General features: G+C 40.6%; 1 protein-coding gene across 1 annotated transcript; it reads left to right on the plus strand.

Moving 5' to 3' along the window:
* The first annotated feature begins 5,303 nt into the window (after positions 1–5,303).
* On the plus strand, positions 5,304–54,528 carry ERICH6 (glutamate rich 6). Its single transcript, XM_006048549.4, has 14 exons — positions 5,304–6,094; positions 6,919–6,976; positions 8,877–8,968; positions 12,716–12,778; positions 13,257–13,312; positions 13,413–13,529; positions 15,283–15,396; positions 29,428–29,585; positions 31,751–31,821; positions 33,187–33,332; positions 38,626–38,711; positions 40,692–40,847; positions 44,973–45,201; positions 53,790–54,528. Exons 1-14 carry the CDS (start codon positions 5,704–5,706, stop codon positions 54,051–54,053), a joined length of 2,001 nt encoding a protein of 666 aa, XP_006048611.3. The 5' UTR covers positions 5,304–5,703; the 3' UTR covers positions 54,054–54,528.
* The last annotated feature ends 14,782 nt before the right edge of the window (positions 54,529–69,310 follow it).

The following is a 69,310-nucleotide window of genomic DNA, read 5'->3' on the forward strand; positions in this document are numbered from 1 at the left end:
TCTCCCGGCAATCTTGATTCCAGCTTGGGCCTCCTCCAGGCCAGAGTTTTACATGATGTACTCTGCATAGAAGTTAAATAAAGCAGGGTAACAATATACAGCCTTGACGTACTCCTTTTCCTAACCAGTCTGTTGTACCATGTCCAGTTCTAACTGTTGCTTCCTGACCTGCATACAGGTTTCTCAAGAGGCAGGTCAGGTGGTCTGGTATTCCCATCTCTTTCAGAATTTTCCACAGTTTATTGTGATCCACACAGTCAAAGGCTTTGGCATAGTCAATAAAGCAGAAATAGATGTTTTTCTGGAACTCTCTTTCTTTTTCCATGATCCATCAGATGTTAGCAATTTGATCTCTGGCATGTGAGGACAGATACGAAAGACAGAGGTCTATGACCCAGGAAGTGGGCGCTCATACATGTGCATGCTAAGTCGCTTCAGTTGTGTCAGAGTCTGTGCAACCCCATGGACTGTAGCCCGCCAGGCTCCTCTGTCCATGGGATTTTCCAGGCAAGAATACTGGAGTGGGCTGCCATGCCCTCCTCCAGGGGATCTTCCCCACCCAGAGATCTAACCTGCATTTTATGTCTCCTGCATTACCACTAGCGCCACCTGGGAAGCCCAAGTAGACTCTCACCAGATACCAAACCTGCTACCCCTTTATCTTGGACTTCCCAACCTCCAGAACTGTGAGAAATAAATTTCTGTTGTTTACAAGCCACCCAGTTTATGATAATTTGTTAATGGCAACCCAAACAAAGTAAGACACAAGCTTATGCTGTCACTATGACAAAATGAAACAAAACAAAGCCACTTTATAATTTTGTCTAAACATAGACAAAAATAAGGTCACTGTACCACCACAAAATACCCTATCACAGAATACTTTGTTTTTTCAATTGGAGTTTAGTTGATTTATAATGTGTTTTAGTTTCAAGTGTACAGTTATATATATATTCTTTTTCATATTCTTTTCCTTTATAGGTTATTGCAAAATATTGAGTATAGTTCCCTGTGCTATACACTAGGTCTTTGTTGGAGAATACTTCACTTTCTGACAATATCCACTTCAGAGTAAAAGCCCATTTCCTTAGACCTCTCGCAAATCATCTAACCAAACACAAAATCTTGTATTAGATTCATTCTGACACCCTCTTACTAAAACATCTTGCTGTAACAGTAACAAACCCAACTTATTTAACTATATATGTATTCCTGGTGGTCTTTGGCTGAAATGTCCTTACAGTTGTAGGCAGTCATTTCACAGTTATTGTCTTCATATACATCTTTCTTAGTCGCTCAGTGGTGTCTGGCCCTTTGTGACCCCATGGACTGGAGCCCGAAAGGCGCCTCTGTCCATAGGACTTCCCAGGCAAGAATACTGGAGCAGGTAGCCATTCTCTTCTCCAGGGCATCTTTCTGACCCACGGGTTGAATCCAGGTCTCCTGCATTGCAGGCAGATTCTTTACCATTTGAGCCACCAGGGAAGCTACATACACCTTAGGGGTAAATATTATTATTCCCAATATACTCCCAGGGAAACTGAGGCTGAAAGATATAAGGTTATTTAGCAGAGAACACAGAAGGGGACTCTAAGCCTAACCCTGATTACTTAATATAAGGGTCAATCCAGACCCTTTTCACAACACCTAAATGTCCTCAGCCACATAGAGTCTCAGTTGGCTTCCTTTATTAGGGGTGAAGTTAAACAGCAAGAACACAATCCCTCCCATCAGGAACCCTTGTCAGTCTTAACAGGCTTTTAAAAGGAAGTTGAACTTTATGGTGAAGTTATAACTTTGAGTCTGAGCAGTAGGTAAACAGATGTCCATTATATTATTCTGTACACTTTATATGTACAAAAATATTTTACACAAATTTTAGTAAGTATGAAACTGTTGCAGGAAGGGGGCCCCTTCCAGGGCCCGAAAGTGGGCTCTTGTCTAACACTCGGAAATGAATTGTCCAAGGAGACACACGTGCTGACAAAGCAAGAGATTTTATTGGGAAAGGGCAGCCGGGCAGAGAGCAGCAGGGTAAGGGAACCCAGGAGAAATGCTCTGCCAGTCTTGGGTTTTATGGTGATGGGATTAGTTTCTGGGTTGTCTTTAGCCAATCGTTCTGACTCAGAATCCTTCCTGGTGGTGCACGCCTTGTTCAGCCAAGATGGATGCCAGAGAGAAGGATTCTGGGAGGTGGCTGGACACGTGGTGTCACTTTTTGACCTTTTCTGAACTCTCCTGGTTGGTGGTGGCGTGTTAGTTCCATGTTCCTTACCAGGACCTCCTGTCATAAAACAACTGATGCAAATAGTTACTATGGTGCCTGGCCAGGGTGGGCGGTTTCAGTCAGTGCTTCCCCTAACAAAACCAAGCAGGATCCTACGGGATTCTCCCAGGTACAAACGCCCTTCCATGTGCCCTATTTCTTGTTTGTAGAAAAAGGCTTTAGTCTGCTAGGAGCCTCCCCCGAGTCACAAAAGCCTGGCTCAAGAATTAATGATTGAAAGGATATAGACATGTAGTGACAAAAATAGCAATTAGGCCTAGAGAACTGGTAACAATTTAAGCAGGAAATCACCCATAGGGCAGTCACAGAATCTTTAGTTCCGCCCTGAAGGACATAGATAATGGTATCTGAGACACATTCCTGAGTTATTTTGCAGACACTATAACCACTACCAAAGGGGAAAAGCTAAATTGCATAATGACCAGACTGTAACCATGATATAAGCTGCTGCCCCTGAGCAGTACTGCATCTATGGCTAGCATAATTCCAGGAGCTGGCTTCAAGAAAATGGCAACAAACTACCCTGAAAGTGAGAATTATTATGCTTAAAACAATCAAGACCAAACCACAGCATGACCAGTTTCAAGATGGTAGTCAAGAGCTGACTGTGCTGCTCTGCACAGCCCCTGTCTGCACATCCTTAAAGCTTTCCTCTAAAGTTCTTGCCCCCTGATCTGCTCATTGGGACATGGTTTGGAGGACATTAGTTCATATGTATTCCTGGTGGTCTTTGGCTGAAATGTCCTTACAGTTGTAGGCAGTCATTTCACAGTTATTGTCTTCATATACATCTTTCTTAGTCGCTCAGTGGTGTCTGGCCCTTTGTGACCCCATGGACTGGAGCCCGAAAGGCTCCCCAGATTGCCAGCTTCCCAAGCAAAGCACCTTTCTTTTTCCACCAGCCCTTGCTTATTGAGCACTAACTTTGGAGCAATGAGCAACCAAACCTGAGTTGGTTTCCAGCCCTGTGGTAAAAAGTACAATGAACTGAAAACAAAGCCATGGGAGATGCCTTCGTGGCCAAATGACTCAGGCCTTGTCCACCCACTGTATGGATGGATAGAACAAGCATTAATCAGGCCCCGGACTATAGCAAGGCACTCACCTCAGTGGCATCAAAAATCTCACTAATTGGAATAAACAATATTTAAAGTGTGCATGCTCAGTCGTTTCAGTTGTGTCCGACTCTTTGTGCCCTATATACTGTAGCCTACCAGGTTCCTCTGTCTATGGGATTCTCCAGACAAGAATACTGGAGAGGGTTGCCATGACCTCCTTCAGGGGATCTTCCCCACCCAGGGATGGAAACTCTCTTATGTCTCTTGCATTGGCAGGAGGTTCTTTACCACTAGCACCATCTGAGAAGCCCACATTTAAGGCAATCTTTTAAAAAAATCAAACCAGCAAACTACCACGGTGGACCGGTGCCAGATTTTGTAAATAAAGTTTTATCATAAGCTCCAACAAGCACCTGTCCACTCCAAAACCAAACCCTGGCATCAGCAATACCAAGTGGCCTTATGGGTGTCCATCGCTAGTAGCCATTCCCCTTCCCCAGCTCCAAAAACTAGCTTCCCAATATTTTATAATAAATTAAAATGCTGCACTCAATATGCCAGCAAATTTGGAAAACTCAGCAGTGGCCACAGGACTGGAAAAGGTCTGTTTTCATTCCAGTCCCAAAGAAAGGCAATGCCAAACAATGCTCAAACTACTGCACAATTGCACTCATCTCACACGCTAGTAAAGTAATGCTCAAAATTCTCCAAGCCAGGCTTCAGCAATATGTGAACCGTGAACTTCCTGATGTTCAAGCTGATTTTAGAAAAGGCAGAGGAACCAGAGATCAAATTGCCAACATCCGCTGGATCATGGAAAAAGCAAGAGAGTTCCAGAAAAACATCTATTTCTGCTTTATTGACTATGCCAAAGCCTTTGACTGTGTGGATCACAATAAACTGTGGAAAATTCTGAAAGACATGGGAATACCAGACCACCTGATCTGCCTCTTGAGAAATCTGTATGCAGGTCAGGAAGCAACAGTTAGAACTGGACATGGAACAACAGACTGGTTCCAAATAGGAAAAGGAGTACATCGAGGCTGTATGTTGTCACCCTGTTTATTTAACTTCTATGCAGAGTACATCGTGAGAAACGCTGGACTGGAAGAAACACAAGCTGGAATCAAGATTGCCGGGAGAAATATCAATAACCTCAGATATGCAGATGACACCACCCTTATGGCAGAAAGTGAAGAGGAACTCAAAAGCCTCTTGATGAAAGTGAAAGTGGAGAGTGAAAAAGTTGGCTTAAAGCTCAACATTCAGAAAACGAAGATCATGGCATCCAGTCCCATCACTTCATGGGAAATAGATGGGGAAACAGTGGAAACAGTGTCAGACTTTATTTTGGGGGGGCTCCAAAATCACTGCAGATGGTGACTGCAGCCATGAAATTAAAAGACGCTTACTCCTTGGAAGGAAAGTTATGACCAACCTAGATAGCATATTGAAAAGCAGAGACATTACTTTGCCAACAAAGGTCCATCTAGTCAAGGCTATGGTTTTTCCTCTGGTCATGTATGGATGTGAGAGTTGGACTGTGAAGAAGGCTGAGTGCCGAAGAATTGATGCTTTTGAACTGTGGTGTTGGAGAAGACTCTTGAGAGTCCCTTGGACTGCAAAGAGATCCAACCAGTCCATTCTGAAGGAGATCAGCCCTGGGATTTCTTTGGAAGGAATGATGCTACAGCTGAAACTCCAGTACTTTGGCCACCTCATGCGAAGAGTTGACTCATTGGAAAAGACTGATGCTGGGAGGGATTGGGGGCAAGAGGAGAAGGGGACGCCAGAGGATGAGATGGCTGGATGACATCACTGACTCGATGGACGTGAGTCTGAGTGAACTCCGGGAGTTGGTGATGGACAGGGAGGCCTGGCATGCTGCGATTCATGGGGTCGCAAAGAGTCGGACACGACTGAGCGACTGATCTGATCTGATCTGAAGTTCTACAAAAATATCGAATCGTGTTGTACACTAGAAATTAATACAATATTTTAAGTCAACTATACCTCCTTTTTCTTTTAATTAAAAAAATTTTTAAAGACTGGCTCCAAATAAGCTGAGAAATTAGAAAGGAGGATCAGTTCGCAGCAGGCCATTAAAATTTCCCGCTGGAGTCCAGAACGCAGATGCCAAAGGAACCTGCAGGGGTCCTGGCTACCGTCCCCGTCGGCCCCTCTCCTCCCAGCGCCAGTCCTCCCGGTTAAGGGGTCCTGCGACTTTAATCTCCAGGCTCGCGGGCCGAAGGTTGCCCAGGGAGACGGACGCACAGAAGGCGGCGCGCCCCCCGGGCCTGGACCCGCCGGTGTCCTTTGGGCTAGCGGGGATCCTGCTTCCCGCCTGCCACGGCCAACATGCACTCGCAACGCAGCTTCGGAAAGCCCGAGAAGGAGCAGGGCCAGGAAGAGGAGGAAGAGGAGCAGGAGGTGAACGCGGAGGAAGAGGAGGAGGAGGAAGAAGAGGAGGCGGTGGAGAAGGAAGAGGAGGAGGAGGAGGAGGACCAGCAGGCCGTGGCGGAGCTGGAAAAGGAGCTGGAGGCCTTTGGGAGGTTCAGCGAGGAGTACTTCTCCAAGTTTTGGGACTTCGGAGATGCCAATGAGGAAGGCTGGCCTCGCCCCCGCTTAGTCAGCGTCGTCAGCCCCAGCCTGAGCTCAACGCTGACGCTCAGGACGCCGAGCCTGTCGTGGTGGAGCCAGACGTCTGTGCCCAGCGAGAGCGCCCCCTCCAGGATCTCCTCCCAAAAAAGTACCGCCTCCTCGCCCCTCGCCCGACGCCGAGCCCTTTCCTCTAAGGCTTCCCGATCCCTAGGGGAGAGCTGGTCCAACTACTCTAGAACCTTCGTCAACGGGGTGTCAGTTTCCAAATACACTCACCACTTCCCATACACCCGTATCTCAGTCTTTTCTATCAAAGACCCTGAAATCGTGGCTGAGCGGCTGTGATAGTTCACAGTTTCGAATGAAGGGGAAGCATCCTCCTAAAACAGGAAAAAGGCAGTACTGTACCGAGTGCTCGCTTTATAACTTGTACGAGTGCATTCAGCGATCGTGTCCTCTGTCTCATATTCATTCTGTCCTCCCGCCTCTTTCTCTCTCTCTCTCTCTCATACCACGAGGAAGAGGAAGGACTGGTGCTTTAAGGATGCTCTGCTATTGAAACAGCCCTGCCTCCCCTCCCCACCCCCCCCCCCCCCCCCCCCGCAAATAAACAGTTCACATTTGTGCCTAACCTCCTGTACTGAAAGCACTCCAGCCACTTGGAAGCAGAGCAGTTCCTTAGAGTAGATTTCGTCCATCCCCCAGTATTGACATTTTGGTCTGGATCACTCTTTGCTGGGGCTGAGCGTGTTGAGGGCAGGAGGAGGGACTGTACTCGGCTTTATGGTATGTTTAACAGCATCCCTGTCTACATCTGACTCGGCCAGTTGGCCCCTACTAGGCTTTGTGACAATCAAAAATTGTCAAAATGTCTTTAGATATTGCTAAATGTTTCCTAGGGGGCAAAAGTGACCTTTTGAGAACCATTGATTCAAATGGAATGGCTAAATTGTTTCGTGTTTTATTCAACAGGTTTTCCAAAAATATTTCAGACATTTAGGAAAGACATGTCTGAAATGAATTTTGATAGGTAAGAAATTGTTTTCAGTTTTCATCTTATTATTTTTTGAAAATGATGTTTACTTTAGGGATGAACGTGTCAGGAAGGTAGAGTAAGATCATCCAGGGCATTTGCAACTAATATATATATATTTAAATTTTTAATCTACACTGTTAGACACTTTGGAGCAGATAGAGACAGGGTCCTTGCCCATCTCTGGTCTATTATCTACCTGTAGATTTCTGTACCCCTCTGTTCCCTCTTCCACTCACCAGAGTTAACATACTATTAACAGTTTGTTTTGTTTCCAGTAAAATTTAAATAGCAGATTTTCATTACTTGATTTATTAATTTTTAACATAGCTACTGACCTCCCATCATGAAAGCTGAGGAATGTAACTCACACCACTTCCCTCCTTTCCATTTTCAGTAGTTATATTATTTTTAATTTTTCTAACCTTTAGGACTTTAAAATATTTAAATCTCTACTTCTCGGTTTATCAATTTTAGTGACTATTAACTCTTTTAAAAAATTAACACCTTAATGAACTGCTACTTCCTTCTCTCCTCTTACCCTTTCTTTTCCCAATAAACAACAAATTAACAGATTTTATTAAAGTATATCATATAGTCATATAAAGTCATATTACTTTACTAAGTTTTATTGTGATTGTGTGTCTTGTAATTATTATTAGTTCTTAGTGCTTTGGGTGCAAGTTGATTCTAAAAGTTGGAAACCAATAACCAATACTCATAATTTCTTGCTGAGAAACCAATACTGTGACCGCACGCATGTACACGAAAATGAAAGCCTATGTCCATAAATCTTGGCTCCTAAAAGGAGAACTGCTGAACCCTTGGTTGTTTTTAGTTGTCTTCAATTTTTCTGAATTGTGCTAATGGCCATACTTTCTTGATTTCCATTTTGCTTTTTTTCTTTTTATTCCTCTTCTTTTTGCTGGAGAAAATTCCTCAGGTAATTATTTTGTATTGATCTCATGGATAGTCAAATTTCTGAGTTCTTGCCTGTCTTAAAATTTATTCAGTGTTCCTTTACTCTTGGTCTCATAACTTGTTTCCCTGGGAAGATAGACAAACAGGACTCCCCCAGATGGAGTGGCTTCAACAGAGCAGTTCTCCAGCCATTACAGTACAGTCATTTCAGAATTAAAACACACGATGTACCAGAAACAAAGCTTCAAAAAAGGAAGGTGGAGACATAAGAGAACTGAGAAAGGTGAAAAAGTAACAGTCCTAACGTTGACTAAACTCTTTGGGAAATTTTTGTCTGATATTTTTAGAAGACCCAGCAAATTACTGCAAAACAAACAAACAAAAAAAAACCCCTGAAACTCAAAGAGGCAAAGGAACTTGAAAAGCAATAGTTACTATTTACTTGTTACCAGTAACAGTCATTTTAGCTAGTCAGTAAATTCCTGCTTCCAGTTATGTCAATGTTAACTGACTGATAAAGCTCCACAATACTTGTGGGATGAATACAGAATGCTTAATTACAATGCATTTAACTTCAGCCCTTTAAAAAGACTGGATTATTTTACAGCTATTTTAAAACGAACAGTATGTTCTAATTTAAATTCAAATAAATGTTTAAATACACATAACATCATTGCCAACGCCAACAATAATGACACACATGCACAGAGAGAGGGGTGGTAATTTACTCTCTGAGAGAAATAATATGGTATTGGGAGCCTCTAAGATTTAGAAAGGAGTACTTTGCAAAAAACAGATACGACACTAGCACAGTGTGCCTGACTTTACTGAAGACATAAGAATGGAAGAAAATATTTCCAAGAAATCAGGGTCTTCTAGGGACATTTGTTATTTGATTGTTAAATGTACCAGATTTAAAAGGACTGCTAACAACTCTCTAGGTATACTGAAAACAAGCGTTTTGTCTAAATTTCAGGGCTATCTATCACAGTCTGCATCCAAAAGTTCCAGTATCAATACAAACAGAAGAAAGTTGGCTTCAAGAATTGGCTGACATGGAGAAGCCCAGTGAGTGGTTTGGTTCTGAAGCTTTTGCTGGGAGGTGGGACTGCATGCTGGAAAGAGCATGGGGGTAGGCGACCAGGGGAGGTAGAATTAAACCCCAGCACCAACACAAACCAACACTGTGACAACGAGGCAAGTCAGTTAACCTCACTGACTCTCCTTCTTCCTCTATTGGCCATAATAATCCTTGTCTCATAGGACCATTATGAAGATCAAAGTGAGATTCAACATTGAAAATCCTTGGCACTGAGTCTTTAGTAAATGGTAGCACCTGTGTTCACATCAAGAGATAGTCTGCCATCATATTTTGATACATATCTCTATTTTTTATTATAGAAGTAACATATGCATGCTGTTTTTTAAACATTAAACCATTAAGAAAAATATAATGGAAACATTAAGTTTTTAACTTACTCAGTATATTCCTCAGAAGTGATCATTATGAATAGCCTTTCCTTTAAACTTGATTATTTGTTGTATGTTGGATCATATGTTCATCAGATGTTTACAGAGCACATACCTGTAATAGGTCAAGTACCTGTCATAGGTCAGTTTCCTATTCTAGCGTCACAGCAATGAATAAAGCAGACAAACCCCTGTCTCAGTGGTCTTCTATTAAAGTGTGGGGGATGGAGGTGACGGTGATAGTGACATAAATAATACACAAAGCAAGGAAATGCACAATGGCTTAGATGATGTAAGTGCTAAGGAGAAAAATAGAGCAGGCAGAGGGGTGGGAAGTGCTGGACAAGTGGGTCAAAGTTTACACAGGATGCTCAGGAAAATCTTCACTGAGAAACTGAAGTATTTGAGTACAGACCTCGAAGTGTGAGAGTGATGATGATCTCTGGGGAAAGAGTGTTACAGGCATAGGGAAGAGCAAGCGCTTCCCTCTAAAATGATGGAGGCAGCCAGAGTGGCTGCAGTGGAGTGAGGAAGGAAGTGAATTCTAGGTAATAAGGTCAGAGAGATGGTGAGGACCAGATCTTATTCAATGAGAAAGAAGTCCAAAGTCACTGGAGGGCCTGCCCAGAGAAGTGACACAATCTAACATAAAAATCAGATGTAGAATTAATATCATATGTTAATATAATATTAAACCTACTATTAGAAAACTTGTTGGAGAAGGCAATGGCACCCCACTCCAGTACTCTTGCCTGGAAAATCCCATGGACGGCGGAGCCTGGTAGGCTGCAGTCCATGGGGTCGCTGAGGGTCGGACATAACTGAGTGACTTCACTTTCACTTTTCACTTTCATGCATTGGAGAAGGAAATGGCAACCCACTCCAGTGTTCTTGCCTGGAGAATCCCAGGGACGGGGGAGCCTATTGGGCTGCCGCCTATGGGGTAGCACAGAGTTGGACACAACTGAAGCGACTTAGCAGCAGCAGCAGCAGAAAACTTGTTAATTATTCCCAAATTAATCTATATAGTCCAAGTAATTGCGATGAGGTTTTTCAGCGGAATTTGATAAGTTGACTCTTTGATCTTACTTTGTAGCTTTAATTAAAAGATAAACTGAGACATTTACCATTTTTTTTAGAGTTTATTTAAAGTTTATTTGAGCAGATATGGATTGGAATTGGCCAGCGCCAAACCGGATATAGTTTAAGAGCACCCGACAGAGGAGAGCTCTGGAGAGGTTTTTATAGAGAAGTTGAAGGAGCAAACCAAGGAAGTTATTTGATTGGCTATTGCTTAAGGTTGCATTATTTGGGAAAGCTCAGTTGGATGTTTGCAGTTAGCTGTTCTTAACCTTGAGGCATTAACCTTGGCTCTGGCTTAGGTTTCCCTTTTGCTAACAGTTGGCTACCAAGGCATTATTAGAGCCACCTCATTGGATAGTTTCCTTGTTTGATTACTTTAACAACAGGAGCCAAATGTACATTTTCAACTTTTTTCATATCTTATTTTATAGTTCCTTTTAATAGAGAACTTATTTGCAGCTCTAATTAATTTATTCTGAAGTGTTTTGCAGTTGTCTTTTATTGATATAACAATTGGATTTTTTTTTCTATTATATTTTCTAATTGGTTATTGTCCATGTATAGACTCATTTGAAAAGACCCTGATGCTGGGAAAGATTGAAGGCAGGAGGAGAAGGGGACAACAGAGGATGAGATGGTTGGATGGCATCACTGACTCAATGAACATGAGTTTGAGTAAACTCCGGGAGTTGGTGATGGACAGGGAGGCCTGGCGTGCTGCAGTCCATGGGGTTGCAAAGAGTTGGACGCAACTGAGTGAATGAACTGAACTGAACTGAAGAAAATTATTGATTGTATTAATCTTGTATCTGATTCTCTTGCTGAACTTTCTAATTCTAATAGTTTATCAGTTAAAAGTCTACTAGACAATTATATTTCCTAGATTAACAGCAGTTTTATCTTTTTTTTAATTAAAAAATTTTTTTTAACCATCCTATGTCAGGAACAACTGATCTACTTTCTTGAAATGAGTGCATAGCATTCCCTTATATACTTACAGTTACTGTGACTTATGTAATACATCTGATTGTTAGATGTTTCAAGGTCATTTGATTTGGTTTGGTTTGGTGTTTTGACCTCTTCCTTATAACAAAAAATACCTTAATGAAAACCTTTGTTCACTCTTTTTATAAAAAATATCTGTTCTGGCATTTCTGTTGGGCAAAATGCCTAAAACTTATTTTTAAATTGTTCAGGGGGTTCCCTGGAAGTCCAGGGGCTAAAACTTCACCTTCCAATGCAGGGGATATGGGTTTGATCCCTAGTTAGAGAGTTAAGATCCCACATGCCTCACTACCAAAAAACCAGAACATAAACAGCAGAAGTAATACTGTGACAAATTCAATGAAGACTTTGAAAAATGATCCACTTAAAAAAAAAAAATTATTCAGATCCTTCACATATGAAGTTGGAGAAGGAAATGGCAACCCACTCCAGTATTCTTGCTTGGAGAATTCCATCGACAGAGGAGCCTGGCAGGCTACAGTCCATGTGGTCGCAAGAGTCGGACATGACTTAGCAACTAAACCACCACCACCACAGAGGAAGGGTCTCATCCTCTGACATCCATCTCTTTCTCCAGCACCAGCTCTGGCTGTACTGGGAAAATGGGCCCACCCTCCCCCTTTACCTCTGTCCCATTGTGGATTGTTCTGATTGGTTTTTCATCATGCCAATCTCATTTGCTTAACCTTCTAGACATTTATTCCAAGTGGCTTGTGTGCTGATGGCTGTCTTTCCCTTTCCCAGTATTGCCCTGGAATCTGCAGAGGGAATTATCATGGTGGTTTAATTCACTGTTTTGAATGGGGAACTACTTGACCCCAGCCCAGCACTCCTCCCGCTGAAGACTCTTTTGCAGAATGATGGTCATAAATTAGACAGAATGGTATGCTTAAAAGGCAGAACACAAAAGGGTCTGCAAACCATGATTATAATCAAGTAAAATATGCATTCATGTAGTATTCTGAGACTCAAAAGCAGCAAGGAAACATCTTTTATGTCTCCTGCATTGGCCCGTGGGTTCTTTACCGCTAGTGCCACCTGGGAAGCCCCAGGAAACATTTTTTAATATGTTTCATTAGTGGTGCACCTCCTCTGTTTGTTATTTACTGTTGATAAAATGTTATTCGGGAAAAGGAAAAACGTTAAAAGATAAACACAACAAGGGCACTTATTTTCCTAAGAGGCGTATTTTCTTTTCTATGAGACTTCTTTTCTCCTTTGTCAGGACTGATTGACAAATGTACACTCTTTTTTCAGAGAAGAAAGTGCCCTCTGTAAAGAAGGAGAATGAACCTGAAAATCTAGCATCTAAGTTAAGAGGTAACTGGATGTTTGGCATCAACCCCCGCCTCCAACAAAGACAAACTGCCCTTAGGGAGCCTGCCTTAACTTGGATGGCATCCAACCCCTTTAGAAAAGAGCTCCCCTAAGAATACAGCAGAAACTAACACAACATTGTAAAGCAATTATATTCCAGTAAAAAAAGAATATATGCAAGAAGGTGGTGAAGGTAGGGTTTCAGGGCATTTAGACTCTGTGTGTGTGTGTGTGTGTGTGTGTGTGTGTGTGTGTGTAATGGGCTAGGACTTTACAGAAAATGATTTTCAAACTACACTGCATAAAAGTATAAATACACATTTATACTTTATAATATATATAATATATTATATATATATATAAATATATATATAATATATATATAATATATATATATAATATAATATATATAATATATAATACATAAAAATATAAATACACATTTAAAGTTTCCTTCTAAATCTGTCCCTTTTTTCTTCAGCAAAATGGATAATTAACCCAGAAGAACCAAAACTAAGTATTTTATGTGAACTGGAGGTAAGAGATGTTTATCAACCCAACTAGTACACCATACTCATGGTAAAAATCACTTATTCAATCTTCCTTTTTTTTTTCTTTCTCTCTTTTTAAAATTTAGTTTAAGGAAGACTTCATAACACTCTTTGAGCCCTCTCTGAGAACATTACCCAGCATCGGGCCACCATCTATTCTGACATTCAAACAAGAGAGTTCCAATTTAGGCATTAAGTTCAAGGTAATTTTCATTTACATTTTTTTTTATTTCTGTCATAAATGATGTAAAAAGACACGTGATGATTTGCACAAAAGATACTGAACATAATTTTTTTAAGATTTTTTTTTTGACATAGACCATTTTTGAAGTTATTCAGTTTGTTACAGAATTGTTTCTGTTTTATATTTTCGTTTTTTGGCCGAGAGTCATGTGGGATCTTAGTTCCCCAACCAGGGCTGAAATCCACACTCCCTGCGTTAGAAGGCTAAGTCTTAACAACTGGACTGCCAGGGAAGTCCGAACTTACTTTAAAAAAAAAGCAGGCTAAGAGCTCACTTACTTGGAATAGCACTTAGGGTGGCTGTGTTCATTTCCTAGGGCTTCTGTAACAAAATGCCAGAAACTAGGCGGCTTATGGCAACAGAAAAGTATTGTCTCACAGTTCTGAAGGCTAAAAGTCCAAAATCAAGGTGTCAGCAAGTCCAGCCTGGGAGAGTCCCTTCTTGCCTCTTCCGAGCTTCTGGTGACGGCATCAGTCTTCGGCATTCCTTGGCTCGCGGCCGCATCACTGTAGCCTCTGCCTTGACAGTCACAGCGTGTGTCTGTGTCCAAAAGTCCCACTTCTCCAAGGATACCAGTCATATTTCTTTATTGCCCACCCTAATGACCTCCTCTTAACTACATTACATCTTCAGAGACCCCATTCTAAGTCAGGCCACATTCACAGGTACCAGGGGTTAGGATTAACATAGCCTTTGGGGGAACACAGTTCAACCTATAACAATGGCCATAAGCCTGGAAGTACAGTGAGCGTTAGCTGTATTTAATAGTGTTAAGTGACTAATTAATGTCTGCTTTCAACGGGCAAGGGAGAGGTCACCTTAGTCATTCTGACAGGACGCACACCACCTTGCTTGGCCAAAGAGGTATGGAACTGACTGGCAGTATGATTATTTCCAAACTTGGACTTGTACTGAGAGCTGCACACTCCCCAAACTGGAACCTCCTTGATTACTTCTTCTGGGGCACACTAAAGGTACAGCCTTATTTGCTGAAAATAAGATTCACCAACAAGTGAGGCAGGGCAGCACAGATATGTGTGCAGGAGTTGACAGGAATGCCCTGTGGATGCAGCAACGTGGTTGGTGTTCACTGTTATTTTGTGCAGCACATTGAACTAAGCAAACATCATGTAATGTAAATTCTTTCTTGAAGAAAGAAATTCTTTCTTCAAACTTAAGTGTTAATTGTGCAGTCATGTCCAACTCTTTGCAACCCCATGGACTATATAGCCCACCAGGTTCCTTTGTCCATGGAATTCTCCAGGCAAGAATACTGGAGTGCGTGGCCATTCCTTTCTACAGGGGATATTGCTGACCCAGGGATCGAACCAGGTCTCTTGCATTGCAAACCCAGCACCTTCATTTTTCTGAAGCACAAGAGCTTGTATTGAGCTTTCTTCCCCTGACACCCAGAGATGGGCCTGAGCTTGAGGAAGGCCTTGGGGGCTCCCTTCCACAGAGCTGTCCCTGCACTGGTCTCTGGGCAGGGCTGGTTCCACCTGAATCCCAGGCAGACCTTTCAGGTCTTCCGAGACGGGCCTTGACACTAGTTTAGGTTCAGGTGGCGGCAGCTGATTGGCCAGCTCTCTTTTCCAGCCACACTCTTTGAAATGTAGATTCACTGGCCTTGCCCAGGGCTCTGGCTTCTCCTGCTCTGAGAGGCTCTGGGCCTCCATGTGGGCATATCTTCATTTTTTCTCTCCTCTCTGAAGGAAGAAGAGGAGGAGGAATCACCCAAGTGTGAATTCTGTGGGAGCGACCTAAGAACATTTCTCTCCAGTGTGGATGTTTCCTCTGATTACAGCAGCTCTGAACTGCCAGAACATGTAAGTTCTAGAGCAGGTTTACCGAGGAAATAGTGTTATTTTTAGACATTACTTTAAACATAAGCAGCATGTTCTTCTGCATCTTCCCACTACATCACCCCCCACCTTTTTTGTGTTTTTTTTTTTCTTTTTTGCCACACTGCATGGCTTGTAGGACCCTAGTTCCCTGAACAGGGATTGAACCTGAGCCCCCAGCAGTGAAAACCTGGAATTCTAACCACTAGATTGCCAGGGAATTCCATGAATTGCCATTCTTAAAAGGGTTCTGCCCCATTCTCTTGGGGCAATGCAAATCATAACCACAATGGGATACCATTTCACACCCCTTGAATGGCTATAACCCAAAAGACAGATAATAACAACTGTTGGCAAGGGTGTAGGGAAACTGGAATTCTCAAACATTGCTGAAGGGGAATATAAAATGATGCTGCCACCTTGGACAAGTCTAAACAGTAGCTCCTCAAAAAGTTAAACATACAGATACCACAAAACCCAACAAATAATTCCATTCCTAGGTATATACCCATTAAAACTAACAACATATGTCCACCCAGAAACACATATAAATGTTCACAGCAGCATAATTCATGACAGCTAGAAAGTGAAAACAACCCAGATGCTCATCAAGATAGTGTAAAGAAATGTGGAGCATCCAGACTATGGAATCTTTTTTTTTCCAGATCATTAATTTTATTTTATTTTTAAAATTTATTTTTTAATTGAAGGATATTTGCTTTACAGAATTTTGTTGTTTTCTGTCAAACCTCAACATGAATAAGCCATAGGTGTACATATATCCCCTCCCTTTTGAACCTCCCTCTCATCTCCCTCCCCATCCCATCCCTCTAGATTGATATAGAGCCCCTGTTTGAGTGTCCTGAGCCATACAGCAAATTCCCGTTGGCTATCTATTTTACATATGGTAATATAAGTTTCCATGTTACTCTTTCCATACATCTCACCCTCTCCTCCCCTCTCCCCATGTCCATAAGTCTATTCTCTATGTCTGTTTCTCCATTGCTGCCCTGTAAATAAATTCTTCAGTACCATTTTTCTAGAGCTAGATTGCATACGTATATGTTAGAATACAATATTTGTCTTTCTCTTTCTGACTTACTTCACTCTGTATAATAGGCTCTAGGTTCATCTACCTCATTAGAACTGACTCAAAGATGTTCCTTCTTATGGCTGAATAATATTCCATTGTGTATATGTACCAAAACTTCTTTATCCATTCTCTGTCGATTGACATCTAGGTTGCTTCCATGTTCTAGCTATTGTAAATAGTGCTGTAATGAACAATAGGATACATGTGTCTCTTTCAATTTTGTTTTCCTCAGGGTATATGCCTAGGAGTGGGATTGCTGAGTCATATGGTGGTTTTATTCCTAGTTTGTAAGGAATCTCCATACCGCCTTCCATAGTGGTTGTGTCAGTTTACATTCCCAGCAACAGTGCAGGAGCGTTTGCTTTTCTCCACACCCTCTCCAGCATTTATTGTCTGCAGACTTTTTGATTCTTTTTCATTCTAACCAGTGTGAGGTGATATCTCATTGTAGTTTTGATTTGCATTTCTTTAATAATGAGACATGGACATGGACATGGACATCACCAGATGGTCAACACCGAAATCAGATTGATTATATTCTTTGCAGCCAAAGATGGAGAAGCTCTATTCAGTTCAGTTCAGTTCAGTCGCTCAGTCATGTCTGACTCTTAGCGACCCCGTGAATCGCAGCACACCAGGCCTCCCTGTCCATCACCAACTCCCAGAGTTCACTCAGACTCACGTCCATCAAATCAGTGATGCCATCCAGCCATCTCATCCTCTGTCGTCCCCTTCTCCTCCTGCCCCTGATCCCTCCGAGCATCAGAGTCTTATCCAATGAGTCAACTTTTCACATGAGGTGGCCAAAGTACTGGAGTTTCAGCTTCAGCATCATTCCCTCCAAAGAAATCCCAGGGCTGATCTCCTTCAGAATGGACTGGTTAGATCTCCTTGCAGTCCAAGGGACTCTCAAGAGTCTTCTCCAACACCACAGTTCAAAAGCATCAATTCTTCGGCATTCAGCCTTCTTCACAGTCCAACTCTCACATCCATACATGACCACAGGAAAACCCATAACCTTGACTAGATGGACCTTTGTTGGCAAAGTAATGTCTCTGCTTTTGAATATGCTATCTAGGTTGGTCATAACTTTCCTTCCAAGGAGTAAGCATCTTTTAATTTCATGGCTGCAGTCACAATCTGCAGTGATTTTGGAGCCCAAAAAGGTAAAGTCTGACACTGTTTCCACTGTTTCCCCATCTATTACCCATGAAGTGATGGGATCGGATGCCATGATCTTCGTTTTCTCTATACAGTCAAGAAAAACAAGACCTGGAGATGACTGGGGCTCAGATCATGAACTCCTTATTACCAAATTCAGACTTAAATTGAAGAAAGTAGGGAAAACCACTAGACCATTCAGGTATGACCTAAATCAAATCCCTTATGATTATACAGTGGAAGTAAGAAATAGATTTAAGGGCCTAGATCTGATAGATAGAGTGCCTGATGAACTATGGAATGAGGTTCATGACATTGTACAGGAGACAGGGATCAAGACCATCCCCATGGAAAAGAAATGCAAAAAAGCAAAATGGGTGTCTGAGGAGGCCTTACAAATAGCTGTGAAAAGAAGAGAAGTGAAAAGCAAAGGAGAAAAGTAAAGATATAAGCAAATGAATGCAGAGTTCCAAAGAATAGCGAGAAAACATAAGAAAGCCTTCCTCAGTGATCAATGCAAAGAAATAGAGGAAAACAACAGAATGGGAAAGACTAGAGATCTCTTCAAGAAAATTAGAGATACCAAGGGAACATTTCATGCAAAGATGGGCTCGATAAAGGACAGAAATGGTATGGACCTAACAGAAGCAGAACATATTAAGAAGAGATGGCAAGAATACACAGAAGAACTGTACAAAAAGATCTTCATGACCCAGATAATCATGATGGTGTGATCACTGACCTAGGCCAGACATCCTGGAATGTGAAGTCAAGTGGGCCTTAGAAAGCATCACTACGAACAAAGCTAGTGGAGGTGATGGAATTCCAGTTGAGCTATTCCAAATCCTGAAAGATGATGCTGTGAAAGTGCTGCACTCAATATGCCAGCAAATTTGGAAAACTCAGCAGTGGCCACAGGACTGGAAAAGGTCTGTTTTCATTCCAGTCCCAAAGAAAGCCAATGCCAAAGAATGCTCAAACTACCTCACAATTGCACTCATCTCACATGCTAGTAAAGTAATGCTCTAAATTCTCTGAGCCAGGCTTCAGCAATATGTGAACCGTGAACTTCCAGATGTTCAAGCTGATTTTAGAAAAGGCAGAGGAACCAGAGATCAAATTGCCAACATCCGCTGGATCATGGAAAAAGCAAGAGAGTTCCAGAAAAACATCTATTTCTGCTTTATTGACTATGCCAAAGCCTTTGACTGTGTGGATCACAATAAACTGTGGAAAATTCTGAAAGAGATGGGAATACCAGACCACCTGACCTGCCTCTTGAGAAATCTGTATGCAGGTCAGGAAGGAACAGTTAGAACTGGACATGGAACAACAGACTGGTTCCAAAGAGGAAAAGGAGTACGTCAAGGCTGTATATTGTCACCCTGTTTATTTAACTTCTATGCAGAGTACATCATGAGAAATGCTGGACTGGAAGAAACACAAGCTGGAATCAAGATTGCCGGGAAAAATATCAATAACCTCAGATATGCAGATGACACCACCCTTATGGCAGAAAGTGAAGAGGAACTCAAAAGCCTCTTGATGAAAGTGAAAGTGGAGAGTGAAAAAGTTGGCTTAAAGCTCAACATTCAGAAAACAAAGATCATGGCATCCAGTCCCATCACTTCATGGAAAATAGATGGGGAAACACTGGAAACAGTGTCAGACTTTATTTTGGGGGGGCTCCAAAATCACTGCAGATGGTGACTGCAGCCATGAAATTAAAAGACGCTTACTCCTTGGAAGGAAAGTTATGACCAACCTAGATAGCATATTCAAAAGCAGAGACATTACTTTGCCAACAAAGGTCCATCTAGTCAAGGCTATGGTTTTTCCTCTGGTCATGTATGGATGTGAGAGTTGGACTGTGAAGAAGGCTGAGCGCCAAAGAATTGATGCTTTTGAACTGTGGTGTTGGAGAAGACTCTTGAGAGTCCCTTGGACTGCAAGGAGATCCAACCAGTCCATTCTGAAGGAGATCAGCCCTGGGATTTCTTTGGAGGGAATGATGCTGAAGCTGAAACTCCAGTACTTTGGCCACCTCATGCAAAAAGTTGACTCATTGCAAAAGACTCTGATGCTCAGAGGGATTGGGGCGAGGAGGAGAAGGGGACGACAGAGGATGAGATGGCTGGATGGCATCACTGATTCGATGGACGTGAGTCTGAGTGAACTCCGGGAGTTGGTGATGGACAGGGAGGCCTGGCGTGCTGCAATTCATGGGGTCGCAAAGAGTTGGACACGACTGAGTGACTGAACTGAACTGAACTGAACAATGAGCAATGTTGAGCACCTTTTCATGTGTTTGTTAGCCATCTGTGTGTCTTCTTTGGAGAAATGTCTGTTTAGGTCTTTTTCCCAGTTTTTGATTGGGTTGTTTGTTTTTCTATTACTGAGTTGTATGAGCTGCTTGTATATTTTGGAAATTAATCCTTTGTCAGTTGTTTTATTTGCTATCATTTTCTCCCATTCTGTGGGTTGTCTTTTCACCTTGCTGATAGTTTCCTTTGCTTTCCAAAAGCTTTTAAGTTTAATCAGGTTCCACTTGTTTGATTTTGCTTTCATTTCCATTACTCTAGGAGGTGGGTCATAGAGGCTCTTGCTTTGATATATGTCACTGAGTGTTCTGCCTGTGTTTTCCTCTAAGGGTGTTATAGTTTCTGGTCTTATGTTTAGGTCTTTAATTGATTTTGAGTTTATCTTTGTATATGGTGTTAAGAAGTGTTCTAATTTCATTCTTTTACATGTAGCTGTCCAGTTTTCCCAGCACTATTTATCGAAGAGGCTGTCTTTGCCCCATTGTATATTCTTGACTCCTTTGTCAAAAATAAAGTACCCATAGGTGCATGGTTTTTTTCTGGGCTTTCTGTCTTGTTCCATTGGTCTATATTTCTGTTTTTGTGCCACTATCATACTGTCTTGATGACTGTAGCTTTGTAGTATAATCTGAAGTCAGGAAGGTTGATTCCTCTAGCTCCACGCTTCTTTCTCAAGACTGCTTTGGCTATTCAGGGTCTTTTGTGTTTCCATATGAATTGTGAAAATTTGTGCTCTAGTTCTGTGAAAAATGCCATTGGTAATTTGATAGGGATTGCATTGAATCTGTAGGTTGTGTTTGGTAGTATAGTCGTTTTCACAATATTGATTCTTCCTACCCAGGAATATGGAATATCTCTCCATCTGTTTTTGTCATCTTTGATTTCTTTCATCAGTATCTTATAATTTTCTGTGTACAGTTCTTTTGTCTCCTTAGGTAAGTTTATTCCTAGATATTTAATTATTTTTGTTGCAATGGTGAATGGGATTGATTCCTTAATTTCTCTCTGATTTTTCATTGTTAGTATATAGAAATGCAAGTGACTTCTGTGTATTGATTTTGTATCCTGAAACTTTGCTAAATTTACTGATTAGCTCTGTAATTTCCTGATACTATCTTTAGGGTTTTCTATGTACAGCATCATGTCATCTGCAAACAGACTTCTTTTCCAATCTGGATTCCTTTTATTTCTTTTTCTTTTCTGATTGTTGTAGCTAGGACTTCCAGAACTATGTTGAATAATAGTGGTGAAAATGGATACCCTTGTCTTGTTCCTGATTTTAGGGGGAATGCTTTCAGTTTTTCACCATTGAGAATAATGTTTGCTGTAGGCTCATCATATATGGCCTTTACTATGTTGAGGTTTTTTTGAAGTTTTCTTTATAAATGGGTGCTGAATTTTGTCAAAGGCTTTTTCTGCATCTACTGAGATTATCATATGGTTTTTATCTTTTGATTTGTTAATATCATGTATCACATTGATTGATTTGCTTGTATTGAAGAATCCTTGCATCCATGGAATAAACACAACTTGATCACGGTGTATGAGCTTTTTGATGTGTTGCTGAATTCTGTTTGCTAAAATTTTGTTGAGGATGTTTGCATCTATGTTCATCAGTGATATTGGCCTGTAGTTTTCTTTTTGTGTGTTGTCTTTGTCTGGTTTTGGTATCAGGGTGATGGTGGCCCCATAGAATGAGTTTGGAAGTGTTCCTTTCTCTGCAATTTTTGAAAGAGTTTTAGAAGGATAGCACTAGCTCTTTAAATGTTTGATAGAATTCTCCTGTGAAGCCATCTGGTCCTGGGGTTTTGTTTTTTGGGAGATTTTTTATCACAGCTTCAATTTCAGTGCTTGTAATTTGGTTTTTCATAATTTGTTTCTTCCTTGTTCAGTCTTGGAAGATTGAACTTTACTAAGCATCTGTCCATTTCTTCCAGGTTATCCATTTTATTGCCATATGGTTGTTCATAATAGTCTCTTATAATCCTTTGTATTTCTGCATTTGTATTTCTGTCTGTTGTAACCTCTCCTTTTTCATTTCTAATTTTGTTGATTTGATTCTTCTCTCTTTTTTTCTTTATGATTCTGGCTAAAGGTTTGTCAATTTTGTTTATCTTCTCAAAGAACCACCTTTTAGTTTTATTAATCTTTACTATTGTTTCTTTCATTTCTTTTTCAGTTATTTCTGCTCTGATATTTATGATTTCTTTCCTTCTACTAATTTTGGGATTTTTCGTTCTTCTTTTTCCAGTTGTTTTAGGTGCAAAGTTAGGTTGTCTATTCGATGTTTTTCTTGTTTCTTAAGGTAGGATTGTATTGCTATAAACTTCCCTCTTAGAACTGCTTTTGCTGTATCCCATAGGTTTTGAGTTGTTAAGTTTTCATTGTCATTTGTTCCTAGAAATTTTTGATTTCCCTTTTGATTTCTTAAGTAACATGTTGGTTATTTAGAAATGTATTGGTTAATCTCCATGTGTTTGTGTTTTTTACAGTTTTTTTCTTGTAGTTGATATCTAGTCTCATTGTGGTCAGAGAAGATGCATGATACAATTTCAGTTTTCTTAAATTTACTGAGGTTTGATTTGTAACCCAAGATGTTGTCTATCCTGGAGAATGTTCCATGTACACTTGAGAAGAAGGTGTATTCTTCTGCATTTGGATGGAATGTCCTGAAGATATCAATGAGATCCATCTCATCTAATGTATTATTTAAGGTTTATTTCCTTATTTTCTGTGTTGATGATCTGTCCGTTGGTGTGAGTGGGTTGTTAAAGTCTCCTACTGTTATTGTGTTACTGTCAATTTCTCCTTTTATGTCTGTTAGTGTTTGTCTTATGTATTGAGGTGCTCCTATGTTGGGTGCATAGATATTTACAATTGTTATGTCTTCCTCTTGGATTGATCCCTTGATCATTATGTAGTGACCTTCCTTATCTCTTGTAATCTTCTTTATTTTAATGTCTATTTTGTCTGATATGAGGATTGCTACTCCAGCTTTCTTTTGCTTCCCATTTGCATGGAATATATTTTTCCATCCTCTCACTTTCAGTCTATATGAGTCTTGAGGTCTGAAGTGGGTTTCTTGTAGACAGCATATATATGGGTCTTGTTTTATTATCCATTCAACCAGTCTTTGTCTTTTGGTTAGAGCATTTAATCCATTTACATTTAAAGTAATTGTTGATGTGTATGTTCCAATTGCTATTTTATTAATTGTTTGGGGTTGATTTTGTAGATATTTGTAGATATTTTGTAGATATTTTCTTCTCTTGTATTTCTTGACTATAAAAGTCCCTTTAACACTTGTTGTAAAGCTGGTTTGGTGGTACTGAATTCTCTTAACTTTTGCTTGTCTGAAAAGCTCTTGATTTCTCCATCAATTTTGAATGAGATCCTTGCCAGGTAAAGTAACCTTGGTTGTAGATTTTTCCCTTTCAGTACATTAAATATATCCTGCCATTCCCTTCTGGCCTGCAGAGTTTCCGTTGAAAGATCAGCTGTTAAGTGTATGGGGTTTCCCTTGTATGTTACTTGTTGCTTCCCCTTTGCTGCTTTTAATATTCTTTCTTTGTGTTTAGTCTTTGTTAGTTTGATGAGTATGTGTCTTGGCATGTTTCTCCTTGGGTTTATCCTGTATGGGACTCTTTGTGCCTCTTGGACTTGATTGACTATTTCCTTTTCCAGTTGGGGAACTTTTCAACTATAATCTCTTCAAAATTTTTCTTTTTCTCTTTCTTTTTCTCTTCTTCTTCTGGGACCCCTATAATTTGAATGTTGGGGCATTTTATGTGGTCCCAGAGATCTCTGGGACTGTCCTCAGCTCTTTTCATTCTTTTTACTTTATTTGGCTCTTCAGAAGTTATTTCCACCATTTTATCTTCCAGCTCTCTGATTTGTTCTTCTGCCTCAGATGTTCTCCTATTGATTCCTTCTAGAGTGTTTTTAACTTCAGTAATTGTGTTGTTTGTCTCTGTATGTTTATTCTTTCATTCTTCTAGATCGTTGTTAATTGATTCTTACGTTTTATCCATTTTATTTTCAAGGTTTTTGATCATCTCTACTACCATTATTCTGAATTCTTTTTCAGGTAGTTTGCCTATTTCCTCTTCATTTATTTGGACTCCTGTGTTTCTAGTTTGTTCCTTCATTTGTGTAGTATTTCTCTGCCTTTTCATTATTTTTTTTAACTTATTGTGTTTGAGGTCTCCTTTTCCCAGGCTTCAAGGCTGAATTCTTTCTTCCCTTTGGTTTCTTCCCTCCTAAGGTTGGTCCAGTGGCCTGTGTAAGCTTCATATAGGGTGAGATTTGTGCTGAGTTTTTTGTTTGCTTCTTTGTTTTTCCCTGTGATGGGTAAGGCTGAGTGAGGTGCTAATCCTGTCTGCTGATGAATTTTCGTTTTGTTTATTGTTTAGATGAGATGTCCTGCACAGGGTGCTACTGGTGGTTGGGTGATGCCAGGTCTTATATTCAAGTGGTTTCCTTTGTGTGAGTTTCCACTATTTGATACTCCCTAGGGTTAGTTCTCTTGTGTTGTTGGAAGAGGGTGTTTGTTATGACCAGTGCATTTTCTTGGCAAAACTCTATTAGTCTTTGCCCTGCTTCATTCCGTACTCCAAGGCCAAATTTGCCTGTTACTCCACGTGTTTCTTGACTTCCTACTTTTGCATTCCAGTCCCCTATAATGAAAAGGACATCTTTTTTGGGTGTTAGTTCTAAAAGGTCTTGTAGGTCTTCATAGAACCGTTCAACTTCAGCTTCTTCAGCGTTACTGGTTGGGGCATAGACTTGGATTACTGTGATATTGAATGGTTTGCCTTGGAAACGAACAGAGATCATTCTGTCATTTTTGAGATTGCATCCAAGTACTGCATTTCAGACTCTTTTGTTGACCATGATGGCCACTCCATTTCTTCTGAGGGATTCCTGCCCGCAGTAGTAGATATAATGGTCATCTGAGTTAAATTCACCCCTTCCAGTCCATTTCAGTTCGCTGATTCCTAGAATGTCAACATTTACTCTTGCCATCTCTTGTTTGACCACTTCCAATTTGCCTTGATTCATGGACCTGACATTCCAGGTTCCTATGCAATATTGCTCTTTACAGCATCGGACCTTGCTTCTATCACCAGTCACATCCACAGCTGGGTATTGTTTTTGCTTTGGCTCCATCCCTTCATTCTTTCTGGAGTTATTTCTCCACTGATCTCCAGTAGCATATTGGGCACCTACTGACCTAGGGAGTTTCTCTTTCAGTATCCAATCATTTTGCCTTTTCATGCTGTTCATGGGGTTCTTAAGGCAAGAATACTGAAGTGGTTTGCCATTCCCTTCTCCAGTGGACCACATTCTGTAAGCAAAAACAAGACCAGGAGCTGACTGTGGTTCAGACCATGAACTCCTTATTGCCAAATTCAGACTGAAATTGAAGAAAGTAGGGAAAACCACTAGACCATTCAGGTATGACCTAAATCAAATCCCTTATGATTATACAGTGGAAGTGAGAAATAGATTTAAGGGCCTAGATCTGATAGATAGAGTGCCTGATGAACTATGGAATGAGGTTTGTGACATTGTACAGGAGACAGGGATCAAGACCATCCCCATGGAAAAGAAATGCAAAAAAGCAAAATGGCTGTCTGAGGAGGCCTTACAAATAGCTGTGAAAAGAAGAGAAGCGAAAAGCAAAGGAGAAAAGGAAAGATATAAACATCTGAATGCAGAGTTTCAAAGAATAGCAAGAAGAGATAAGAAAGCCTTCTTCAGTGATCAATGCAAAGAAATAGAGGAAAACAACAGAATGGGAAAGACTAGGGATCTCTTCAAGAAAATCAGAGATACCAAAGGAACATTTCATGCAAAGATGGGCTCAATAAAGGACAGATATGGTATGGACCTAACAGAAGCAGAGATATTAAGAAGAGATGGCAAGAATACACAGAAGAACTGTACAAAAAAGATCTTCACGACCCAGATAATCACGATGGTGTGATCACTGACCTAGAGCCAGACATCCTGGAATGTGAAGTCAAGTGGGCCTTAGAAAGCATCACTACGAACAAAGGTAGTGGAGGTGATGGAATTCCAATGGAGCTCTTTCAAATCCTAAAAGATGATGCTGTGAAAGTGCTGCACTCAATATGCCAGCAAATTTGGAAAACTCAGCAGTGGCCACAGGACTGGAAAAAGTCAGTTTTCATTCCAGTCCCAAAGAAAGGCAATGCCAAAGAATGCTCAAACTACCTCACAATTGCACTCATCTCACATGCTAGTAAAGTAATGCTCTAAATTCTCCAAGCCAGGCTTCAGCAATATGTGAACCATGAACTTCCTGATTTTCAAGCTGGTTTTAGAAAAGGCAGAGGAACCAGAGATCAAATTGCCAACATCCGCTGGATCATGGAAAAAGCAAGAGAGTTCCAGAAAAACATCTATTTCTGCTTTATTGACTATGCCAAAGCCTTTGACTGTGTGGATCACAATAAACTGTGGAAAATTCTGAAAGAGATGGGAATACCAGACCACCTGACCTGCCTCTTGAGAAATCTGTATGCAGGTCAGGAAGCAACAGTTAGAACGACATGGAACAACAGACTGGTTCCAAATAGGAAAAGGAGTACGTCAAGGCTGTATATTGTCACCCTGTTTATTTAACTTCTATGCAGAGTACATCATGAGAAACGCTGGACTGGAAGAAACACAAGCTGGAATCAAGATTGCCGGGAGAAACATCAATAACCTCAGATATGCAGATGACACCACCCTTATGGCAGAAAGTGAAGAGGAACTCAAAAGCCTCTTGATGAAAGTGAAAGTGGAGAGTGAAAAAGTTGGCTTAAAGCTCAACATTCAGAAAACAAAGATCATGGCATCCAGTCCCATCACTTCATGGCAAATAGATGGGGAAACAGCGGAAACAGTGTCAGACTTTATTTTTCTGGGCTCCAAAATCACTGCAGATGGTGACTGCAGCCATGAAATTAAAAGACGCTTACTCCTTGGAAGGAAAGTTATGACCAACCTAGATAGCATATTCAAAAGCAGAGACATTACTTTGCCAACAAAGGTTCATCTAGTCAAGGCTATGGTTTTTCCTGTGGTCATGTATGGATGTGAGAGTTGGACTGTGAAGAAGGCTGAGTGCCGAAGAATTGATGCTTTTGAACTGTGGTGTTGGAGAAGACTCTTGAGAGTCCCTTGGACTGCAGGGAGATCCAACCAGTCCATTCTGAAGGAGATCAGCCCTGGGATTTCTTTGGAAGGAATGATGCTGAAGCTGAAACTCCAGTACTTTGGCCACCTCATGCGAAGAGTTGACTCATTGGAAAAGACTCTGATGCTGGGAGGGATTGGGGGCAGGAGGAGAAGGGGACGACAGAGGAGGAGATGGCTGGATGGCATCACTGACTCGATGGACATGAGTTTGAGTGAACTCCGGGAGTTGGTGATGGACAGGGATGTCTGGCGTGCTGCTATTCATGGGGTAGCAAAGAGTCAGACACAACTGAGCGACTGATCTGATCTGATCTGATCTGAGGGTTAGTTCTCTGGTAGTCTAGGGTCTTGGAGTCAGTGCTCGCACTCCAAAGGCTCAGGACTTGATCTCTGGTAAGTAACGAAGATTTCACAAGTGGTTTGTTATGGCATTAAGTGGGATTAAAACAAATACCCAAAAACGAGGAACCAAAGATGAACCCTAGACAAATGGCAGTTACATAATGGAATATATACCCATAAGCAAAATCAAAAGAGTCCAACAAAAATAAAGTACAATAGAGTGATCTGGTGAACAAAGGAAACCAAGAATTATATCTACCAGTTAACAGCAAAACTAAAGCACAAACTGGAAAACATAACTAAATCAAGGTGCCAAGTTGGGAATAAAGCAATGAAAACAGAACTAATAAATATGTTGAGAGCAAAGGAAAGAAAAAAAGAATAGATATGCAAAGATAAATAGAGGTAGATAAAGAAGATTTATATATATTAAAGATTAACTGCAAGGGGTAAAGAACAGTAGGAAAAGCAAACAAAGAAATAAATGTAGAAAAAAATAATAACAAGTTTAAGAAAATTAAAAAAGAGAAAAGGGAAAAAAAAAAAGGAAGAAGAAAGGAAAAAAAGAAAAACTCCCCAGAACAGCAAAACCCCACAAAAAGGCAGAGGTTTATAACAATAAATAACGTGATGAGAAAAAAAAAAGCTTAATTAGTTCCCTTGCCTGGGGTCCTTCTCTGCTGTTAGGCATGTCAGGCACATAGGGGGGCCCCCGGCTGGGGTCCTACTCTGGAGTTCAGTGGTGAGGCGTCTGACGGGCCGGCCGCCCTGTTTTCAGCTCCCAGTGCTGGCATGTGGGGAGAGAGGCTGTGGCGATGGCTCCACCCCCTACGCACGACTCAGCACTATCGCCTTGCTTCCATGGCCGCCTAGCTTTCCTCCACAGGCGTTTCCCATCACAATCTCCTCCCTCACATCCCCTTGATTGTTCTCTCCACAGTCAACAGGAGCCCTCGCCCTGGGATTGCTCTGCAATCCCTAAACTCCAGCTCCCAGCTGTTGCACCTTCTAGGGGACCTGTGTCCCTGTCCGGGGTACGTATGGCTGCAGCAAGGACTGTCTGATTCTCATTCCATTTAGGCTGCCACAGATCAGCTGTTTCCCTCTCAGCCTTTATATTTCTCCTCTGACTCAGACAATTGCCCCGCTGTGGGGATTGGACCCCTGCTTCAGTTCCCCCACCCGCCAAGGGCAGGTCCATCCTACTAACACTCCTGTTTTTCCCCCTAGTTCCTTCATCCTACTGAGTTTCGCATGGTTCTATATATTCTTTTCCGCAGGTCAGGTACTCCTGTCAGCTCTCAGCTTGTGTTCTTCATGCACTTCTGTGTCTGAAGGTGTATTCCTGATGTATGTGTGGAGAAAGACATGCTCCACATCCACCTACTCCTCTGCCATCTTGTTCCTCCTCGCATACTATGGAATCTTATGCAGCCATAAAAAGACATGAAGCATTTAAACATGCTTCAATATAAATTAAAATATTGTACTAGGTGAAAAAAGCCAGTTACAAAGCACCACATTCCATTTATATTAACATACAGAACAGGCAAATCTACAGAGACAGCAGATAGATTAGTGGCAGCCATGTGGGGAGGAGGAGAAGGAGTAACTGTTACTCGGTACAGGTTTCATGTTCTAAAATGGATTGCTGTGATCATTGCACGCTTCTGTGAATATACTAAAAATTATTGAATTGTACACTTGAAATGGGTGAATTGTATGATATGGGAATTATACCTCAATAAAGCTGTTAGCCACCCCCCAAAAAATATGATAGATTGTTATCCAAAACCCCATTAGCCATTTTGGGTTTTATTTTGTTCCCCTCCTGTAATCACCTTCATCTAGGGCTGAGGAGAAGAAAATAACGTCTTTGTTTTTCAGACCTCCTGTTGTGGTCATTTCCAAAGTCTGGTCGACTACATCTGTGAAGAAAACCAAAAAATCCAGAGCTCTAAAACTGAATTAATCAGTATTAATCCTCATGCCGCCCACGGCAGTGAAGTTGACAGACTCAAAGCGAAAGAAAAAGCTTTGCAGAGGTAACAGTGAGGCTTTGATATTGGAACTCAGATAGGCCCACTTAATTAGAAAGCCTTTTTTTTTTTTAAGATTTATTTACTTATTTATTTTTGCCTGTACTGGGTCTTCGTTGCTACGCGCAGGCTTTCTCTAGTTTTAGCAAGCAGGTGCTACTCTCTTGCTGTGGTGCATAGGCTTCTGTTTGTGGTGGCTTCTCTTGTTGCACAGTGTGGGCTCTGGGGTGCAAGCACTTCAGTAACTGTGTCCTGTGGGCTCCGTAGTTGTGGTCTGAGGGCTTCGTGGCATGTGGGATCTTCCCAGACCAGGGATCGAACTCATGTCCCCTGCATTGGCAGGTGGATTCTCAACCACTGGACCACCAGGGAAGCCCTAGAAAGCCTTTTGTAAAAACAAACCTCATTTTTTCCAAGCAGATAATTTTGTAGATGCATTCCCAGTGAAGAAACAAAAATTGGCTAAAGCAAACCTCGTGCAGTTCCTGGTGGACGTTATGAGAGTCAGAAGGTGTCAGAAACTCAGTGAGCTCACTGACTTTTGGAGTAGAAAATTTACCCATTCCAAATTCTCAGGGCAATTGGGAATTCCTATTTATATATTAGAGAAATTTGTCCACCAAGTCCAGTAAAAACACACATGCACTGAGTAAATGACTGGGTTCACAAGTAATAACAGATTACAAAGAATAAGGAATGGCATGTAAACAGTAAAAATTATAGTATACTTCTTTTTTTGAAAGAAATAGAATGGTGGCTTTTATTCTCAACTGGCGGAGAGGGGAACACCTTATGCTCCTGCCTCAAGAACTGGGCCCCTAAGGCAAGCGCTCGCAGTCAGGAGTCGGTGATGAGAAGACAAACGCGACAGGGTCTAGGTTTCTTCCTTTTGCTTTGTTTCAATGACCGTCATAAACTGGCGTCAGTAACCCAGTAACTGCATCTGGCAGCTTGGAGGCTCTGAGGCCTTCTTTCTGACATGTAACTACAAGGGAAAGGTTGTAAAGGTAAACACTGGACAGGGGATGTATTTAGCGGAGTCAAGTGAAGTGTAGCTCCTGCAGAGTTAGGGGGCAGAAAAGCAAACTTATTAGCAGCAGGTAAAGTAAAATAAACTCGGAATGTTCAGGCCTGCTCACTGTTCTCTTTATCTTCTTTGCTCTCAGAGAAGTGAAAAGGAAAAACTCATTCGTCTTTTTCCCTTTTCACTGCTACAGATTCCCCCGTTAGTTTATTCCCTCCATATCAGTGGAGGAAGGGAAATACATGTCATTCTTTTCTGGCTGAGGACAAACTTCACTTTTGCTCTGTTTGAAAATGACCAGCTGTTCAGTGCAGAGACCCATCTATCTCCTACTTCACATTTTCCTTGAGACATGAACCCCAAGAAATCTTTATTGGGGTGATGAGGGACAGATGGTCAGTCTTCTGTAACTTCTTTAATGCTGACACGGGACTCGTAGACCCTACCTCGGTAGGGTCATGGAGTTCTCGCCCTGTTCTATTAAAGGGCTCTGGGGTGACTTTTGTGATTATTCCTGCTGGATCTGTTTGGAGGAGTGGCTGTAATCTCTTTGGGGGCATGTGTTTTTCTCTGCATATCATCTTTATCTTGATGTAAATCTGTGTCATCCAATAAGGGTCCTTCTGTCCAAGTTGGAGATAGTCCTTTGAATAATGTCTTTTTCAGAATGTATAATCCTCTGATTGCAGGTCACGGGGCATCTCACAGTTAGAGAAGGCTTTATCCAATGAAATACATATGAGGTTTGTCAGGGTGGGGGCGGGAAAAGCCAAGCGGCTGGCTTGGATTTCTTATAGCCCTTAGGTAACTGGGGCCTGTAATCCTGCATTCTGAGAGTTTCTCTAGGTTCACCATAGGGAGTGGTTGGAGTGGCTGCAGTCGAATGAAGGCCTGGTGGCAGGTATTCCCCTTTCTCAGGGCCTGCTGACGCACATTGAACGGCTACAACCGCTGATTCCATGTCTCAGGTCTTTCCTTCTTGGTCATGAAAGACCATTATCCTCCTGGAATTTAGGCTCTGGGTCCTGCTCTGGAGTCATCTGTAAGTGATTCACCACCACCTCCTCCTTCTCCCACCACACTATAGTATACTATTTTAAACTGGGAACACATTTCAGACTTGTGCATCATGTTTTTAATTTTGTAGAAAACAAGAGCGACAAATGGCCAAACACTATGAAATACTAGCAAAAGAACAGCCTACTTTCTCTGAAGAAGGTAAGTTCCTCAAAGCTGATGTTATAGACCAGTTATACATCAGAGAGCTCATGTGTTTGACCGAGGGCAAAAACTGATGTATTTTAAAAATAGTATTAAATTTTTTCATTTTGGTCAACGCCTCAGTCAAAATGGCTAAAAAGTCAGAAAACCCCACTTTTCTGTCACCTAGCTTTTGAAGTTTTGAGTCTTCAGTTCACTGCTGTTATTGACTGAAATAATTTAGCAGCATATATAGAGCACTGACTGATTGGCTTTCCTCGTAGCTCAGTCGGTAAAGAATCTGCCTGCAATGCAGGAGACCCAGGTTCAATCCCTTGGTCGGGAAGATCACCTGAAGAAGGAAATGGCAACCCACTCTAGAATTCTTGCCTAGAGAATCCCATGGACTGAGGAGCCTGGCAGGCTACTGTCCATGGAGTCGCAAGAGTCGTACAGGACTCAGTGACTAAACCACCACCACCAGAGAGCACTTGGGAGCTTCCCAGGTAGCACTAATGGTAAAGAACCCGCCGCCCAATGCAGGAGACATAAGAGTTGTGGGTTCAGTCCTTGCGATCAGAAGATCCCCTGGAGGATGGAATGGAAACCCACTCCAGTATTCTTGCCTAGAGAATACCCATGGACAGAGGAGCCTGGTGGGCTACGGTCCATAGGGTTGCAAAGAGTCAGACATGACTGAAGCGACTTAGCACATAGCACATTTTACAGAGAGCTAGAATGAGCTTTTGAGTTCATTGTCTCTCTTTTAGTAAAACATACATTCCATTTTGTTTCAAGCTAGGATATGGAAAGTCTGTCAAAAATGAATCAGATTCCCTTCTTGTAGACGGGCCCCACTGGTCAGCTGGCCAGTAGAGATGCCATACTAGTACAACTGGAGGGGCATCAATTTTAGAATCGGAAGTTCTAGAGTTATATTCTTGCTTCTCTCCTTATAGGCTGCACAATTGGAGTTAACTTTTATTTTTAATATTTCTGAGCATCAGGCTCCTCTGAAACTCAGACCTATTGAAAAGATGCTTTGAGAACATTTTTTTTCCCCCAACTCAATCCCTAGTATAAAGTTCCTTGGGATTCAATTCTTTCCTACTAAACCTACGGCCAAAAAATTCCACATAATGAAAATCATTATTTTTGTTCTTCCGAAGAAATGAGAATGTTCTCATTTTTTTAACAGAAGAGGGCTCCTCAATTTAATTTAATGAAGCTCCTGATTCTTCTTTCGTTAAAAAAAATGTCCAATGGAAAAAAGTGTCCAATGAATCAATGCATTTGTAATAGAGTTTGAAATTTCATTTTAGAAGAGAGATTTTGGAAAGTTTTAAACACATATGTATTTTCGTGTGATTCTTGTCCCATTAGATGCAAAACACTATAAGACAATTTCTTATCAACTTTCTGTGGATATTCCAGAAATAGAGTCAGTTAAGGAAGAACTAACTGATTATCAACTGAACAAAAGAAACATATCCATTGTTTGCTGTGATTCTAGGATAGCATGTGGAAAGGTAATTAGCTTGTAATTTTTTTATTTGCTACTCTTTAAAAACCAGTTTTACCTAAAATTATAAAAGCTGTCTCGATGAAGATGGTGGCTTGGTTACAGGACACGTTTAACTATTAGTCATAAAGAATTGGTACAGACTTGGCCTTTTAACTTCTACTTTAGAATATTGGGCTTCCCTGGTGGCTCAGTGGTGAAAAAAATCCACCTGCAATGTAGGAACTGTGGGAGATACAGGTTCGATCCTTGGGTTGGGAAGTTCCCTGAAGTAGCACGTGGAAACCCATTCCAGTATTCTTGCCTAGAGAATCCCATGGACAACAGTCAGACAAGACTAATGTGACTTAGCATGCACGCATGCAGACTTTATAACAATACCTTATGTGTGTCTTATGAGGGGCTATTTTGGTTAAAGCCTTTTTACTTTAAAATGTGATCACTGTATAGTGAGGAACATTTGGAACCCTTTAGAAACCTAAAATCAATGGTAGAGAATCACCAGAAGTCTCAGCCTCATCCCCAAAATCATGATTAATATTTCAATATTATCTAGATCTGCACCGCCCAATGTGGTAACAAATATTTCACATGGCTATCCAAGTTTAAAGGAATTAAAATAAAATAAAATTTGAAATTAATTCTTCAGTCACACTAGCTAAATTTCAAGTGTTAAATAACTGTGTGTGACTAATGGCAACCATATTTCAAGGCAGTTATAGAAAACTTTTATGGTCAATAAAAGTTCAATTAGACCGCACTGTTCCAGAGTTTTTAAGCATAGGTTTTTGTTAACAGACCTGTAATTATATTACATATGTAATTTTTTCTACTTTTAACTTTGTGGTATTGTGTTACTCACTCAGTTGTGTCCGACTCTTTGCGACCCCATGGACTGTAACCCACCAGGCTCCTCTGTCCATGGGATTCTCCAGGCAACAGTACTGGAGTGGGTTGCCCTAATTTTCAACAATTTTCCCATGATATTATATAGCTTACATTGCTGTTGTTTAGTTGCTAAGTTGTATCCTATTCTTTTACAACCTCATGGACTGTAGCCCTCCAGGCTTCTCTGTCCATGGGATTTCCCAGGCAAGAATACTGGAGTGGGTTGCCATTTCCTTTTCCAAAGGCTCTTCCCAACTCAGGGGTCAAACCTACATTTCCCACATTGGCAGGGGCATTCTTTACCACTGAGCCACCAGGAAAGCCCATAGGTTACATTAACATCATTTTAATATCTATGAGCCTTTTCATATAGTATCTAACCATTCTACTGATATTGGAAATAAAGATTATTAAAAGTTCTTTTGTTTTACTAAATAATGTTGCTTTGAATATCCTTTTGTATAAATTTATTTTTATATAAGTATAGAATCCGCCTGCAATGCAATTTGATTCCTGGGTCAGGGAGATCTGCTGGAGAAGGGATAGGCTGCCCACTCCAGTATTTTTGGGCTTCCCTAGTGGCTCAGATGGTAAAGAATCTGTCTGCAATGTGGAAGACCTGGGTTCGATCCCTGGGTTGGGAAGATCCCCTTGAGAAGGAAACAGCTACCCACTCTAGTATTCTGAGCTGGAGAACTCTGTGGACTGTAGCATGCCAGGCTTCTCTGTCCATGGGATTCTCCAGATAAGAATACTGGAATGGGTTGCCATTCCCTTCTTCAATATGCAGAGTATATTATGCAAAATGCTGGATTGGATGACTCACAAACTGGAATCAAGAAGGCTGGGAGAAATATCAACAATCTCAGATAATGACAGAGAGAGTTGGTGATTGACAGGGAAGTCTGGCATGCTGCAGTCCATGGGGTCACAAAGAGTCAGACACAACTGAGCAACTGAGCAACAACAACATTACAAAGTATAGTAATTAAGATGGTGTAGCTTGGGGGCAGGATAAGCAAAAAATCCATGATACAGAATCAAACTTATGCACACACAGACATCTGATAGGTGCCAGCAGTAACACTGCAAGGTAATGGAGAAAGGAAAATGTTCTCAACACCTGGTGCTGGGACAGTTAGATATCCATAGTTTTTAATGAAGTTGAAATAATATTTCATTCCCAGTGGATTAAAGACTTAAATGTGAAGTGTAAAGCTACAATGATTTTTTAAAAAAATAGGTGAATAGCTTTATTATTTCAGATTAGGGAAAGATTTACTAATTCTAAAAAGCAGTATCCATAAAGGAATTGATAAAATTTAAAAGAAAAGCCAAGAAGGGAGATGTTTTATAGCACATATGATATACAAAGGGCTTTTATCCTAAATGTATAAAGAATTTTTATAAATCAACATGAAAAAAAAGTCTCCCTAGTAGAAAAAAATGAACTAAAACAAACTTGACCACTTCTCCAAGGAAAAAATCCAAATGGTCAATAAACATATGAAAAGATGCTCAACCTCATTAGTAACCTAGGAGAAGAAAACTGAAACCATAATTAGAGATCAGTGTACACCGGCAGAGGAGCCTGGTGGGCTACAGTCCATGGGGTCGCAAAGAGTTGGATAAGACAGTACGGAGTGACTAAGCACACACATCACACATGTATGTACATACGTATCATATTGGCTAAATAAATAAATTGTAAAGTCTGATACTACTGAATGTCAGAAAGGATGTAGAATAACAGTCACTACAGTTTAGCCTGTAGTGGGAATGCAAATTGGTACAACAGCTTGAAAATCATTTTGGCAGTTTTTTGTAAAGTGAAAGACACATATCCTTTTGTAAAGTGGAATTCAACAATTCTTCCTCTGGATATAAGATCTGAGAGGAACTGGGTACCAGCATACATGCATAAGAGTGTTCAGAGTATCATTATCTATAAGCCAAAAACTGGGAACAACCCAGATACCCATTAAAAATACAATGGATAAATAACTGATGAAGTCATACAATAGAATACTATACACAAATGGAAGCTATTGGACTATGGCTACACACTGGGGCACGTATGAATCTTACAAATGTAATGTTGATTAAAAGAAACAAAATATAAAAAATTCCCATTATATGATTCAATTTACATAAAATTCAAAATGGGAAAGAAACTATATTGTTTAGAGATTGTAGAACACTGACTTTGGGTTGGCACACAGGGGACTTCTAGAGTTTTAGCACTGTTCTATTTCTTGTCCCAGATGGTAATAACATGGATGTTCATGTTATAACTATCCATTAACAAAATAGCATATTTTAGTGCTTCTCTGAATGTATTTTATATTTCATAAAAATGAGAAACATATTATCTTTCAAAATAAATGGCAACATTTACATGAAAATTTAGATTATTTCATTGTTTAGCCCTAGGAATTCTTATATTCATTTTATTATAATTCAAGATTAAGAAGAAATAGAATTAAACTGAATTTTTAGTTCATTATAAAACATTGTTGGGTACAAATTCATTTTCCTATTGAGTATTACCTAGATAATAAAATAGTTAGGCTTAGAGCTATAATACAGAATATCTCTCAGTATTTCTTTCTTCATCTTCCCATATTTCACTAGCATTTTGCTCAAATGAATTTCAAGAGCAACCTTGAAGAGACACCAGATGCTACAGCTTATACTAGAGTGTAAAGTCATTTTATTGAAGTATAATTTATAATGAAACTCACCTTTTTTATATGTACAGCTCCATTAATTTTGATAGTTATATAATCACCTCTACAATCAGGATATAGGATATCTCCATTGTACTAGAGCTGGGCTTTTTTTTTAAATCTTCTGTTTTCATAGCAATATGTGTATAAAGTAAAAGTAGATAAATAAAAAATAAACTTGGTTGCAAAACTGGCATAAGACCGGAATAGACATTTTTTTTAAAGAAGACATAAAGGTGGCCAACAGGCACATTAAAAGATGCTCAACGTCACTAATCATCAAGGAAATGCAAATTAAAACCACAATAAGATATCACCTCATAGCTGTCAAGAATGGCATCATCCAGAAGAACACAAATAACAAATATTGGCAAGGACGTGGAGAAACGGGAATCTTTATACACTGTTAGAGGGAATGTACATTGGTGCAGTCACTACAGAAAAGAGTATGGTGTTTCCCCAAAAACCTAAAAATAGAATTACCATATGATTCAGCACTTCCACTCTTGAGCGTATACATGAAAAAATAAAAATGCTAATTTGCAAACAGACATGCACCACAGTGTTCATAGCAGCATTATTTATTATACAGTAGCCAAAACAACCTAAGTGTCCATCAACAGATGAATGGATAAAGAAGACGTGACATATACACACACACACATACATATGAATGGCCTTACCCTGGTGGCTCCGATGGTAAAGAATCTGCTTGAAAGACAGGAGACAGAGGTTCAGTCCCTGCATTGGGAAGATCCTCTGGGGAAGAAAATGGCAACCCACTCCTGTATTCTTGCCTGGAGAATTCCAAGGACAGAGGAGCCTGGTGGGCTACAGTCCACAGGGTTGCAAAGAGTTGGACACAACTGAATGACTAACACACATAGATATGAATAGTAGCCATAAAAAAAGAATGAAGTTTTGCCATTTGTTGCAACACGGATGGAGGGTATTTGACTAAGTGAAATAAGTCAAAGACAAATACTGCATTGTATCACTAATATGTAGAGTCTAAAAGAAAATAAACTAGTGGATATAATGAAAAACAGACTCACAGACATAGAGAACAAACCAGTATTTTTCAGTGGGGAGAGGGAAGTGGGGAAGAGCAAGATAGGGATAGGAGGTTAAGAGGTACAAACAACTATGTATAAAATAAATAAGCTACGAGGATAATACTGTACAGCACAGAGAATACAGCCCATATTTTATAATAAGTATAAACGAAATATAACCTTTAAAATTGTGAACCACTCTGTTGAAGCTTATATAATATTGTACATCAACTATACTTCAATTAAAAAAAATACCTACCATGTGATAAGCTCTTTTTAAGTATTTGCTGTTTTGATGAGAACAATTACTTAAAATATAATCCTGACTAAAGCCTAAGCACTCTATCTTGTCCTACTGAATAAATTTTTTTTAGCTTTTAAATAAATTAAAAGAGACAAAAAAACACAGACCCTTTAAACAGATAAGTAATGTCAGATTCCTGCCAGAAAGATTTTATTAAGTTATCTGCACGGCTTGGGGACAACCTTTAATGATTCCTAAGAATTGTCCCCTGTTGCTGATGCGGGACTAAAAATTTAAATTAAGAAATGGTTTGTATCACTACTAGCAAGCACAGGATGTCTGTTGTCATCACATAACCATCCTTTTGTTTTCTGTGGTGTGTAGATCGTGACGAATGAGCTCTTTGAAAAGCACTACAAACATGGGAGCAAGTTTCTGACTTCATTTCCAGACGGGACAACGCAAATATTGTATCCTTTCTTTCAACAACTTATTTTCATTAGCTTATTTCTTCACAAAAAACAAAGCTAAAGAAAAAAGAGATAAAAAAATATGAAGGAAAAAGATAGATATGACCAAATCCTATCACACAGAGCAAAGCTATTAATATCTGTTTATACATCGTTCCTTATTTTTTCCTAGGAGCAATTATATAATTCTTTAAAAATTAATTCTAACAAGTTCTTCATTATTTTATAACTTGCTCCCTTTACATAATAATATTAGACAATAAATACTCATAAACATTGTGAGTATATAATATGCAATAAATACAGAGCTACTACACCATCTTTATATGAATATGGTATTCCATCATAGGGAGGAACTATAATTCCTTTAATCTATCTGCTATTACTGATCAAAGGTAGTTTCACAGTTTGGGGCTGTTTTATACAATGGCTAAATGAACAGCTTTGTGCATACTCTGCTGCATACTTATCACTTACTTCCTTGAATTAAATACCTAGAGATAAAAATTCTGGGTAAGAAAAAAGCTTTAATAGATTTTGTCTCCCAGAAAATGTGTACCAGTCTACACACCCATGAGCAGTATGTTGTTTTTTAATACAAAAATTCAATATCCATTTTATGGAACACTAGGTTATTGATCACTTGAACTGCCTGATGGCCAGGCCATTTGCTATTTGGACACAAAGGCCATTTAATATCTCTGGGAAAGTAAAACAAAGCTATGAAATTAGGAGGAGTTTTTGGTGAACTAAGAGCCTCACTTTGTAGGAGAAAGTCATTTTTAGCCATAGTTGCCTACATGTTTAGTCAAACCCCATCAAGAACCCAGAAAAATGACTTTATGGCATAAGAAGTGTAAGGAAGTTTTAGTTCCCCAAGCCCTATGAGAAAGAGAGTAGGTTTTTCTTTCATTATATCAAAAAAATTTTAAATAACTTTCCAACTTGTAGCATTACTTATTGTTTCCTGCCCTGGCTTTAATTCTTTTTCACTCCTTTGAAGACTAAGGCTGATTTTCAAAATGATTCAGAATCAATTTTGTGTTTACTTCACTGCTGGACTTCCAATCCGTTTAGATAGGACTGAATAGTAACAGTTAGTGAATTATCCTCAGTATATTTCATTCTTTGATGCTATTGTAAATGGAATTATTTTCTTAATTTCATCTTCAAAATGTTCACTGCTTAGAAATACAATTTTTTTCATATATATTGACCTTTTAGTTTACAATCCTACTGAACTCTTTTGTTAGTTCTATGACATTGTTTTGTAGATTCCTTAGGATTTTCTTTTATACAAGAGCATGTTATCTGCACTTAGAGATAGTTTACTTCTTATATTTCCAATATAGATGCCTTCATTTCTTTTTCTTCCATAATATTTTCCTAATTGGAACCTCCAGCATGAGGTTGAATGGAAGTGGGGAGAGTGGACATTTTTGTTTGCTTCCTGACCTTAGCGGGGAAACACCTAGTCTGCCATCAGTAAGTGTGAGGTTAACTGTGGGTTTTTGTTAGACATGCCTTATTTGGTTGAGGAGGTTCCTTTCTATTCCTAGTTCATTGAGTCATTTATCACCATAAGGTATTGGATTTTGTCAGATGCTTTTTCTGTGTCTGTTGCAATGATCATCTCTATTTTTGCTCTTTTCTCTATCAATGTAGTATGTTTCCATTAATTTATTTTTAGATGGTAATCCAACCTGGCATTCCTGGGATGGACTCTGGTTTGTCGTTGTACATATAATCCTTTTTATATTTTGCTAGATTCCATTTGCGGGTATTTTTGGTGAGAATTTTTGTGTCTCATAAATATATTTTGATGCACACACAAAGCATAAAATTTTTTAGTAATTAACGGTGCTTCCCATTCATTTTCAGAATGCTTTATAGCTTCAAAGGACTCTCTCATAAATTAAATTTATTCTCAGGCTAGTCAAAGACCATTAGAATAACTCAAATGACCTTAACTGATCTCAGTTACCCATCTGGAAACCTAGCCATCATCCGAGTGCCCAACAAGATAAATGGCTTCACTTGTATAGTCCAAGAAGACATGCCCACTAACCCTGCAATCCTGGCATTGCTAGATTCTTCTGGTAGAAGTTCCTGCTATCATCCCAATGGAAATGTCTGGTAGGCTTCTAGATTCCTCCTGCAGGCATTTTGTTTCTCAAGTTTCATGAAATTTTATTTTTCCTTTTATTTTTTCAACTTTTTTGAAATATAACTGACATATACTAGGTAAGTTACAAGTGTACAATGGTTGTTGATTTGATACACTTATATGGTGCAAAATGATTACCTCTGTAGCATTAGCTAACTAACAACTGCATCATGTCACATAATTACCATTTCTTTCTAAGACATTTAAGATCCACTGTCTTAGCAACTTTCAACTACATAACTGCAGTGTTAATGAAAATCACTGTGCTATACATTAGATCGCCAGATTTTATTCATCTTATAACTAGAAAGACAAAAATGAATTTAAGAAGATTTATTTAAATTAGTGGTTGTAGGATAGGAATGTTCAATTCAGAGAAGTTTTTTATTTATGTCATCCCATATGTAGTGGAAAAATCCCAGGCAGTTACATAAAACAAAGCTCATCATATTTTTTCTATAAGCAGCAAGAAAATATAGCTGTACAATTTTAGTAGTAGGAAAAAAACCCTCTAGATAAATTATATGGCCACTCTAGGGATGTGAGATATAAACCCAGCAGTCTCTCTTTAGCCTAAATGCTGGCCTCATCAGTGGAAATAATTCGCAACGGACAGCTGTCATACTCTGTTGTTGTTTGAGATATAGTCCTAACAAGTAGGCATGCCATTGGAGAAGAAAATGGCAACCCACTCCAGTATTCTTGTCTGGGAAATGCCATGAACAGAGGGGCCTGGTGGATTACAGTCCATGGGGTCACAAAAAGAGTCAGATACAACTTAGCGACTAAACAACAAGGCACCCCACAGCCACAGTGAACAGCACTTTTCCTATGAGCAACTATATAATTCTTTAACAATTAATTCTTAACAACAACATACAAACAAAATCTCTAGCGATTAAGGTCCTGATGCCTTTGATCTACTATTTATATGCTCTGTGACCTTGTATTATTTCATTTAGCCTGAGAAAGTGAAATTTGGGTTCTAACTTCAAATACAATTTCAACTTTTTAAGTTTTTCAGAAAGAGATATTCTCTGCCTTTAAACTATTTACAAGTATAACAATCTCATCTTGAGAAACTCTGCCAATAAATTGACGAAAGTTTGAACACTTTGCTGGTACTTGAGAAAGTTAGGACACAGGGACCTATTAATATTGCACTCATAGTTCAAAGGAGTAGTCCAACCATTCTCCCCAATTATATTGGAGGATTTCTACTTGTCCTTCAGGGTTCAGTAGCAATTCTGTGGGGCTTCCTTGGTGTCTGAGTGGTAAACAATCTGCCTGCCAATGCAGGAGACCTGGGTTTGATCCCTGGGTTGGGAAGATCCCCTGGAGAAGGAAATGGCAACCCACTCCAGTATTCTTGCCTGGAAAACTCCATGGACAGAGGAGCCTGGCAGGCCTTAGTCTGTGGGGTGGCAAAAGAGTCAGACACGAGTTGACAACTGAACAATAACAGCAGTAATTCTGTATTACATTTATTTGCTAAGGCACAATATTAATTGTCACCAAATATTCACTGGCTTCTAGGACTTTTCTGAACCAATGAACCCTTCCTACCCACCAAATGAACTCTGGGCCCCCTAACATGGCTCCCTAACACCCTCATAGCCTCTTGTGTAGCAAGCCCACCTCTCCTGTAGGATTGAAGTTCCTTGAAGGCACACCCTGAATCTTTGCTACTACATGCTATGTAAATGGCACAGACTCAAAGTTTATTTAATAAACAATTTATATAGATAATTTTAACCAAATGTTTTCTTTGCCTACATAGCATGATAAAACTAAATCTCCTTCCCAGAAACAATAAGATAACCACCTCAATTTCTCATTTGTATTTTTGCTATTAGATTACTGCTACTACTCAAAATTGGGAAAATAAGACATGAGTTATCTTACTCTAGGGGGCCCTCATAGCTGGTTCATCTGATTTAAAAAAATAACTTATTATCAAATTAAGCCAACTTTCTAAGTACCTAGAACCCTACCTGCCGGGGTCCAGCCCCGGTGGATCCAGGGAATTCGAAGCGGGGATGGCGACGGCGAGGATCAGGAAACAATTGCTTAATTAAACATTAATTAAGGATATAAAGAGTAATAGAATAAGGATAGCTCAGCAGGAAAATTCAGTGGAGAAAAGAGGCTGAATAATTCAGCCAGAAGGTGAGAGAAAGAACGACATGGGGAGACCAAGCTTCGGTGAACAAGGCCCGCACTTTATTTTCCAAAGTAGATTTTATACCTTAAGTTATGCATAGAAGATAATGGGGGAAAGGGTAGAGTCATGCAGTAAGCCAGGCTTTCTTCCTGCAAACTTATCATATGCAAAAGTTTAAGTGATTTGCATCATCTTCTGGCCCGGAGGCCTGTTAACATTTAAAGACCCTTTCTTCAAGAAAACTTATTTTTCTCTAAAGGTGATTAGTCAGGCACCACCCTCCAGAAGCATTAGATAAAGTTGCATTCCTACAGGGCAAAGGTGTGGTGGGCTATAACAAGAAAAAGAATTAACTCAAGGGTCCAAGGTTACAAACATTAAAGCTACTACTTACACCAATTATATTAATCAATACACTGCCAGGGACACAGCAGGTAAGGGATATGGAAACTTAGCAGCAAACATTGGCCCAACAAGTGAAAATCCCTTCACCAATACAATTTCTAATCAATCTTTTAACTGCGCAAAGGAATCTGTATTTAGACAGTTTAGAATATCTCATGCCTCTCACAGTTGGGAGGCTCTGAGCAATCACATGTGGCCGGAAAAACCTATTCAGGCAGGCTGGAGGACTTCCAAAGGAGTTTGTAGGTTGAAACACTATCACACCCAGGAACTTTATTAACTGGAGCTGTAAGTTAACTCTTTTTTTCAGAGAGAGGTAGTGGGAGACAGCCCCCCATAAAGTCAGAGGTGTAGGTGAGAGCACAAAGCAGAAAGTAGGCAGACTCTGGTTTTGGGGGTAGATGCTCGAGAATTTCCAGGGGGACTCCTGAGGCTCGATCCCGCCTTTGCGTATGCCGAGCCTCCTTCCTCATGACCTTTGCCACAGGCGGAGTGCCTCACGCTGGCTCCTAGCACATACCCATCCTCTCTCCCTGAGAAACACATGGTGAGCTGAGATGGAAGAATGTGACAGAGAGTGCAGAGGAGCTCATGGAATACAATGGCAGTCACCAGTGACACCAGATCTCAGACGGTACAGGGCTGCTTCTGTTGGTAATGTAGTAAAATGTGGCATTAGCAACTCCAAGAGATTGGGGCACCTGGCTGGTGTCAGTTCCCCCTTCTACTCCATTACTGGGATCTTCTCAACCACAGTGATCTCAAAGATGTTCCCTGAGCCCTTTCTACCCACACCAGCCTTGATATCCTAGAAGTCCTAGCCCCCCAGTTGCTGTTAGAAAACAAGTCTCAGTACTGAGGCCAGTACAGCCTTTCCTAGAACTTACACTCACTGATATCCATACTGGCACAGGAAACGTCTAAGCACCAGTCCTCGCCCGTCTTCCAGGCAGAGCCTGCCTTCTTGTGTTTTCTCATGTCCAGACTAAATCTTCCCTGCTCCCTCTTAATCCTCCCCAGCACATCATTTTCCAGATCTCTTTATCATCCTGGTTCCACCTTTGGATGCATTTTGATTTATCACTAGGTCTTAAACTATACCCAGTACTTCAAATTAGTATAGGATTCTGTCCCAGTATTATGGCTCCTATGATTATATGAGGTTTTCCATTATTCATACACTATTGTGCACATCGTGTGTGTGTGTGTGTAGTTGTGTCGAACTCTTTGTGACCCCATGGACTGTAACCCAGCAGGCTCCTCTGTTCATGGGATTTTCCAGGCAAGAATAGTGAGAAGGCTGCCATTTCCTACTCCAGGGAATCTTCCTGACCCAGGGATTGAACTCATGTCTCCTGTGTCCCCTGCACTGCAGGTGGATTCTTTACCGCTCGAGCCATCAGGAAAGTCATAAGCTATTGGCTAGTATGAACTGCTACTCTCTTTGGTTAGCAAGTGGCAGAGCTAATTTCAAGGTTGAATTATAATGTTCATGTTTATGATTTTTAATTTCCTTTCTCCTCAGGGTATACATCAATATCTTGGGTGGTCAATATTCAGATCAAGCTGGCAACAGAGTAAGGGCTTGGAATTGGTCAAGTTCCGTCACTTCCTCACCCTTTGTTTCATTTAAACCTGTGTTTCTGGCTTTGAACCATTATGTTGGAATCCGCATCTTAGAACAAGACAAGATTTCAATCACTTTTCTAGCAATGGGCCAACAGGCAAGAATCAGTGTCGGAACCAAAGTGAAGGTAGGTCCATTTTTATAAACATTTTAAAACATTTAGAATAATAGGAGTAAAATAATGTTAGTTAGTGTTATTACTGAAAAATTATACTCATGTGTAATCTACTGTGCACCACTGTGAATTTTGAAATTCAAGGAAAAAACAGTGAAAGTTTTATATGGAATTGAATTCATATGGGATTGAGACAGTCTTATTGTTTCTTCTTCCTCAAATTCCTTTTTATTTGAAACTTGATTCCAAATAACGTTTACTCAGTGTCTACTCTATGAGTAGTGCAGCTTTGAGGTTTTAGTTTTAGTAGTTTGTATTGTTTTTCTCTGTGTTCTAGGTGAAAGCCTTTGGCTGAGTCAGGAGACCTGGGTTCTGACCATGTTCAAGACCCAACACAAGCCCTGTTTCCTTAGAGACACTTCCCAGACTTCCTTGCCCTTTGTCCAAACAAGGTCAATCGTGTCCTTCTCGAGGTTGTCCATGTACTCGTCTCTGTCCATGTGCGTGCTTGCTGAACTATGCGCCTTACTTGCCTTTGGGGCTGCCTTTCCTACTGGATGGTGAGCTCCTGCAGGATAGAATCTCTTTCTTACTGATTTCTCTACACCACCCAGGGCATGGCCCAAAGAACACTCTCAGTGACCAGCAATGCTGCACAATGGTTAAGAACACAGACTTCAGGTTATAGGACATAGTTTCAAACCTCAACTCTGCCACTTAGCTAAGCTGGTGAACTTGAACTTCAGTGCCCTCCTCTATAAAATGGGGATGATTCCTCCATTATATTATTGATTGCTGTGATGATTCAATGAGAATATAAAGTGCTTAGCATGTTTCTTGGCACCAACTACTTACTAAATGATAGCTCCATAGAGATGTTTGTTGTTGTCGTTTAGTCGCTAAGTCCTGTCCAGCTCTTTTGCAATCCTATGGATGTAGCCCACCAAGTGTCTCTGTCCATGGAATTTCCCAAGTAAGCCCCAATAGAGATGTAGAATTTGTCAATTACATCTCAGTAAAGCTGAAATATGTATATATGCATGTATATGTATAGATTCAAGGGATTAGATGTATAAAAATTACATGTATATAAATAGATTACATGTATATAAAAGGGATTACATGTATATACACAGATACAAGGGATTAAATCTCTGATAGACAGAGTGCCTGAAGAATTATGGATGGAGGTTCGTGACATTGGACAAGAGACAGTGATCAAGACCATCCCCAAGAAAAAGAAATGCAAAAAGGCAAAATGGTTGTCTGAGGAGGCCTTACAAATAGCTGAGAAAAGAAGAGAAGTGAAAGGCAAAGGAAAAAAGGAAAGATATACCCATTTGAATGCAGAGTTTCTAAGAACAGCAAGGAGTGATAAGAAAGCCTTCCTCAGTAATCACTGCAAAGAAATAGAGGAAAACAATAGAATGGGAAAGACTAGAGATCTCTTCAAGAAAATTAGAGATACCAAGGGAACATTTCATGCAAAGATGGGCTCAATAAAGGACAGAAATGGTAGGGCCCTAACAGAAGCAAAAGAGAAGAAAATGGCAACCCACTCCAGTGTTCTTGCCTGGAGAATCCCAGGGATGGACGAGCCTGGTGGGCTGCCGTCTATGGGGTCTCACAGAGTCGGACACGACTGACGCGACTTAGTAGCAGCAGCAGCAGCAACAGAAGCAGAAGATATTAAGAAGAGGTCGCAGGAATGCACAGAACTATACAAAAAAGATCTTCAGAGCCCAGATAACCACGATGATGTGATCACGCACCTCGAGCCAGACATCCTGGAATGCAAAGTCAAGTGGGCCTTAGGAAGCATCATTACAAAAAAAGCTAGTGGAGGTGTGATGGAATTCCAGTTGAGCTATTTCAAATCTTAAAAGATGATACTGTGAAAGTGCTGCACTCAGTATGCCAGCAAATTTGGAAAACTCAGCAGTGGCCACAGAACTGGAAAAGGTCAGTTTTCATTCCAATCCCAAAGAAGGGCAATGCCAAAGAATGTTCAAACTACTGCACAATTGCACTCATTTCACACACTAGTAAAGTGTGAAGTTGCTCAGTCGTGTCTGACTCTGCTACACCATGGATGTAGCCTACCAGGCTCCTCCATCCATGGGATTTTCCAGGCAAGAGTACTGGAGTGGGTTGCCATTTCCTTCTCCAGGGGGTCTTCCTGACCCAAGGATTGAACCCAGGGTCAATCAGGTCATTGCAGGCAGACGCTTTACCATCTGAGCCATACAATTCAACACATGCTAGCAAAGTAATGCTCAAAATTCTCCAAGTCAGGCTTCAACAGTACGTGAACCGTGACTTCCAGATATTCAAGCTGGATTTTAGACAAGGCAGAGGAACCAGAGATCAAATTGCCAACATCCGTTGGATCACCGAAAAAGTAAGAGAGTTCCAGAAAAACATTTACTTCTGCTTTATTGACTGTGGCCAAAGCCTTTGACTGTGGATCACAACAAACTGTGGAAAATTCTTAATGAGATGGGAATACCAGACCACCTTACCTGCCTCCTGAGAAATCTGTATGCCGGTCAAGAAGCAACAGTTAGAACTGGACATGGAACAACAAACTGGTTCCGAATCAGGAAAGAAGTACTTCAAGGCTGTATATTGTCACCCTGCTTATTTAACTTATATGCAGAGTACATCATGTGAAATGCTGGGCTGGATGAAGTACAAGCTGGAATTAAGATTGCCAGGAGAAATATCAATAACCTCAGACACACAGATGACACCACCCTATGGCAGAAAGTGAAGAAGAACTAAAGAGCCTCTTGATGAAAGTGAAAGAGGAGAGTGAAAAACTTGCCTTAAAACTCAACATTCAGAAAACTAAGATGGCATCCGGTCCCATCACTTCATGACAAATAGATGGGAAAACAATGGAAACAGTGAAAGACTTTATTTTGGGGGGCTCCAAAATCACTGAAGATGGTGACTGCAGTCATGAAATTAAAAGACACTTGCTCCTTGGAAGAAAAGCTATGACCAACTTAGTGTGTTAAAAAGCAGAGACATTACTTTGCTGACAAAGGTCCATCTTGCTAAAGCTGTGGTTTTTCCAGTAGTCATGTATGGATGTGAGAACTGGACCATAAAGAAGGGTGAGCACTGAAGAACTGATGCTTTCAAACTGGGTTGCTGGAGAAGACTCTTGAGAGTCCCCTTGGAGTGCAATGAGATCAAACCAGTCAATCCTAAAGGAAGTCAACCCTTAATATTCATTGGAAGGACTGATGTTGAAGCTGAAACTCCAATACTTTGGCCACCTGATGGGAAGAACTGACTCATTTGAAAAGACTCTGATGCTGGGAAGGATTGAAGGCTGGAGGAGAAGGGGACAACAGAGGATGAGATGGTTGGATGGCATCACTCACTCGATGGACATGAGTTTGAGCAAGCTCCAGGAGTTGGTGAAGGACAGGGAAGCCTGGCGTGCTGCAGTCCATGGGGTCACAAAGTCAGACACGACCGAGTGACTATATATAGAACATACATAATATGTGACTTTGAATAAGTATCCTAAACTCTGAGAACCTTGTTTCATCAGTTATTCAAGGAAGAGATGGCCCCAGATTTCAAAGACACCTTCAGTTTCTAAAACATCTATACATTTAAGTAAGTGGAAATATGACTTCAGGATTCCCCATAGGCAGGGATATTTCATAAACACCAAACAAAAGGGAGACTTCAGATTCAGTCAACAGAGAGCGAGGGTCCACGCTGTGCTAAGCAATATTCAAGTGGCTTCCAGTCGATCTAGCTACTGCAGTCAGCTGGCAAGTCCAAACAAGTTTCTTCCTTGGTTAGAAATCTACAGTATAGCCTCTTTTTGGTTCAATACATTCATGGTAAATGCATCCTTACCAAAAATGTAAAAAATGCTCTCTCTTTCTCCTCACCTCTCTTCTTCGAAATGAGTTTTGAAAAAGAGTTGGTGCAAAAGAAAGAATCTGATGTTAAAAACGTTTTCTTTTCTCATCATCCTCATAATTACCCTTTCAGTTTTTTAAAATTGCAAAAGTGACACCTGAATACACTGTTATATTTGAAGATTCAAATAGTATAGACATAAAAGAGTTAAAAACGATATTCCTCCCTTCCATCCTTTCTTCTATTCTAATCTTCTTCTCAAAGGTAATCACATTGAAAATTTGGTGTGTATTTCTCTTTTCTATATGTTTAGAAATTATTCATATACATCTTTTTAAAATAAAAATTGCATCTGACTACACTGCTTGTCGGAGAAGGCAATGGCACCACACTCCAGTCCTCTTGCCTGGAAAATCCCATGGATGGAGGAGCCTGGTGGGCTGCAGTCCATGGGTCGCTAAGAGTCGGGCACGACTGAGCGATTTCACTTTCACTTTTCACTTTCATGCATTGGAGAAGGAAATGACAACCCGCTCCAGTGTTCTTGCCTGGAGAATCCCAGGGACAGAGGAGCCTAGTGGGCTGCCGTCTATGGGGTCACACAGAGTCGGACACAACTGAAGCGACTTACTAGCAACAGCAGCAGCACACTGATTGTACTGTTAGACCTGTTCTATTTGTTTTTGTTTTCCACAAGTTAAATGGAGTATCTTTCATGTCTACATATCCAAGTAAATTTGTCTCTTCGGTTGTTGCATAGTGTTACACGTTTACTGTGGTTCAGTTCAGTTCAGTCGCTCAGTCGTGTCCGACTCTTTGCAACCCCATGAATAGCAGCACGCAGGCCTCCCTGTCCATCACCAACTTTCGGAGTTCACTCAGGCTCACCTCCATCGAATCAGTGATGCCATCCAGCCATCTCATCCTCCGTCGTCCCCTTCTCCTCCTGCCCCCAATCCCTCCCAGCATCAGAGTCTTTTTCAATGAGTCAACTCTTCGCATGAGGTGGCCAAAGTACTGGAGTTTCAGCTTTAGCATCCTTCCTTCCAAGGAAATCCCAGGGCTGATCTCCTTCAGAATGGACTGGTTGGATCTCCTTGGAGTCCGAGGACTCTCAAGAGTCTTCTCCAACACCACAGTTCAAAAGCATCAATTCTTCGGTGCTCAGCTTTCTTCACAGTCCAACTCTCACATCCATACATGACCACTGGAAAAACCATAGCCCTGACTAGACGGACCTTTGTTGGCAAAGTAATGTCTCTGCTTTTCAATATGCTATCTAGGTTGGTCGTAACTTTCCTTCCAAGGAGTAAGCGTCTTTTAATTTCATGGCTGCAGTTACCATCTGCAGTGATTTTGGAGCCCCAAAAAATAAATTCTGACACTGTTTCCCCATCTATTTCCCATGAATGCTAAATCTAATGCCCTATAGTTTCTCATCCCCTCCCCCTGGAAGCATTTCCTCGCTTGCTTCCAGGAGTTACTGTGCCTTGATTTTACTTCCACCTCAGGGGCTACTCCTCATTTTTCTTTGCATATTTTCTTCACCTCCCCTCTTTTAAATACTGAAAGGCTCCAGGGCCTGTCATCGGGCTCACCTCTTCTCTCTCTGTACTAACTCCCTAGGTGATCTCATTAGGTTTCTGTCCTGAAATACCATCTGCTTGCTGATAACCCCTCCTTTGATCTCCAGGTGGATCTCCCAGGAACTTTAAACTTGCATATCTCTGATTCCAACCCTGCATCTCCATCTGGCATCTAAAGGGTATTAGGAACTTCACAGAGCAATATGACATGGGAAGGCATTTACCTTCGGTCTTCTCCATCTCAGGAAATGGCAACACCTTTCTTTCAGTTGCTCAGACCCAAAACTTTGGGGTTGGTCCTCTCCTCTCTGTTTTGCAACCCCAAGTCTTTCATCTGCAAGTCCTCTAAATGCCACCACCAACATGTCACCAGATTCCAACACTCCTTGCATCCTTCATTAATTTCACCCCGTCTGCCTCATGTATCTACTTAATCCATCTTGTTTAAATTATTACAATAGCCTCCGCCCGAGTATCCCAGCTTCCACTCTTCCCAAAGTCAATTCTATCATGATAGTAAGGGTGATACTTTGAAAGCACAATTGATATTTATAGGGCATTCCATCCAAAAGCAGCAGAATACACATTCTTCACAAGTGCACATGGAGCATTCTCCAGGATTGACCACATGCTGGGCCACAAAGCCAGCCTCGGTAAATTTAAGAAAATCGAAATCATATCAAACATCTTTTCCAATCACAAAGCCATAAGATTAGAAATAAACCACAAGAAAAAAACTGTAAAGAACCCAAACACATGGAAGCTAAACAATCTGCTACTAAACAACCATTGGATCACTGAAGAAATCAGAGGAAATCAAAAAACACCTAGCGACTAATGAAAATGGTCTAACTGTGACTTCTAACAGTACTCAGAGTAAAAGCCAAGATCCTATAAAACACCTACATTACTATACATGATCTGGACTTCCTTTTTTAATATTTCTCTGTGGTCCTCTTTTCTTACCCACTTTGCTCTAGCCACCATGGCCTTTTTGCTGTTGTGGACAATGCCATGCACATCGCTGCCACAGGGCTTTTGCACTTGCTGTTCCCTCAACCTAAAATGCCCCATACCCCACTTAGCACTTCCCTCAGGTTCTGCTCTCAGAGTCCTTTCCTGACCACCCTGTGTAAACTCCCAGCACCCCACCCCACCCCTACCGTGGGACTCATATAGTGCTCTTGTTTTCTTTCACTTCTATATAGTCTATGAGTTCTATTTTGATTTCTTCAACTCAGTAGCTACTTAACTTTCAAATAAGGTTTTTTAAATTTGCTACCTTTTCTCATTAACTTCTAAATGGGCAAGGAATATGGCTTGCATTTTTTCTTGCTATTTAAATGCAGGGATATTTTCTTTGTACTTGATGACATAATTTATGACTGTTCCATGTATATTTGACCCCCCAAATGGTTGAATGTTTATTGGCACAAATTGTATAATGTATGTTTAATTGTTCTCTTCATACTTCTCTCTATATCCTTTTCTTCTTATATTGTTGGTTTATTTCTGAGAGATGTATGAAAATATCCCAGTAGAACTGTGAATTTGTCCATTTTTTCTGTAATTTCTATCAGGTTTCACTTTGTCTTGAAGTTCTCTGGTTAGGAAATTCAAGGTGTTGTTTTCATGGTGAGTTACACCGTTCACCCCTGGGCCAGCTCACCTATTGGCCCTTCAGCTTTGCGTCCATTGTGTGACTCAGAGTATCACTGAGGGTTTTTGTTTCTATTTTGACAAAAAAATTTAACATCATCAATATGTTTCCGTCTTAAGCTCTTTGCCTGAAATGCCATCCTAATATTCACTTGCCTTTGAGCTCAGAATATGTGTGCTCTGGACCAGTGCATTCATTTGATCATTTATCTCTCAGTGGATATGGTCCCAGCTGCTTCTCAATTTTCAGGAATTCCTTAAGATTATTCCTGCTGATGAAAATCTTTCCTATTTCCTATTGATTTACTCTCTGAAAATGTTTCCCATTTTACGGGATTTGGGATTGAAGGAAAACTAAAAATGGTGATTCACCCTTCATTTCTCAGCTATCTCAACCTCCTTCCCCCATCCCTTTTTCCTTTCTCCCTCCCTTCCTTCCAACGTGGGGAGGGGTGAAAATGGAGAATACTGTGATCTCACATCTCTGGCAGGTGAATAAGTGGCCACTCTGCCTGCAGGAGGTAGCAGATGGGCTTCTTTAGCCCACCCCACTGAGGCTACATGCCCCTCCTGGCTGGTCCTAAAGCTCAGCCTTGGAAACATTCCAGGCCAGGCTGGGGACCCTTGACCTTCCTGCAGCTCGAGGAGACAGCATCAGCCTGGGTCATCCAAGGCTGAGAGGACATGGGCAGCACAGAAGGCAAGGAAGGGTCTTGGGGATGTTCATGTGCAGCAGCTCCTGGAGGTGGGGGTGCATTCGGGAGAAGAAAAGGAGTGTCAGTCATCCCGGGGCCTTCTGGAAGCTCAGGTGCTCCCCACCACCTTCCCAGCCTCCAAGCCAGCACTCACTCCACACTGGGTGTGTCCCAGGGACAGGATAACTATAGCATTTCTGTGCTGCCCTCAATAGATGCTGGTGAAATAGTATATGCTGTTATAATGACTTGAATGCGTAGTAAGCATTTGAAAGAAAATATGCAAATTCTGTTTGGTCTGGTCTGCTCTAGTCTCTCAAATCTCCAGAGATCATTCCTGTTCAGATCAGAATTAATACCACTGCCCCTAGTTATAGATAACAATGGCACCCCACTCCAGTACTCTTGCCTGGAGAATCCCATGGATGAAGGAGCCTGGTGGGCTGCAGTCCATGGGGTCACTAGGAGTAGGACATGACTGAGTGACTTCACTCTCAGTTTTCACTTTCATGCATTGGAGAAGGAAATGGCAACCCACTCCAGTGTTCTTGCCTGGAGAATTACAGGGACGGGGGAGCCTGGTGGGTTGCCTATGGGGTCACACAGAGTCGGACACGACTGAAGCGATGTAGCAGCAGCAGCAGCAGACTCACAGGAGACTCCAGCCCCTAACTAGCGTTGCCTCTTGCCTCCTCCCACCTCCTGCTTCTGCAGTCACTATTTCCACACGGAACCCTGAGCTTCCTTTCTCTTTCTCTTTGCTGAAAAGCTGCTAAATGCTAAGGAGATTCCAGCGCTCCGATACCTGAACGGGGATGACCTTCTTCTGCTGGCCAGTTTAATAAAGATCCGACGCCTGTTTCATAAACTGGAAGGATGTGTGAATTTCCCCTCCAGCCAGGTTTGGGAAAAATTAAAGCAACCTTCCTACCTTTCTTCACTTTCTCTAAAACTAATTGCCCTTTGTCACAATTCTGGTATGAAGCAAGACATAATAACAACAATAGCAGCTATGATAAATGAAAACATTTAACAAATGATGATGGTGCTTTCATTTGTTCTGCTGTGTTTTTCTGGGAGGCAGTGTGGGAGATCTCAAGAAAAGTGTATACAATGACTAGGAAATACCAAGAAATGGGCTTTATTACAAATTTGGAGCACATCCTGAGTCATCCCTGGTTTGCACTCTTGGTCAGAAAACTAAACCACTGACTTTGTGGACAACAGAGAATGAGTAAGTCAGCCAAAGGCCTTATTTTTCAGTCAGAGTTCCATCAGGAAAACAGAAAGCAGGGAGGGAGCAGGTGCTTTCACAACCTCCTGAAAAGCTGGGAAAGTGAAGGTCAAGGAACAGCTCTGCTATTTGGGAAAATGAGGGAATCTCAGGAAGCCGTCTATGGGGTCACACAGAGTCGGACACAACTGAAGTGACTTAGCAGCAGCAGCAGCAGCAGGAAGTCACAAAGCCAACAGCACCAAGGGAGAGAGTGGCAGGAGTTACTCACACTCCAATGCAGGAATGGCAAGCAACTGCCATCCTGCAAAGGCCACCCTCCTGCCAGAAGTGAGCAACGGCCGCTGCTCCTCTCCCACCTCCCACACCTCAGGCAGGTGCGTCTCCCTGGGGAACCATAGTGGGATCCCACTGGCAAAGGATTATGGGACCACGTGTCTTTTCCCTTCTGAGGGGAGGGAGGAGGGATTTGCTGGATCCGCAGGGATAGCACAGCACAGCACAGCAGCCTCTGCTCAGTGATAAAATTACTTAAGAGCAGAAAGCAGAGGTGAGAGTCTTTAGGTGGAGAGCCCTAAAGACTGGAATGCCCAGCCTGCCCTCTCCTGAACTTCCTGACTTCTCAGTTCTCTATTCTTGGGAGAGGGAGGAATCTCGTAGGAGGGGGCCATTCCTTATAGTGATAACAGATTTGGTGTTTAAGTGTGTGTAGCAAGAGGAGAAGGCAATGGCAACCCACTCCAGTACTCTTGCCTAGAAAATCCCACGGACGGAGGAGCCTGGTAGGCTGCAGTCCATGGGGTAGCTAGGAGTCAGACATGACTGAGCGACTTCACTTTCACTTTTCACTTTCATGCATTGGAGAAGGAAATGACAACCCACTCCAGTGTTCTTGCCTGGAGAATCCCAGGGACGGGGGAGCCTGGTGGGCTGCCATCTCTGGGGTCGCAGCGAGTTGGACACGACTGAAGCAACTTAGCAGAAGCAGCAAGAGGAAGTAAATCTAGCTGCTAGTTATTCATCAGTTAGTGTTAGGACTAAATCATAGTGCTTTCCTACTAAGAGGCTGCTGAAAAAGCATGGGGAAGGGCTGAAGGGCACAGGAATGGAAGGATGAGGTGTCCCAGGGAGGGCTGAGTGCTGGGCCGCAGGAAATGGGTAAGCTACTGGGAGACTGAGGGTTGGCCTTGGTATTAATCCATTCACCACCTTTTTTTTTTTTTTTTAAACAAACTTATGTTACCAAAGGGTGAAGGTGGGGTGGGGGAGGGATGAATTAGGAGTTTGGGATTGGCAGATACAAAGTATTATATATAAAACAGATGAACAAGAAGGTCTCACTGTATAGTATAGAGAACTATTCAATATCCTGTAATAAACCATAATGGAAAAGAATATGAAAAAGAAAACATATGTGTATAACCAAATCACTTTACTATACCCCATTAACTAACACAACATTGTAAATTAACTTCTATAAAAAAATTTTTTAAAGGCAGTTGTTATTTAAGGGTTTCAGTTGTTAAAAACAACAGTGATAAATTTTACTTTGGATATCTACATCCCAAAGTATATTGAGATATGCCATAGATTTTATTTATCAATGCCTGTTTTTTCACATGGCTGTTTAAAGTAAACTTGGTAGGTTTTTTTTAATAATCTACTCTGTTAATTCATGGGCTATTTTTTTCTCATTTTTCACAATAAAAACCTCTTCAAAAAAATTAAACTTTTCTAGGAAACCATAAACAAAATGACAACCTACTAACTGGGAGAAAATATTTGCTAACAGTGCAACTAACAAGAGCTTAATTTCCAAAATATACAAACAGCTCATACAACTCAATATCAAAAAACAAACAACCCAATTTAAAAAAAATGGGCAGAAAACCTAAATAGACATTTCACCAAAGAAGATATACAGATGGCCGACAAACACATGAAAAGATTCTCAACATCACAAATTATTAGAGAAATGCAAATTGAGACTACAATGAGGTGTCACCCCACTCCAGTCACAAATAATAAATGCTGGAGAGAGTGTGGAGAAAAGGGAACCATCTTATACTGTTGGTGGGAATGTAAATTGGTGCAGCCACTTCATGCTGGAGAACAGCATGGAGATTCTTTAAAAAAATAAACACAAAACTAAAAATAGAGGTACCATATGATCTAGCAGTCCCACTCCTGGGCATATATCCGGAAAAGATGAAAACTCTAATTCAAAGATCATACACCCCAATGTTCACAGCAGCAGTATTTGCAATAGCCAAGACAAGGAAGCAACCTAGAAGATACGGTACATATATACAATGGAATATTACTCAGCCACAAAAAGGAATGCAATAAATGCCATTTGCAGCAAGCAACGTGGATGGACCTAGAGATTATCATACTAAGTGAAGCAAATCAGAGAAAGACACATATCATACAATATCACTTATATGTGGAATCTAAAAAAATAGTACAAATCAACTTATTTTCAAACCAGAAACAAACTCACAGACATAAACAAATTTATGATTACCAAAGGAGAAGGGGAAGTAGGGGAAAATAAGGAGTATAGGATTAACAGATATACATTGCCATATGTAAAATAGCTAAACAAGGATTTATTGACTTCCTTGGTGGCTCAGATGGTAAAGCATCTGCCTACAATGTGGGAGACCCAGGTTCAATCCTTGGGTTGGGAAGATCCTCTGGAAAAGGAAATGGCAACCCACTCCAGTACTCTCGCCTGGAAAATCCCATGGACAGAGGATCGTGGTAGGCTATAGTCCATAGGGTTGCAAAGAGTCGGACACGACTGAGTGACTTCACTTTCACTTTCTTTCACTTTTACAAAGAACTATAGTCAATATCTTGTAATAACCTATAATGGAAAATAATTTTTAAAAAGAATATACATAAATGCATAGATTATATATAACCAAATCACTTTGTATCTGAAAATAATAAAATATTACAAATCAATTACAGTTTGACATAAGAAAAAAATTAAACTCTTCTAGCCATAAAGTTGTCATATAGTAATGCTGCATAAATTGAGGGAGAAGAAAACGCTCTATAAATCTGTAGGTCTGCCCATTTGTAAATTTCAAAGGAATTATTGATATACTTAAAGCTTACGGTAGTACTACAAATCCTTGTATTCTTTTATTCCTGATCTCAGGATTATCATTTTATTTTGCTTATGCATATTTTACATTTTATGTGTACAGTTTTGAACAGATAAAACTATCATCTTTGAGACGATACATATATGCACATCAGTGTAACACATGAGGAAAGAAATGAAAACTTTTGGACTTCCCTGGTGGTGCAGTGGATAAGAATCTGTCTGCCAGTGCAGGGGACACGAGTTCTATCCCACATGCCCAGAAGTAACTAAACCCATGTGCCACAACTACTGAGCCTGTGCTCTAGAGCCGGAGACCCACAACTACTGAAGCTCCAGCATGCTAGAACCTGTGCTCTGCAACAGGAGAAGCCACCACAGTGAGAAGCGGATGCACCATAATTCCTGCTCGCAGCAACTAGAGAAAGCCCACCTGCAACAGTGAAGACCCAGCCCAGCCAAAAAAAAAAAAAAAAAAAAATTATTAAAAAAAAAAAGAAATGAAAACTTTTGCTTCAGGTAAAGCTGGCAGCAGCATCAGCAAAGCCCTAGGGGATTGAAACATAAGAGACATGTCCAGTGTATTGGCATCCATGCAGCTCTAATGGTGAGTGAGCAGTATATTCCAGAGTGCAATTCCTTGTCATACCAGGGAATTTCGTAGAAGTCCAGTGGTTGGGAATCTGCACTTTCACTGTGGAGAGTGTGGATTCCATACATCAGAAAACTTAAGATTCCATAAGCCACAAGGGGCGGGCAAAAACCCAAAAGTCATATCAACTCACTGTAGAAATGATGCAAGATTACAGAAAAATATAGCTGACCCCTGAACAGCTGGAGTAAGGGGCACCAACCCTTCACATGCTGAAGAAAAAAAAAAAAAAAGGAGAGAGGGAGAGTATTATTTTTAGTCACCCCTCCATACCTTCAGTTTCTCTGCATCCAGCGTGCCTCAGGAGCCACAGTTCCTCTAGATCGGCAGTTCTGCATCTGTGGATTCGACACACTTGGGAACAGAGGAGTTTGTGGTGGTACTACTGAAAAAATTCCCCACACAAGTGGACCTGAGTAGTTCGAACACCTGTTGTAAAAGGGTCAACCGTATAAAGATTTTATGTATTTTATTGACATATATTTGCCCTGCAATACTATGTTAGTTCCAGGTGCACAGCATAGTGATTGGATGTTTCTATACATTACAAAGTGATCACCACTAAAGCATAAAGATTTTGAAAGCAGTCACACTAGATGGAGATATCCATCTCTAATGTGCTTTCTTTCCAGTCCTTTTCCTGTATTTGTGTATGGGTGTGTTTTTGGAAAACGAAAACAGAAGCCTCTCAAACAAGGGAATTTAGTCATTCCCAATAAGAGTTTTGAAAGAGGAAGAAAACTGGATTTCGGCTTCCCAAGAAAAGCTGTAGAAAGTTAAACTCTATTAAATAGAGAGCCACAAAATAAGTCAAAAAATTAAATGCACACTATTTCTTAGTGAACTGGAAACAAATATCTCGTGAAACTTTAGTATTTCCATTTTCACTGGTAAATGTACTACCACTTTATGAAAAATGAGTGAATGAATAAAGCAAAAGCTTTCAGAGTCTAAGTTGTTTCAATAGATGTATCTAAACAAAATTGGTAACATTTTGGATGCCAATGTTATATTTTGAAGAAGCAAATATTATACTTTAATGATAATTTTTTATAAACATAGAAACTGCACAGTCCTTTTTTAAAGCTATGTTAGAAAATACCCAAAGGGTAATTAAGATTTTGCTTAATCCAAGTAATTTATCATGATCATTCTATTGTTTCATTTTCCTGTAAGACAACAAAGATCTTATATGTATATTTTGTGTATACTCTACCTTATTCCAGAAACAATATAAGAAATATTTTCAGAATATACTCAATATAGAAAAATAATTCTTAAATAGGTGAATATAATTCAGGTAATAAGAAAATAGTATGAGGAGTAAAATTATTTCCAAAATGCATCCCTTTGGGACTTCCTTGGTGGTCCAGTGGCTAAGACTCTGTGCTCCCAATGCAGGGGGCCCAGGTTCAATCCCTAATCAGGGAACTAGATCCCATATGCTGCAACTAAGGGCACAGGACAGCCAAATATATAAATACATAATAATTTATTTTAAATGCATCTCTTTGACAAAGCCTAAGTTAAAGGCTGGCCCAAGCCTTTGTTAAAGTTGGCCCAAGACAACCTATAATGCAAAGATAGCCAATGAGCTAGTGCTGCTGCTAAGTCGCTTCAGTCGTGTCCGACTCTGTGCGACCCCATAGATGGCAGCCCACCAGGCTCCGCCATCCCTGGGATTCTCCAGGCAAGAACACTGGAGTGGGTTGCCATTTCCTTCTCCAATGCATGAAAATGAAAAGGGAAAGTGAAGTTGCTCAGTCGTGTCTGACTCTTTGCGACTCCATGGACTGTAGCCCACCAGGCTCCTCCGTCCATGGGATTTTCCAGGCAATGAGCTAGTGGGAACTCCTCAAATTATATGCTTCCTTGGAGGGAGTGTCTGTGTCAGTTTTTCCCCCATGACACACAGTAAAATCCAAGAATTAGGAAAACCTTGATTTGAGCCAAACTGGGAAATTAAACTCAGGTGATAAAAAGACTTACTTGTGTCCACAGCTAGGAAGAGAATCACGTACATTTCTCTGTCACACCTGTAGTGACCCAGCATTGACCAATGCATAGAGGAGTCAGTCCTGTGGGGGGCGGGGGGACGACTCTACTATCTGTGTCCACTTTTTACATCCTTGTCTTGGGAGATGAAAATGACTATGTAACATCCATCCAGACCCCTCAGAGACGATGCCCCATTGAGTCATTTTCCAAATAACACAGGCTTTTTGTGGGGAAACTAGTAAGCAAAGTGACAACACACTAGGGGAAAAAATCAGCCTCTTTCTCTCTTGTTTATGTGAAAACATATTTACACCTGATGAATGCTGAATGAATAAAGTCTCTACCTGGGATGGACATGGCCAGGGAGCAAAATTCTGGGTGTCTCTTCACTGCTTTATTTGTGCTTAATGGTGGAGTTTGAGAATACACTAAAATTGACTCTGCCCCAAGTGTAGTTCAATCTACCAGTCTGTGGAAAATCTGGTTTTCTCAAGAGTGAATAGCCACTGATTAAATTTCTACCAGAAACACCTGGCACACACACTGTCTCTCTTCAGATTCAATTGCTAATAAACCAGATTTTCATTCCAGATCTAGAGGTCATACCATGCATTCATTTCTTTACCTGTTTAATAAGCATTTATTACATGCCTACTTTGTGACATCCACTAGTGATACAAAGCTAAAAATCACTTTTCTCTATTCTCAGGGGAAAAGAGACCAGGACAAAACAATGAGGTAAGTGCAGAGGTAGAATTATAGGGAGCACCGAAAACAGATCACCTGTCCCAGCCCAGGAACTAAATGTCATGTAGGGTTGAAGAGGGAGGTACAAAGGTGAGCGGGTCAGCTGACCAGTCTCAGAATAATCACAGAATTTCCCCCACCGAAGGCAACTAGTAATCCTTAAGTAGGGTGACTGCAGAAATCACAGGTAATTCAAATGATGCCCATAGAGTCACTGTGTCCAGATGATGAGTAAGTGAAATGTGCTCAGTGGCCTTTGAGGAATTTTCCACCCCATCAGGTTGGCAGGAGACGGCCAGAGATGACTTGAGCAAACCCTACCCTTGACCAAGCACTTACAGAAGCCACAATGATTTGCAGAAACATGCAGAGATGGGTGGAGGGTCACAGGTTTTACTCCAGGCATTGAGGGTAGAGGGGCTTCAATCCAAAGAGAAAAGTAGTCTGTAAGCTGGAAAAGGGCTCTTACCAAAGTGTGACCATGCAGGAACCCTGATCTCACATTTCCAGTCTCCAGAGCTGTGAGAAATAAAATTGTGTTTGTAAGCTATCCAGTCTGTGGCACTTAGTTAAGCAACCTGAACTGACATATTCCATATAATGGAATTCCATACAGCAGTGAAATGAACGAACTAGACCCACCTAAATCAATATGCTGCTACTGCTGCTAAGTCACTTCGGTTGTGTCCAACTCCAGCAACCCCATGCACTGCAGCCCACCAGGCTCCTCCATCCATGGGATTTTCCAGGCAAGAGTACTGGAGTGGGGTGCCATTGCCTTCTCCGAAATTAATATGAACAACCCTCAAAAACTCTTCACTTTGAATGAAAAGATCAAGAGGGCAGATGGATATGTTTAGTATTATTCTATTTATATAAAGTTTTAAAGCATGCAAAAGCAACCATTTATATCATTTAGTTAGACATATCCATGCAGGTAAAGTATAAAGAAAGGCATGGGAATTACAGATGTCAAATTTCAGGCTGGTGCTCACCACTGGAGCTGTGTGTATGGGGAGAGGACTGCAGGGCCTTTGACTATTGCTTAAGCAAGGTGCTAAGTTTATGGACCCTCATTAATTATTTTTATGTTTTTAATATCTGAAATTGTTCTTAAAAAAAAAAAAGACTAGCCAGAAGCAGGCAAACAAACATAGAAAAGACAGTTGAAGCAGTTATTGGGGAGAAACAACAATTCTATGAGTCAGCAAAAGCTTTAACTGAATTCTTGAAAGTAGAGTGGGGAACCAGGCTGGAACCTAGAAATTTCTTTTCTCCTTAAGGAACAAGTGATATTCCTTTAATACACATTGTATTCTTGCTTTGTAACTCTGCTGCTGCTGCTGCTGCTGCTGCTAAGTCGCTTCAGTCGTGTCCAACTCTGTGCAACCCCATAGATGGCAGCCCACCAGGCTCCACCATCCCTGGGATTCTCCAGGCAAGAACACTGGAGTGGGTTGCCATTTCCTTCTCCAGTGCATGAAAGTGAAAAGCGAAAGTGAAGTCACTCAGTTGTGTCCGACTCTTGGCGACCCCATGGACTGCAGCCTACCAGGCTCCTGGATTTTCCAGGCAAGTGTACCCTTACATAATTCTAGACACCAGATTCAGAGCTCAACATGAACAACGTAGATGTTCTCTACCCAAGTTCATTCAATTCATGGATCATCTGTACAAAACGTTAAACAGAAAACTCAGTGGAATAAAACTGGGAGACCAGAAAGGGCAGCTCTCACATCCTACAAGGTAGCGGAGCCCAACTAGAAGATTTGTTTCCTGGCAAAGACCCACTGAAAAGCCATGGACTCTTTTATTTCCTATACCCTCCCAGGATCCTTTCCCCATCTGTAAAACAGTTCTCTTTACCTTTTATTGGGTGGAAACCTGCACATGGCCCAACCATTTTAGTTAGAGAAATATCTGGCAGTCTATTTATTTTAGATCAACATCTAGAATGCACACAGGTAATATTTATCTTAAAAAGATGTGCAAATATTTTCCTAATATCCATCCACTACCTGGGTTCTTTTCCCAATGCCAAAATCAGGGAGGAATACTCCACACTTCTACACACTTCCAAGCTTTGACAATACAATCACTGTAGGATTTAACAAAGGCAGAAAAACATAACCCAGTCCCCAATCCCACAAAACTGAATGACGTTTTATGAACACTGTGTGACCAAAAGGTGATATGATGGTTTCTCATTAATTCTATAACAAAGTAAGAGCTAGGAGACAGTGCGAAATAATGCTTCTACATACTCCTGTATTGCTTGCAGTTTAAATCTCATATAATCCTGCAAAGTTCCAATGACACTAAGACAGGAAGATGGTGACTTCTTATGATGTCACAACTAGCCAGGAAGTTGAGCCCAGGTCTGGAAAGTGAGCCCAGGTCTTCAGATTCCATCCAGTGTTCTTCCCTCTGTTCCTCACCTGAGTGCTGTTCTTTGCTCTTAGAGCCCAGAGGGCAATATGCTGAAGTGGTAGTTGACCGACAGACCATCCCAGGGATACATCCTAGCTCTCCACCAACTAGCTGTGTGCCTTTGGGCTACTTACCTCTGTCAGCCTCAGTTCTCTCAGATGTAAACTGAAAAAGACAGCATCAACTTGCCATGGCTGTGGTGGCCATTAGAGAGGATAAACGTACAGGGCACATCCTGGAGTAGGTTGTGCTCAGTGATGGGAACCCTCATCTGTTACAGGAACCTTGCAAAGCTTGTGCAGAGCCCCACATTCCCACAGTCCCTCTGATCAAACCAAAGAATGAACCCACCTTTCTTCTGAGAATTCATAGAATTAGTAATAAAGTTAGGTTAGGTAAATTAGACTAAAAATTGACAGGAAATGAAGGCTGACGTCAGAATGGAATGATTTCATTATTCCTATGAAATAAACTGTATTGATAAGTATTAATGACAGCAAACGTAACTTTGTACTACACAGACATATTTGTTTCTCCTTCAAGGACACAGAATGGATACAAAGTGAATATACAAAACACACCCACACAATTTCCCTAAACATACTTTTTTTTTTTTGCAGCGTTTATTAGTTATCAGTCCTAAAACAGGTGAAGGTGTAAAGTATGAATCAATTTCTGCTTCATTAACTATGAAGACAAAGTTTAAAATAAAAATACCTTGTAGTGAGTGCTCCTTGGCCCTCCAGAAGGAAACAGGAATCTAGACCAGTGATTTTCACTTTTCCCTTCTTGAGGCCTTAAAAAAATTTTTTTTAATGCACGGTCTCCCTTCTACATTTTTCAGTTGACATCTATAATGATTCATCATAAGTTTAAGCAGTTGAGAAGGACCTAATTTCCAATATACTATGAATCTTGACATTTTGATGTAAAACATTACTTTCTGAAATGAATCCAATTGAACCTAAAGGCCACAGCGATATGACCTGTCATTTTCCATTAAAAAATATATGAACTCACTCTTAACAACATTCTTTTCTTTTTGAACTTACACTGTTTTTTAAAAATTTGTTTGATTAGAGGGTAATTGCTTTATATTGTATTGTTTTCTGCCATACATCAACATGAATCAACCATAGGTATACCTATGTCCCCTCCCTCTTGAACCTCCCTCCCACCTCCCACCTTGAACTTACACTTTCAGCCCTACTTCTTTCAAAGCTGTTTATTGGACTGTGATACATTTTTATGCTTAAAGATCTATTACTGATCATCTCCTCATATTTCTTGACTACCAAAGTATATATTTACTTTAAAAATGTTTAAACTTAACTTCCTATGATCTTAAGGCTCTAAGTGTTCAAAATAACATTTTGACTGAGTTAACATTACAATTACTAGTAGCACATGGTTGATTAAAATGACAAATTTTGATAGTTGAAAGTAAAATTTTAGTGGACATTTATGACTTACCCTTTCAAAATTTTATTGAAAGCAAAGAACTGCAAACCCCTTGACATGATCTTCAAACTGGCAATTGTCAATTAACACCCAGGCCCCAACCACTAGGATGTAAGGCAACGGGAAAATTTTTTCTCCCAACAGTGTTTATATGTGTGTGTATTTGTGTGTGTGTGTGTAACAGTATCTGTTTCATGACCAAGAATCACCTTAATTTTGCACCTCATATGATAGGGAAACTGGACAAAGTATATTTGGAATGTCAACTCTACCCTGGATATTCAGCTAAAGCTGATTCCCTGGAGAAGTCTTCCACCCCCAGGGGTCTTCATACACCCAGTTTAAAGATCACTGTTCTCACCACTTCAGAATATATTTTAAAATTTTCACATAATAGTGAAAAAAACACAACATGCATACATACATACATATACAATACACATAGTTTACATTTATATATATACACATACACACATACATATATATTTACACACATACACACACACACTGACAAGCAGGAGACATGGGTTTGATCCCTGGGTTGGGAAGATCCCCTGGAGAAGGAAATGGCAACCCACCTCAGTATTCTTGCCTGGAGAATCCCATGGACAGAGGAGCCTGGTGGGCTATGGTCCATGGGGCCACAAAGAGTTGGACATGACTTGGCGACTAAACAGCAACAGCAGCAGGCTAGAAATGGGCTTCAGTGTTTTTTAAAAACTCCCCAGCTGATTCTAAAGCACAGTTGAGGTTGATAATGACTGGATTAAGGCTAAAAGGAAGGAGGAAAAAAATTCCATAAAAGCGTCATAATCAGTGCAGACTCCTGCTTACACTGGGACCACAGCGCACTATGCTTTGCTTAGTTTTCTCCTTTTTTGCTGGAAGGAAAAACCATCACCTCTACCATGAACTCTGGGACATGGTATTATCTGAGAATTTGGGGACAGGGAAAGTGTACTGTCTCTTGCAAAGGTCAAATGTAGTATTTAGACTCAAAGGAAACATGCTTTTTTTTAAAAAACAAAATTTTTAAAAGAAATTCAATGCAGCCATTTTAAGTGTAGTATCCTTAGGTTCTGTATTAGTAGGTGTCCTTCCTCTATAAGCAAGCAAGTCTTCTGTTGAAAGCAAGCAAGTCTTGTTTTCCTCTGGCTGCTTTTTCAGCAGATAGAAAAACAACAGGAAAAAAAAAAAAAAATCAATAAACCGGAAGTTGTTTCCTTGAGAAAATCAACAAAATTGGCAAGTCTTTAGCCAGACAGGCCAAGGAAAAGAAAAGAGACTCAAATTATCTAAAAAAGAAACAAAAGAGACATTTACAAAACTTAAAGAAATGAAAAGGATTATAAGGGAATACTATGAACAACTGTATGCTAACAAAACAGATAAATGAAATGGACAGATTACCAGGCAAACACAAAATACTAAAACTGATAGACGAACAAATGGAAAATATAAGCAAAGAGATCATCAGCAGTAGAAGACGAGAACAAGCTGGCATAAGGCTAGAACAGAATAGAATTGAAAATCCAGGGAATTCCCTAGCTGTCTGGTGGTTAGCACTCGGTGCTTTCACTGCTGGAGTGTGGGTTTGATCCATGGTTAGGGAACTAAGATACCACAAGCCGTGTGACACGGCAAAAAAAAACAAAAATGAGAATACAGATATAAGCCCTTACACTTATCGTCAGTAGACCTTTGACAAGGTGACAACACAATTTAGTGAGGAAAAAAACAGTCTTTTTAACAAACAGTGTTGAGGCAACTGAACTTCACATGCAAAAAATGAACTTGGAAGCCTCCTTAAGCCATTTACAAGAATTAATCCAAAATGGATCAAAGACCCAATTGTAAGAACTATAAAACTCTTATAAGAAAACATAGGCATAAATCTTGATGACCTGGAATCAGGCAATGTCTTTTCAGATATGATACCAATAGGAAAAGTAACAACAACAAAAAAGAAAAATTGGATTTCACCAATAGTAAAAAAAAAAAATTTCTGCTTTAAAGGACATCATTAAGAGTCAAAGCAACCTTGAGGGAAAAAAATGAAGCTGGAGGAATCAGGGTCCCTGACTACAGTCTATACTACAAAGATTCAGTAATCAAAACAGTATGGTACTGACACAATGAAACTGCATACAAAGTCCAGAGATAAATCTAAGCACCCATCTATGACCCCTAATCTATGTCAAAGGAGGCAAGAATATAAAATGGAGAAAATACCATCTCTTCAATAAGTGGAATGAAACTGGATACAAAGTCCAGAGATAAATCTAAGCACCCATCTATGACACCTAATCTATGTCAAAGGAGGCAAGAATATAAAATGGAGAAAATACCATCTCTTCAATAAGTGGTGCTGGGAAAACTGGACAGCTACATGTAAAAGAATACTTTTACATGAACACTTACAAGAACACTTCCTAACACTACACACAGAAATAAATTCAAAATGGATTAAAGATCTAAATGTAAGGCCAGATACTATAAAAATCCTGGAGGAAAACACCGGCAGAACACTCTCTGATGTAAATTGCAGCACAATTTTTGATCCACCCCCTAAAGTAATGAAAATAAAACCAAAAATAAACAAATGGAACCTAATTAAACTTAAAAGATTATGAACAGCAAAGGAAACCATAAACACAACAAAAAGACAACCCCAAAGAATGGGAGAAAATTTTTGCAAATGAAGTGGCCAACAAGGGATTCTCCAAAATAAACAAACAGCTCATTTAGCTCAATATGAAAAAAAAAACAACACAATTCAAAATGAATAGACATTTCTCCAAAGACATCAGTTCATTTCAGTTGCTCAGTCATCTCCGACTCTTTGTGACCCCATGAATTGCAGCACGCCAGGCCTCCCTGTCCATCACCAACTCCCGGAGTTCACTCAGACTCACATCCAAGTCGGTGATGCCATCCAGCCATCTCATCCTCTGTCTTCCCCTTCTCCTCCTGCCCCCAATCCCTCCCAGCATCAGTCTTTTCCAGTGAGTCAACTCTTCGCATGAGGTGGCCAAAGTACTGGAGTTTCAGCTTTAGCATCATTCCTTCCAAAGAACACCCAGGACTGATCTCCTTTAGAATGGACTGGTTGGATCTCCTTGCAGTCCAAGGGACTCTCAAGAGTCTTCTCCAACACCACAGTTCAAAAGCATCGATTCTTCGGTGCTCAGCCTTCTTCACAGTCCAACTCTCACATCCATACTGACCACTGGAAAAACCATAGCCTTGACTAGACGGACTTTTGTTGGCAAAGTAATGTCTCTGCTTTTTAATATGCTATCTAGGTTGGGGGGTCATAACTTTCCTTCCAAGAAGGAAGCATCTTTTAATTTCATGGCTGCAGTCACCATCTGCAGTGATTTTGGAGCCCCCAAAAATAAAGTCTGACACTGTTTCCACTGTTTCCCCATCTATTTCCCATGAAGTGATGGGACCAGATGCCATGATCTTCATTTTCTGAATGTTGAGCTTTAAGCCAATTTTCTCACTCTCCTCTTTCACTTTCATCAAGAGGCTTTTTAATTCCTCTTCACTTTCTGCCATAAGGGTGGTGTCATCTGCATATCTGAGGTTATTGATATTTCTCCTGGCAATCTTGATTCCAGCTTGTGCTTCTTCCAGCCCAGCGTTTCTCATGATGTACTCTGCATATAAGTTAAATAAGCAGGGTCACAATATACAGCCTTGACGTACTCCTTTTGATCAAAAAGCACATGAAAAGGTTATCAACATCACTGATTATTAGAGAAGAGCAAACCAAAACTACAATGAGATATCACCTCACAGTGGTCAGAGTGGCCACCATCAAGAAAACCTACAAATAAGGAATTCTCTGGCAGCCAGTGGTTAGGACTCTACACTTTAAATGCTGAGGGTTCAGGTTTGATCCCTGGTCAGGGAATTAAGATCCCACAAGCTGCCTAGTGCAGCCAACAACAACAAAAAGTCTACAAGCAATAAGTGCTGGAGAGGGTGTGGAGAAAAGGGAACCCTCCTCACTTGCTAGTGGAAATGTAAATTGGTACAGCCACTATGAAGAACAGTATACTACTACTACTACTAAGTCACTTCAGTCGTGTCTGACTCTGTACAACCCCATGGACTGCAGCCTACCAGGCTTTTCCATCCATGGGATTCTCCAGGCAAGAACACTGGAGTGGGTTGCCATTTCCTTCTCCAATGCATGAAAGTGGAAAGTGAAAGTGAAGTCACTCAGTCATGTCCAACTCTTAGTGACCCATGGACTGCAGCCTACCAGGCTCCTCCATCCATGGGATTTTCCGGGCAACAGTACTGGAGTGGGGTGCCATTGCCTTCTCCCGAAGAAGAGTATGGAGGTTCCTTAAAAAACTAAATATAGAGTTACAATATGATACAGCACTTCCATTTCTAGGCATATATCCAGAAAAAGTGCAATTTGAAATGATATATGCATCCCAATGTTCATTGCAGTGCTATTTATAACAGTCAGGACATAGAAGCAACCTAAATGTCCACTGACGGAGAAATGGGTAAAGAGGACGTGGCACATATATACAGTGGAATATTAAGATATAAAAAGAATGAAATAATGCCATTTGCAGCAACATGGATGGGCCTAGAGATTGTCATACTGATTGAAGTAAGCTA

The sequence above is a fragment of the Bubalus bubalis genome, chromosome 1, assembly GCF_019923935.1.
Source record: "Bubalus bubalis isolate 160015118507 breed Murrah chromosome 1, NDDB_SH_1, whole genome shotgun sequence".
Classification (NCBI taxonomy): Eukaryota; Metazoa; Chordata; class Mammalia; order Artiodactyla; family Bovidae; genus Bubalus; species Bubalus bubalis.

Coding starts and splice junctions, on each gene's coding strand:
- ERICH6 (XM_006048549.4), top strand. CDS start 5,704: ATGCACTCGCAACGCAGCTTCGGAAAGCCCGAGAAGGAGCAGGGCCAG. Junction 8,969..12,715: donor GGCTGACATGGAGAAGCCCA/GTGAGTGGTTTG, acceptor CTCTTTTTTCAG/AGAAGAAAGTGCCCTCTGTA. Junction 13,313..13,412: donor GTATTTTATGTGAACTGGAG/GTAAGAGATGTT, acceptor TTTAAAATTTAG/TTTAAGGAAGACTTCATAAC.